Consider the following 72,089-nt stretch of genomic DNA (forward strand, 5'->3'; position numbering starts at 1 on the left):
ACGAGCATCGTCACAGGATGGTGCATGCCTCACGAAGCTGGGGCTGAGCCGCCAGCTGCGAGGCGCAACGGCAGCCTTGTCGCAGCAGAGGAGAGGGACAATGTTTAATGACGTGTGGCGACCTTAATATTCAGCGTATTCAGAAAATTGTACTGCAAAAAGGGTTACTTTATCACAATACTCCTTGCCTCATCACTGTCCTGAAACCAAAATAAGCCATTTTAGGGCCTTCTTAAGACAGTTTGCTGTTAGATTTTATGGTGTTCTGTACTTCAACTATGCAATTATATTTTGTGAATATACTCGGATCTTGTGTTCTTTCTTATTGCAGCACCGAAACATTGGTGGAGGTGTGATGGTCTCTGAAGCCACAATGACAAGGCTGGAGGAGACATATAGAGATGCTCCATGCAAATTTGCGAGGGCGCTATTAAGGGTTCTCTTCAGTGATGAAGAATTAATTAATCGAACCCTTTTTGGGCGTCAAGCAAACAGTCATAAAGAGAACCCGGTGAAAGCTGCATTGGACCAAAAGAGGGTCTCCGCAGTCCTTGGTATGTCACTGTTTTCCATAACTAGAACATGAGGCTACATAATTTTTTGCAACAATCCCTTTCTATATTGTGCCATTCTCTGTAGTTAATAGGTGCGTTCATGGTTGGAATGCGAACATTTTTTCTAGCGTATCATGATATTTCAGGTTTAAAAAAAAAACAAGCAAAAGCATCTTTAGTTTACTGGCAAGAGTCGTAGCGGAAAGCTGATTGTTTACCTGTGTGTGAAGCTCTTAATAAGCTCTGTTATATCGGTCAAAGCACTTTGTTTTTTGCAAGCTTGTTTGCAGTTTGGCCCTAATATAAAAAATGCTTCTGAAGCAATGTGTGGTTCCAGAAACCAAAATTTTCATCTTGGTGATATTACAATACTGTGTCGTGTAATCTATCTCATTCATTTGCTGCCTTCGACTTATGTAAAATACACTGAATTCGACAGAATGTTTAAACCCAATCTGACCATCGTTTGTGTCAGCCTCAGTCATTTTTGGTCTGGGAGGAATCGAGGCTTCTCGATTTGCTCTATTGTTTTTCAGCACACCCTATCCCATGCTACATCATTTTTTATTTTTAATGTCCAGAATTTTCAGGAATTGCAGATACCATCATTGCACCCCTCAAATGGGGTCACTTAAATAGGAAGCATCACATGCTCAATGAATTATAGCTCAAGGCTAGCTTGTTGAGATAATTATCCTTTGTAATTTATGATTTTATGGCACGTGTTTCAATTAAGCAATAGTAGTTCTTAAATATCCAAACATATTCAGTTTTATCAATTCAATAATCACAAATTTTGAGGCTGTGTTGTTAGTGTTCTGCAAAATGCACTGGTGTCCCAGCTGCCCCTCATTTTCTGCAAGAGGACAGTGACTGGGACACCAATGCTTTCTGCCACACATTTTAAGTACCTATACCCTGAATGTAGTACTGGTTATACAGAATCGCCTCTAACTAAAGATGTCTTGGATATCATTGGCGATATTGACACTGTTGCAGTACGTGCCCTCAAGGCACTTCAAAGCAATTAGCACACATGATGTTGGCTTTTTTTGATTAACTGCAGGGGCAAAATGTTAATATCAGCAACAGCAGATTTTTAGAAATTTTTGTGAAAGAGATCTGGTATAAGTGCAATCTATGCCTACAGGTTTCCTAATTGCGTCCTTAAATGTCTAATTTTTTTTTCTTGCAGTCTATGCCTTGTCGAGCTATTACTCGCCCAGCTCAACTGTACCACTTTTTGCTTAGATTGAGATATCATTTAGCTAGTTACTTTTGTTCTGTGCTCCATACAACTCTTTCTCCTTAAATGTCTTCTGACCTACTCTAATAGTGCATTTTAAGTCAACACTATCCCTTCCTCTCTTTCTGCTGTTTATTCTTTGTCTACACTGTATGGACATTGATGTGTAGTATTGGCTCTCCATAATTTATTGTTGCCAATACAGTGCTGCATTTTCACCTTGAAACAGGTGGGTAGGCCTTATTATGGTCTATGCAGTGTTTTCCTAAGTGGTTGGATGTTTCCGTTAAATTTCTTCATTTCTACAAATGAAAGTGCTAACGAGTTAAGAAATAATTTTGCTGCTGTAAATATTGTACATGCCTTCTTCTAGTAAACATTACATTGCACCCTTGCCACAGGATACTAAAAATAACATAGCTGGATCCAACTAGATTATGCACAGGAAACCTTCGGCGTGTGGCGCCAGCTGCAATGTCTTGCTGCCCCTTCACTTGCATTGTTGCTGCCACAGATGGCAGCTGAACCCGCAATTCTTAGCACAGAATCGCAGCACGTTGTTAAACCTTTGTTGATGTCAGCAGCGCTAGCAAGTCTTCCTGCACTGACTGGCATTCACTTGACTTTAATAGCATGCTGAATTTCACTTCACATCAATTCTATGTCACCTTGGTTGACACCAATTCAGGAAATAGTTCAAGTTGCATGACCCTTGTATTTTGCCAATATATGGCAAGACATTCTTCCTCATATTGTTTCAGGGTTGTACTCCTCAAGATATGTCCCTAAATGATGTCTCTAAAATTCATTTTCATTCTTTTACAGAATATACATGCAGCAAATTTAAGTGCTCCGACGTGAAAGTGAAAAGAAGCCTGGGTTCCATGCTCCAGAAAATGGGGCCCAAGAGTGACTCCTCTTCCAAGGAATCAAGTGGCGAGTAAGGATTCCTACTACTTCATCATTAATTTTGCTGTGATAGGCACTCTGACACACAAAGTTAGTAGAAACAAAAAAAAAGTGCACAAGTTAAGCGCACGCTTTCAACTAAGTTAGTTGAACAAGAAGCAATAGTTTATACCTGTATCCTCTATCATCATCTGCAGGTTACATCCATAAAAAAAGCTGTAAAAAGATCACCAGATTGGATCGGGACTAACAAGGCGACCCACTTGAATCATATGGAGGTGGTAATTGTTTGAAATTGAGTTTGATGATGAGATGGTGACACAGACGGCTCGCTCACGCGAGCTTCAGCACCGCAATCATGTAAAATGCCTCCCATATCTCTCTTGTCACTTTGTGCTTGCTTCTGAGCAGCATTTCTGCTCTGTCAAAAAACTGTGTGCAACCACATTTTGTGCAGTGTGCAGCTAAGTTGCCGAGTGCATTTACTAGGCTGAGTATATCTGTGATCCCTGAGCCTCTGATTCCAGCACTGGTGTGTTTGTACAATGTAAGCACAGTTGCATGTGAGCAGTGCCTTTTAAATGACTGCCTCTTCGCACACATGTGCACAAATTTGTCCTGTGCGAAGAGGAAGTCGTTTACATGATATCGCTCACGCGCAGCCATGTTTACGTTGGAAATACGGACTGGTACTTGAATCAGAAACTTGGGGAGCTCAGACGTGCTCGCAGCCTAGTAAATACATTGGGCAATGTGGCTGCATACTGTAAAGGTGCAGTTGCACACTGTCTTTTGATGGTACAGAAATCTTGCTGAGAAGCTAGCGCAAAGTGTCGAGAGAGCTACGGGAAGCATTTTGCATGGTTGCTGCTGGTGCTGAAGCCTGCGTGAGCAAGCCATCTGTGTCACTGCCTCATCAAGTGGGTCACCTTTTCAGTTGTAATTACATTTTGACTTATCTTTTCTCCTGATTTTGTTTTCTTTTTGCGCGTCCAACTTCCAGCTGATGATAGCGGCTATGGGTATAAATCCTTCTCGTTCATTAAACTTGGTGGGCAGTTTGCGCTTCACTTGTCGCATTCCTTTTTTCCCCACTAACTTCGTGTGTCGCAGTGCCTGTCGCAGCACAATGAACGATGAAGCTACACTAACCAGGGCCTTTTTTAAGCTTTGTTCCTTACTCGCTACTTCATTCCTTGGAAGAGATTTTGAAGGTTCAAACGAGGCAGACAAATAAAAAAAAACATTAAAAATACTATTGCGTCTGATTTTTTGCATGCCAGTTACCGATAGGTGGGCTGCACAGATTCTCTAAAATTTCTGCATATATGCTGCATCTTGTGACCACATTCGAGACAGACTTTCTGCAGACATGCTGCATCCTGCGGCTACACAGAGTGAGCAGACTTTCTGCAGAATGGGTGTACCAATTGCCCGCTGGGAGGTGACAGAGGGTGACAGAAAGTCTGTCACTTGTCTTCACATTTTCTGCATCCCGGGTGACTCAAGGTCTGTAAGATTTCTGCAGAAAGACTGCAACTTTTTTTGTAAGGGTATCCACGGACTGTGGTTTTCGCGAAGACCGAGGGCTGGTTGGGGACCCCTTTGCCTTACAAAGAATACGTGCAAGTATGAACATAGCAAGAAAGAAAAAAAACATAGATTCCAGCTTGTAAAATAGAACTCATAAGTACAATGTAGTGAACGCATTGCTTAAAACGACGTGGAGTGCAGTTCTTATGTGCGAGTTCAAGAATTTCTAAATGATAGCCTAACATCTGCAGTATTTTAGTGCAAAATTTGAATACCCTAATTCGTCTGTTGTCTGTCAGGTTGATAATATGTCCAAAGTTTTAGGCATTGAGCACAACTATATAATTATATTCGAACTCTGTTCTGTCTTTATTAAACAAGCATCTTACACGGATAGCTAGCTTCTTTTTATATGTATGTCTAATCTACGTTTTAGGTCTGCTCTCTTTTCAACTGGTTGGAGCGCTCGTTTGTGCAAACAATAAATGAGCGATCGGCTAGTTGCATATGTGGTTCCTCAAACTAGTAGTCCGTGCAGTATGTGAAAATAAACAAGGGAGTCATATAGCTGCATTTTCACTGAATACATGGAAGCTCTGAATTTGTTCGTTACACCTACCGAGCGGGCTATTTTTGTCGTGAACACTGAATGTTTTACGACGAAAGTAATTTTCATCATCACGTTTAGGAATTTCATTCAACTTTCCTAAGCTAGAACAGCGTGTAGAAATGAAAAACTAAAACTTACATTAGCAGACTTGTTTGTAGCTCTAAATATTACACATTTTGTTTTCGCGGCGTTCAATCGAAGTTCGCTTGCGCTCAGCCACAGTTCAAACTCATTTAACCAAGCGTATAAACTGCAACTGCAAAATAAAGGAAACAAAGTGAAAACGGCCTCGACTTCACCATTTCTTTTTTCGTGACATGTCGCATTAGTTCAGGCCTAGCGAGCATACGAGATACTTGGTTTTGCAAAGCGTCGGCAGCGGACAGTACGTTCTAGCTGGCGTATATATATTTTCTTTCGTCGGCGAAGCTCCACGTCTGGTATTTTGGATAAGCGCGCCAGTTTGGAGCTTCATCTTCTGTTTGGAAATATACAAATACTCTGCACATCGTTTAACACGTCAGCCCCCGATGCCTGCGCTGTAAGCACAAAGTGCTCCACTATTGAAACGCGATGTTCGGAGCGCATAGCTGCCGGAGCTATTAGCGTCACTGGTGGGCGGTGGAGGGACACCGAGCTGATGCATTGTGGTATACGATGCAAGTGGCAGCCTTTCTGACGCGTTGTGACTGCATTTGGTCTCCCGTCGATCACCGAGCGTCTACAGGTGGCGCAAGAAGTGCCGGCAGCCATGCTCTCCGATTCAGTCTCGCGAAGGACGAATCGTGCTCGTTCACGGCGCTCTGCTCTGCACTTGACTCTACGGTAACGGGTCATTTTCGCCAGTTCGTTCCACTGATAACTTCCGGCTTCGGGCACTCATGCGCATGATTTATATTTATTTTTCTGTCATAAATTGACAGATAACTAACGCAGATATTAAAGTATTTTGTGAAACGCTGTACGCTAACGTCTTACGCGCGCCCATCGAGTACAAGGAATAAAAGATGGTATGAACCTATCTTGTTTGAATGAACAATACGTGAAAAAAAAGGTAAAGCACTTTTTTTATTAAGTGAAGGAAAGTAGTTTGTTAAATTTCAGGCACTTTTCCGAGAACTGAGAGTACGGGAGCTAAAGGTTCAAAGGTTGTGTAGCCTGTTGTGTTTATTCGTCTTCTGACTTGGAGCATGTTTTGCTCGTTGATGCATATGTAGGGGAATAAGGGCTGCATGGTCCCAACGTCCGCTCGCGATTTCTGTTCCCAGCAAGGCAATTGAATACTAGCGCGTACGGTCGAGGAGTTGCGTTTCGAGCGTGGCATGTGCCGGCGCGACGCACACACCGCGCATTCCATACCGAAAGACGTTCGATTGGAAAACCTGCCTTCGGTCACGACAAACCGGAAGGCGAGAACAAGCACAATCAAGAGGCTCGGCTAACTCGATGAAAACGAGCAGGGTGCGAACAGCCCAGTGACGCCACCGTGAATGCGCGAGAACGCGACGGTGGATCTTTACGGCTGTTGCCGTATCGTTTACGCCGAGGATGCAGCTGTAGGAGTATTCGAAATTTGTTGGAGCTTGCGAAAGAGTGGTGTCTGGATGTTTCCGACACACTCAAATAACCTCGAATAAAGAATCGAACATTGTCTTATGACATTCGGTCCTACAATCGAATAGTCACTATTCACCAATGCAAATATGTTTCGAGTAGTTTTTGGTTACTTCACCTTGCCAGTTGTTCAGGATCTGGCATGAAACTGTAGCAAAATTTCGGAAAATTCAGTGCCCCTTCCACAGTGGATATAAGGAGCGGGAGGCTGCGCAGAGCGCGCTGCGTCGCTCAATGGAGCCAGACTTTTCAAGCTAATCCGCAGTCATTCGCACTCAAATTTCGCTCAGACGTGACATTCGGCATTGTTCGGTACACTTTACCGATGCTGCAACTGAATAAATCTGAATGCGTTCGATTGCCAAATTATTTGATTCCATAGCGGTGCCATCAGCAGCGACCACTCCAAGTAGACGAAAAGTTTTGAGTTTGAGTTTATTAAACGTAAAGATGATGGGGTTACATATGGAGCAGGGGCGTAGCCAGAAATTTTTTTCGGGGGGGGGTTCATCGGCCCGACCGGGGGGGGGGGGGAAAGCGTCTGCTTTCCACTACGTGATGTGATCGATAATAAGTATCGGTAGTTTAAGCACACTCTATGCATGTATATCAAAGACATGCCCCCCCCCCCCCCTCGCGTGTGTGTGTGGCACTGTGTGCTTGTGAAGACATTAAGTAAGAAGTAATGTAAGCTCAGTAAAATACAGTAAGTACGACAGGTACAGTGGGCGTTTGGAGCAACCGTCTCTCATCGCGCCACTGAATGGACCAGTCTTCGAAAACGCATCATTGAGACGACCCGCCCGATCGGAGAAGACATCATTAATTGTTAATCTCCGTTAAGCGTAGATGGCGTCGTCCTCGTCGGGGCGAAGTGCGTTTCACAGGTCAAGGACGGCTATACATGTGAAAATGCACGTGTTACCAGGCTATACCTACTCCCATAGCAATAGCTTGTTAGCTGCGTCTTTGGGCTAGAAAACTTAAATACGCGCAAAAACGAGTAGTGCTTTTTTTTACGAAGCTTTCGTCGCCTTGCATTTCCTGCGGCAAGTGCATGGGCCGCTGTGTTTTCCGCTGTGTGCGAGCGTGCAGCCGTCATTTGCCTTTACGTCAACAGATTCAGAATTGTACCGATTATTTCACCGCACTGCATAGTTATGGCATGTGTACGCATTTTAAGTAGTGCGTGCGAGTCATTTCTGCTTCACTTAGGCCGGTGCAAACAGGAAGTGGCCTTGTACCTCACAGAATCTCGACTGATTGGTGTACTAGTGATGCAGGAATGAACTCCGGTCTTGTTCAGTGCATAGTGCACATAATCAATTTCTCAGGACGCGTGACCTCCGACGAGCACTGTCAGCGCCCGCAACAAGAGTTTACTTACGCTGTACTGCGCACAGCAGTAATCCATGCTTGTCGGCTGTCTGTTTCGTGCATTCTGTTGCGAGTCGGTGGAATTTCACTGCTGGCATCAACCCTTTCGTGTGTACATTGCTGGTTTGGGATTCCACAACACAACAGCAACTACCAGCCTTTCGTAATTGCTGGTTTGGGATTCAGCAACACAACAGTAACTACCAGCCTTCCGTAGGGGCGCAATCGCAAACGAGAGACGTTTTGCGCTGCAGACTATGGCTAGGTTCACATTTGGGAAGCGGCAAGCGGGTGGAGAGGCCAAAGCGGCCGGAAAATCTTTTCCGCGCATGTCCAAGTTCACATTTGCTTTGCTACCACCGCGGCCGCGCTGCCGCTTTCGTCCACATCCATCTAGTCTGCGTACGTTTGTCGGCGTGGTAGCGCTAATTATCGCATTATTTCGAGCGGTATGTTCATTCACTGACCCAGCCGTCATCAAAAGTGATCATCTTGCGCAATTTCGCGTGTCATCTGCGACCTTCGGTAAGTTCCTCGTTGGCGTTCTGTAATTCTCCTCACACGGGCGCGGTAGCGCTGTGTCACAGGTTGCTGCCTATAGGCGTGATTATATTTCTTTAATAGCTTTTATTTACAAGTTGTAATAACATTTCATCATTTAGTATTATTTTCGGCGCCTCCAGCACACGAAAGCGGCAACGGGAACACCAAAGCTAAAACCCGGGCTGGCCCTTGTGTTGAGGCTCGCCGAAGCCTGCGCGTCCTACGTGAGACCTACGTTCCCAATCTATCGTCGCAACGAGAAAAGCACCCCGCGACTTCTGCAACATACCGTGCACGTGCGAGGAGAATTATGGAGCGCCAACGAGGAATCTGCCTAACTATTGTCTTCCATGGAAGTGGAAGAAGAAATGGCTTTTATGCTTCTACCTACTTGTTTTTTCTAGAAATGGAAAATTAATAAACGGAAGACAAGAAAACCTCTGAAACGGCAGTGGTGGGTTCGCCTGGCTTTGCAAAAGTGTAAGAAGTTGGGTCACGCCAAGGCTTCGTTGCCGCACCTCCTGTCGCGCGACGTTGAATACTATCGCGAGTATTGCTGACAGTACGTTTGAGTGCCACTCTTGTCGTAGAGCAAGGGGTGGTTCTTGATCGCGTCGATCAGCATTACAGCCTACACTTTTGGTGCCATGTTCAATGTTACGACCGGAAGTTTACATGCTAGTGTAGCTTCCGGTCGAGCAGAACGACTTTCCACCGCGTTTCCTCTTCGCTATGGCGAAAAAATCGGTCCGAGACTAATTTGGCTCGCCGCCTGTTTTTGTGCCTGTTTTGCCGCCTAGGCGGGCGGACTTTTGCAAGATTTTGCCGCTTCCGACAGCTTCGAGACCAAGTTCCTACGCGAACGCGGCCTAACCGGCACCTGAAGGGAAGCGGCGGAAATGTATACCGGAAATTTTGACCACCTGGGGACTTTAACGTGCACCTAAATCTAAGTAAACGGGCCTCGAGCATTTTCGCCTTCATCTAAAATGCGGCTGCCGCATTTGTTGCTTCATTTGTTGCTTCATTTGTTACGCATTTGTTGCGCATTTGTTGTTTCAGAATGCAGCCGCCACATTCGCTCCCAGAACCTCACAGAGTGTCAAGGCCTTGACAAACACCGTGACAGTTTTTTTCCATATGCAGACATGATTCGCTGTAAATGACCAACCCAAACGGAAGCGCCCAGGAATGAAAGTGTGAGAGTAGCACCGGTTTCTTGAAATATGTCAGCGCGAAGCGACGAGAGCAAAGGGTGGGTTAGTGGGGGGGGGGGGGTGCAAAACATTTCGGGGGGGGTTTGAACCCCCCCAACCCCCCCCTTGGCTACGCCACTGATATGGAGAAAGTTATGCAGAAAGAGGTCCTTTAGTGTGAACACTACAATGGGACCTGTTATTAAAATATTGATAAAAATAATATAAATACCAGAAGCAATTGCCAAATACAGGCATACAATACAAGTAAACCAAATCAATTGCAAAATACCAGCAAACCATACTTACAAATAGAGGGCGTTGGCAAGAATAGGAAGTAACGAACAGAAGAGCTAATCAAAGTGAAAAACATATGCAAATGAGGGAGTAAATAAGCGAAGGCGCAACGAAGTGTCACAGATGCAATCAATAGAAATCGAACAGTAATAAATTACACGACATGAAATAACTGTATGAACATAAATAAGGACACACGAAAGGCACTGGAGAGGAGAAAAAAGTAACGACAGCGATCGTCATGTAAATCAACTGCTAATGAACAGGCGAACTGAACGTTTGAAAATAATTATTGAGGAGCAGGTTTTAGCCTCCAAGGGTAGACTGTTCCACACCTTGATGGCAGCGAAGCTTACGGTATTTTCTCCGTAATTAGTGCGAGCCCTAGGCAGTAAAATATTATTATTGTGAGAGAAACGTGTTTTATTAGAGTTAGTCGCAAATTTCTTTCCTATGATATAAAGAAGACTTATAAAGAAGATTTGTATTACGTACGATGCGGTAAGCCATAATGGATAAATTGAAGAAAATAATATTTGAAATAGGAACGATATTTAATAAGGGAAATAGTGGAGCCGAATGAGCGTGACATGTGCTGTGTGTTATAATACGGTGACTGTTTTTGAATATGCTCTAGCGGGCATAAGTAAGTTTTATATGTAAGGCCCCATAACTCGATACAATAGGTCGAATGACTGTGAATGAACGCAAAATAGTGAGAAGTTAGAGTAGGAAGCGTGAAATATTGACGAACATTGAGAAGAACACGAATGCCGCAGGCGGTTTTCATATTTATTGGAATAATGTGCACATTAAAGTTTAAAAAGCAGTCAAGTTCGACATCGAGAAACGTGCATTGATTAGATGGGTAATTGCATAGTTATTGACATTTCACCGGGAGTAAGTTACGCCGTTTTTAAACCTAGAACTGAAAATAACAAGCTTTGTCTTAGATGGAATAATAACAGTTTCACTGGGAAGTTAAGGCTGAAATGTATTCACTTGACGTGAAAATGCTAATGTCATCAGCCCAGAGTAAGGATTCGGTGTGTGGCGAAAAACAATCTGATAGGTCATTCATAGAGGTCGGATGTTTAGCATTAAAAAAGCGCATTTTAGGCGCCAAAAATAGGCAGGCAAAACAACGTTTTAGGCATCCAACGTCGTAAATATAGGCACAATAAACCTTTACGTAAATGCAAATTATTTCAAACGAATACGTGCGCGACCTGCATCTACGACAAAAAAAACTAGAAATGTTATTATGTATGGTGGCACAAATGCGCCAACAGTTGAACATAGACGTGCAATTGCCCCATAACACTCCTGTACTAATGACGATCAATTGGCTTAATTCAACAAGCACACTGCTCATATTCATGTTCAACGACCACTGTACTCGAGCGTCGCATATAGTGAAACAGGCATGAAAAAGAATACTTGAAAGCTGGGAATACTGGTTAAAAAAAGCGCTACTTTATGTCTGCCTGACGCAATTAAATTAAGACACGACAAAAACAGATAAATAATAAATGCGAGAGAGACTACGATTTTTTAAAGAAATTAATATGTTCTTACTTGAGCACTGTTAGATACAACTCTGGCAATTTTCTCATATACAATGACATTATCCGAATTGTACAGGCAAAATGTTCCAACAGTGCCAAATACACTTCCGCCCATTTGAAGTACACATGTTTGAAGAAATCTGTTTAGAGGGCACGCGGAACGTAGTCTAAGGATCACTGTGAAAATTGTGGAAACAATAGAAAACTGCCACCATCTCCACATTTTTGGATTCAAAATTGTCCCTCTTGTCACTGAGAATGATCTTGTACGCTGAGAAAGAACGCTGGACAGCGGTGAACACCTTAAAAAGTAAATTACAAACAAAACAAAAGCCGCATGCACATCCCATTTTTCTTCCTTCTTTGGCTCTTCACTCTCCTTTCCCCTGACGGCTCTCCGCGGTTTCGCATTCGCCAACCGCTCGCGTCATGTCAGCGCGGCGGCGTATGCTGGCCGGCGCCTCCCATTTCACTGCTGCTAGCGGTTGTTTTCCGGGAGTTGGTTGAACTAGAGGACTAGGTTAAACCCCATAGAGTTCCGGACAGTCAATGTTGCCCGGTGACATGAATAACGGTCTCTAAGTGCACTCGAAAGTGAAACTTGAGGGTAAATAGTGTTTATATAGGCGCCAATTTTGAAAATAGGCTTTCTAGACATTTATAGGCATTTAGGCTCAAACGCCAAAATAGGCATTTAAGGGCACTATAAAAACACTATAAAACCCCTTCTTAACCTCTAATTCATGCTCATATATCAAAGTGGGGCGATAGGAGCGCAGGGAACAAAAAAGGCATTTGCCTAAAATCCGGTCTCTAGTCATTAATGTAGATAAGGAATAGAACAGGTCCTAATATATAGCCTTATAGGCCCCATATGTTATAGTCTTGGTGTCAGTAAGCTCGCCTGAAATAGACACAGTCTGAGTACGATAAAGTAAGTAGTTACAAATTACCTCTCGCGGCGGGCAACTTATACCACAAGAAGAATGTTTGTTTGTGCTTTCATCCCCGAGACTAGAGTTTAGCACGAAAACGACGGAACACGGAGCCACAAGAAAACGCGACCACACCGGACGATGCGCTAGCACCAACTAGCAACCACCGACTGGCCGAAGCCAAGATGCTCTTGCTTCCTTCGCTCTGCCATCGATGCGTGTCAACGTGAATTTCCATTTTACCCTCCCAGAGTTTCTCGGCCGTGGCTGCTATCTTGACGAATACATCGGTGGATATATATACAAAGGTTATATGAAGGTATCCATGAAGTGGCTTATAAGCCTTATATGCTGATCACATATTTCCAGCTCTGTCTTACGAGACAAAAAATTAACTTACTACTGCTGCAACCGGGGTCGGAAGGTGTAAGATGTTCATTCCCCGTGGAGCAGTGAGGGAACGTGGGGCTGGGCGTGACATCCAGGACGTTTTTAATCACACGTTTATATTAGGTACATTTTGCACAAGGATGAGCATGAATACTGAAGGTAAGGTGATCACGTGTTCGATTCTCTTTCACCAAGCGTCCGTCTTCCCTTTGAACACCTCCGTCGAAATGGTCCCGTCACCCTCCAATTCGGCGTCAGGAGATGGGTGACCCATCCCCCGCCAATCTGGACGTTGACATCCCTTTTTGTCCAAGGAGAGCTTGGCCTAAAACACACGAACATCACAGTGCACGAAAAGGGAAAGAGGGAAGCACAATGACCCCGTCTACGACGCGGACGTGGCAGTTTGGGCCCCGGGGTATCCCAGAAGGGCGTCTGGTCCGCTCCTTAATAGTCGCCCCAAGGTCGTGTGAAGGAATGTACCCTTCCAAATTGCCCAAAACCTTGCCGGCGGTGTCCAACTGTTTGCCTCGAATGAAGGCAGAACGCGACAATACTAAACGAGCCGAAGGCTCCGACGAGAGCGTCGGCTCGTTTACCATTGTCGCGTTCTCCTTAAGCGACTGGTTTCGCGGGGTAAGGGGCCGCTCACAACACTACGCAAAGCCTACTCATATAATGTCGCAACACAGGCATCTCTAAAGCCCAGGGGTCTTTTATAGGAAATGTATCATGTTTAACAGGTTCCTTGATTTACTTTATTCTCTTTGATTTAGCCACTCATTGTGTGCCACTGGGTTCTTGGCCAATCCTCACCCGCCGCGGTGGCTTAGCAGCTACGGTGTTGCTCTGTTAAGCACGAGGTCGCTGGGTCAAATCCCGACCGCGGCGGCCGCATTTCAATGGGGACGAAACGCACAAACGCTTGTGTCTCGTGCATTCGGGGCACGTTAAAGATCCCCTGGTGGTCAAAATTAACCCATAGACGCCCACTACGGCATGTATTGTAATTAAATCGTGCTTTCCGCGCGCAAAACCCCAGATTTCAATTATTGGCCAATCCTCCAAAATGGGCATGTCCCACTATGTACGATTCCTACATAAGACGTGAAGATGTAATGTCGGCTGGCAAATATCTCTAAATCACACCGTTCAGTTAATATTACGGTTAACGATATTTCACGAATTCAAAGAATTCGTGAAAGAGTAATTTTTATTACGATTTTCTATTTAACCATTCGGCATGGGCAACTCGTGGTGTGCCCCATCTTCACCAATTCTCCGGAATGAATATGACCTATTTTGTATTGTACTCTCGCTTTTTATGCGCGGAAACCACGATTTAATTATGAGGCACGCCGTAGTGGGGACTCGGGATTAATCAGAGAAGACACCCTCATTATAATGTACGGCTTCCCTTACACACGACCCATGGCAACGATGCGTCATCGCCTCGATGCAGCTCATCGTCAAAGTATACGTATAGCGTATGGTTTGTCGAAGCATACGCCAACCCATGTGCTTTACTCAGAGGCACAAATTAACACGCTTGGAGAACTAGGGGAGGACGCAAGATGTGCCCAGGTGCTGTGGCAAGCCGCTACGTCTTCAGGCCTACGACTACTCGCGCAGGTCGGTCGGAAGCCACAAGCTCCTCTTCTCCCAACACCTTCGGCGTCGTGGCTGCCCGTGATGTCGGCCATTGTTCACCCCCTTCCAACTAACGGGGGAGGAAATGAAATAAGTCGCAGGCGTTACCATCACCGCAGAACCATTCTTAACGATAATACAGCTCAATGCATTTACCCAGATGACGCTGTTTCACAGATTCACGTCAGTACTGTCTGGACGAACCGCGACGACAGCAACACAGAAGCAACTACTGATAGCACACCATTAGGTACGACCGGTGTAGAGCTACAAGCGATTCTAGAGGTTGCTCAAGCAGCCAGATATGGCCACCTCGAGCATCGCAGCCCTCTACATATATACACGGATTCACAAGACGCCGTACGCGAACTAAGCAAGATTGACGCACACTCGCTGGCAACCGCCATCCACGAAGAAGTAACAATCCTGCGGCACACGGGAACTGCGCTGCACATTCATTAGACACCGAATCATATGGGCGCAGGAGGGAATGAGCGATCGGACCCGCTCGCGCGGGGAGCAAATTTACCCACCCCCCATTGTCCTTGCCCCGTTTCCGTTGCAGCCTGATCGTCAGAAGATGTAGACGCTGTCGATGCTCACCTGCAGCTCCGACAGCATAGAAAGCTTGGTCTACAAGGGCTTCTGCCCGAAGGCCATGACCCCCTCATTCCTGGGCTTCCACGCCGGGAACGCGTGGCACTCCGCCGTCTATATACGCACCGGCACGGCAGTCACGCCTGCTTTCAAAGCCCAATACATTGACAAGTTGCTTGTAGAAATTGCACCACGGGTGCGCCAGCCAAAGCACACCACCTGCTATGGACATGTCCTGGCCTATCCTCACTGCGAAGAATATGCCCTGCTGGGTTGCAGAGCTCAGTCGTCACACTCTATGACTGGATCCATCCAAGAGGGACGCCTCAACACCGCAAAGCTATATATGAAGGCTTGCTCATTTACATTATAACGAGCGTAACAGTTAACCTAATCTAGGCACCTCACCGGAAAAACCACTGGGGTTGCCTTTGAATACATATAGATTTTCTTTATTTATTGAACGTCTCTCGCTCTCTCTCCATCAAAATGCGGCCGCCGCGGCTGGGATTCGGTCCAGCGACCTTGTATTTAGCAGCGCAACACCATTGCCGCTAAGTCACCGCAACGGGTTTGTCCTACTGTGGCGCAAGAGGGACAGAACACCCCCCCCCCTCCCCCCAAATGCGACACATGAATCACGTGTGTCGTCATTTTCTGTGCCTACACCTGTCATCACCATAAATAGGCATTGCCGTTAGCTGTAGAGCCTTTAATTAACTGCTTTACTTAATCTTCGCTTCGCATATATTAGAACCTGTGCGTTCAATCTGCATAAGTTTTTATTCTCAAACGTATGCACAGATGTGAACGGGCTGATACGATTAACTTTAACACCTTCATTCTGATATTTGACGACCACGCATGCATCGAAGGATCCTCCTTATTTTTTTATAATGCTCTTTCGAGCTTAATGACAGAAGCTTGCTCATGCAGCGAATACTATAGAATGTCGACATTGGTTTTGGTAATGGTGAAGAAGAATGTCAAAATATCGGATATTTAGTTCGATTTGATTTTGGCACTATTCGCTTCGTATTCGATTCCGTCTAAAAGGTTACTATTTGCACAACCCTACAGATATTCGAGACAGCCATGGAGAGGTGCTATTGTAAACCCTCAAATTCGGCCTTGCTGGCGTTTTGAGCCATGCAGAGAGGGCTCAGCTGTCACGTGAGCGAATCAGAACTAACAAGATGACTGATTTGACCATATTGTCACGTTGTAGTGCCGGTGAAGAACACAGTAGCAAAATTGTGATTCACGAATCGAACTCTTTATTGAGCGAAACTATGCCCACAAGCGCAAGTGAAACTCGAAGCACCACGATAGCCTCGGCTTTTATACATGACTCGTCGACGGTTCCAGCGCAATCGCTGATTTCTGCGTGCCTTCCAGAAAGTATTACACAATTCGCGTGTCGCATACGGATTATGTCCGAAAAGCAATGTCAATGAGTCGAGTAAAAAATTGATCATATCAGTACAACAGATTAAAAAGGTATCCATATAGGTTCATTCTGCATCGATACATCGCTTCCGGTGATATTTCCATGCATCGAAGGCGTAACGGTAGGCCTCCTTCGGAATGTCCTTTAGAGCCTTGGTGCAAGCCTCGGGGACTGTCAACTGTCCCGAAATTATGTTCTTTCATGGGAGTTTTCAAGCGCGGAAACAAAAAAAAGAAGACTGGGGGAGCCACGTCTGGACTGTAGCGTGGCTGGGGAACAGTTGTCACCTTTGAATGGACCAGAAAGCGGGTCACGAGCAAGGCGGTGTGGGCTGGCGCGCTGTCATGATGAAGTTTTCGATCGCCCGCGATGTCAGGTCGGACACTATGAACCCTTCATTTGAGTCTCTTGAGCACTTGCACGTAGAATTTGGCGTTGACGGTTGTACCATGCGCTACAAACTCATGGCGGACGAGCCCCCTGATGCCAAAGAACACATTGAGCATGGCTTCGACCTTTTACTTGCTCATTCTGGCCTTCTTGGGGTGAGGGGACGATGACGTGTGGCACTCGGTGCTTTGCCTAGTTGTTTCGGGGTCGTATTCAAACACCCAAGACTCCTCACCTGCGATGACATTGTCTAAAAAGTGGCGGTAACTTCCACACAAGTCAAAAGTTCTTGGCACATTTCAACTCAACACGATTTCTTGTCATCCGTTAACACTTTCGGCACAATCTTGACGCATCCTTTTCGCATCTGCAAATTATTCGTCAAAATCTCGTGAATGTTACTTTTTGGAATGATTAACATCTATGCCACGTAACGGACACTGAAATGACGGTCTGAGTTCAAAAGATCTCTCACACGCGTCACATTTTCATTTGTGACGCTCGTTGATGGCCGTCCAGCGCGGGCTTCATCGATGACCTCTTCACGACCTTCTGAAAAGGTCTTGTGCCACTGTTAGACGTGACTTCGGACACGTAATTAACCCCAAAGGCCTTCTTTATCATAGCAATGGTTTCCGCTATGGAGTTGCCGAATTTCACACAAAACTTGATGGCAATCCTTTGTTCCAACGAGCGCTGCATTACGGCTTGCACAGGAATTGAAATCGAGTTTCACGGAAAAGCCTGTCCTTACTCTCCAGACGGTCGTAGACGCATGAGCGACCGCGCATGCGTAAGTCTACTTCCCCCTCCACCAATCTCAACCGGACCCAGCGTGCTACGACGTACAATCGCTTCACAATATAGTCACTAACATTACATCCTGGACAAACCCTGTACAATCTGATTACACGAGGTTCGGTGACAACAGACACTGAAACCATAACGTTCGAGAAACTTCCCATACATGCAGGCGCGTCCTGCGCCCACCGATAGCGTTTAACATTCGCAAGCTGGCGAAAAGCGGTCACCCGCGAAAGATAAAAAGTACACGTGTCAAAATGGCCGGAATTCGACGAAGTCAAGAATAGCACCCAGTGCAAGGGACGTGCATTCAAGTGACTTCGAACACTTTTTTTTTCAATGACAATAAAAAAAAGGAATTGCTGGCGTTTCCTGGATTTGGCTACCCCATTTCACTTGGTTAAGAGCATACAGGATAAAGAACGATGAATAATTTTTCGCATTAGGTAATAGTTATGTTAAATAAAATGTATCAACATTATGACAAAGGATGTTTATTATTACCATGGTAATTATATGGATACTCGAGGCGCATTTCTGCCGTCGCCGCGATGTTCCGTATAAAGTCTAATGGCGATGACAACGTCGCCGCATGCCGTATGGTGTATGTCCGAGGGAAAGCGTGCGAGGGTGAGCTTATGATGGCGGCTCAATCTCGCTCGCGCAAAGGAGGAAATGGGGGTGTAAGCGCGCCGTCTTCCGTTGGGCGCAAGGCGAAGCGGGGAGGGGAGGGGCTCTTTTCTCACGGCTGCTGCGTATGGCACGGCCGCGCCCTGTCTTGAAAGCGATTTGCAAAGGGGACAGAGTCAACCGTGTGCTGTGTTTTCGCCGCTTAGTTGGCGTTGAAGCAAGAGGCAACACGAAGGTCAATTCGCTCGCTGCTGCTGCTGCGCTTCCTCACTCCAGCGTTTTCACAGCGAGTTTCTGCGGTCATCGAGTGCGATGTGTTCATGTTTTCTTGTGCGCGCGTGTCATCATTCTTGCTAATTTAGTTAGTAAGGGAATGTTTACAAGTTTACACGGCGGACAAAACTCCTATACTTACTTCGTATAGCTGTCTACTAATTGGCCATGGCAATCGATGCTTCGCCTTTCAGGAGAAACTACAACTTTTTATCACATATGTACTCTGGAGTACATAAGTGGTGGAGATGGTAGAAAAAAGCTTCATAGCAGCAGCTTGACTAGTCCTATCTCCCCGCGAAATAGGTAGCAAACATCGGAACCATTCGGGTAGCCAGATGGGTGAGGCTTGGGGGGTCGAACTCCTCTTCCATTGATTAGAAAGTTTCACGAGGCGGGCTTTCAGTGTACTCAGTAAAAGCGACATGGTTGAAAGGGAAACGTTGAATTTGAAAGCAGTTCCATGGCCAGTGGCGGTCTGAAGGGGAGGGGATTTTTCATGTGAGCGGTCCCCTGTCTCATGAGTTTGGATAAAACGTCTCTGCCATCGTACCAAAAGTGACTCCATTTGTGATTGTTGGAAGAAAAAATTTTGCTAGCCATATTGGGCGATGACTGCCACCTTAACATGGGCCAGAAAGGGGGTGGGGGTAGACTGAAGAGGTACCCGAATAGGAGAACGCACGCAATGCGGAGGAAAGAAAGTAAAGTGGGACAATTTTTAAAAATTACATTATTCCAACGGTGAATCTTAGGACAATCTACAAATATATTACGCCTCCACTGCAGGTAACACACTGGCTATAGTGCATGAATAGGGCGATGAGACAGGAGAGCCCGTTCCGAGAGGCGCAAGCCGACGTGCCATTGATGATGTAAGTAATAATGATGAAATGTTCTGTTTAATGGCACAATGGCCAGGTCTGGCCAAAGAGCGCCATGCAAGGGATTGTGACTTGAATAGAACAATGTAGTACAAAGCATACATGAAACATGGTTGTATATGGGCCTAAAATATAGTCGCTGTCGAGTGCGTAAAATATAAATATATTAAAATTATGACAATAACTTGTAAAGTGTCCTGTGGTCATAGTACATGAAAGTGTAAAGGGGCGTACTGAACAGTTCACATGGTAGCGTCTGTTCACAATCGAAAAGGCAGGTGACTCAGAGCAGGAACAGCTGGTTGCACGAACGGCTCCCACTCGTGCTAAGCACTGGCGATCCGGCTGGCCTACTGGTTGCACTGCAGGCATTGAACAGTCGATCTGGCTGGCCTTGTCCGTGTGCTCTTCTTCTTCATTACAATTACCCCCGGTGCAAAAGCGGAGCCATCCTGGCGACTTACGACGTGGAGACGAGCGGTTCATAAAATGGTTTCAGGCGGTGAACGTGGACAATATCCCGTCCACGGCGGCGCTTGTCGGATGTCGGTGTAAGCGGCTCTATGACATAATTGACCGGAGAGGTGCGTTCGACGATGCGGTATGGTCCATCATACTTCGAGAGAAGTTTTGTCGAAAGTCCAGGCGTGGTATATGGCACGGACAACAAGACAAGTGTGCCGGGAGCGAAGTTCGGATTCGTAGCGTCGCCATCGCGGTTGTCTTTTTGTCGTTGTTGGTCGTCGGAGGTGAAATGACGGGCTAATTGACGGCATTCCTCGGCGTATCGGGCGACGGCTGATACGGGAGCACACTCTGACGCGTCTGGTGTATAAGGCAAAACCGTATCGATGGTATGGGAAGGATCGCGACCGTAGAGGAGGAAGTACGGGGAAAATCCCGTAGTACTTTGGGTAGCCGTATTGTATGCGTACGTGACAAATGGGAGGATGATGTCCCAGTTTGTATGCTCCGATGAAACGTACATGGCGAGCATATCACCAAGGGTTCGATTGAAGCGCTCCGTAAGCCCGTTAGTTTGAGGATGGTACGCCGTAGTGGTCCGGTGAACTATGCGGCATTGAGCAAGCAGAGCTTCAACCACCTGCGATAAAAACACGCGGCCTCTGTCGCTCAGCAGTTCCCGAGGCGGGCCATGACGAAGAATGAAACGATGGAGCAGAAAGGATGCAACGTCACTGGCGGTTGCTGCAGGTAGAGCGGCGGTTTCGGCATAGCGTGTAAGGTGATCAACCGCTACAATAATCCATCGTTTTCCAGCAGGTGTGAGCGGTAGCGGCCCGTACAGGTCAATTCCCACACGGTCGAAGGCACGAGCAGGGCACGGAAGCGGCTGTAATAAACCGTGGCCCGGATGAGGCGGAGATTTGCGGCGTTGGCATTGCGGGCACGAGCGGACAAACTTTTGGACAAAAGTAAACATTCCTCGCCAGTAGTAACGTTGCCGCAAGCGCTCATACGTCTTCAAAACGCCGGCGTGTGCACATTGTGGGTCATTATGGAAAGACACGCACATGTCGGAACGCAAAGACCTGGGGATAACTAGGAGCCACTTGCGACCATCGGGCTGGTAGTTGCGTCGATACAAGAGGTTATCCCGGACAGCAAAATGGGCAGCCTGGCGACGCAGGGAGCGGGAGATGGGAGATGCTGGCGAGCCAGAAAGGAGATCCAAAAGAGAGGCCACCCAAGGATCCTTGCGCTGTTCTGATGCGAAGGTGTCGATGTCGACCGACGACACCGTCTCAGAGGTGGAGTGGGAGGCAGTGTCGGCTGGCAGCGGAGAGCGGGACAGAGCGTCAGCGTCAGTGTGCTTGCGGCCTGAGCGGTAGATGACGTGTATGTCGTATTCTTGAATGCGAAGAGCCCAGCGGGCAAGGCGTCCAGACGGGTCTTTTAAAGAGGATAACCAACAAAGGGCGTGATGGTCAGTAACCACATTGAAAGGTCTCTCGTATAAATAAGGGCGAAACTTCCCCAGTGCCCAAACGATGGCCAGGCATTCTTTTTCTGTGACGCTGTAATTGCGTTCCGCTTTGGTCAGCGCACGACTGGCGTAAGCAACGACGTACTCGGAGTAGCCAGGCTTGCGCTGGGCAAGGACAGCACCAAGGCCAATACCACTGGCATCGGTATGCACTTCAGTTGGGGCGGTGAGGTCGTAGTGTCGCAGTATAGGCGGAGACGTCAGGAGACGGCGTAAGGTCACGAACGCGGTGTCGCATGCAGGAGAACAGGAGGATAGGTCGTTGGCGCCACTTAAGAGTTGTGTCAGAGGTGATATAATCGAGGCAAAATTGCGAACAAAGCGTCGGAAGTAAGAACAGAGGCCGATGAAGGCGCGGAGTTCTTTGAGTGTCTTAGGTTTAGGAAACTCTGCCACAGCGCGAAGTTTTGATGGGTCGGGGTAAATGCCGTCTTGGGATACGACGTGACCTAGAATCATGAGCTTCCGCGCGGCGAACTGGCACTTTTTCAAGTTCAGTTGCAGGCCTGCGTTGGTCAAGGACATCAACACTTGCCTAAGGCGGAGAAGATGCGTGCTGAAATCAGGGGCGAACACAACGATGTTCGTCGAGGTAGCATAAACACGTGCTCCATTTTAGGCCGCGCAATATATTGTCCATCATTCGCTCAAACGTAGCAGGCGCATTGCATAGGCCAAATGGCATCACATTAAATTCGTATAAACCATCTGGAGTAATGAATGCGGTTTTAGGGCGATCAACTGCTGACATCGGGACCTGCCAGTAGCCCGAGCGTAAATCCAACGAAGAGAAGAATTCAGCGCCTTGCAGGCTGTCCAGAGCGTCGTCAATGCGCGGTAGAGGGTACACGTCTTTTCGCGTTATCTTATTAAGACGGCGATAATCGACGCAGAACCGAATGGAACCGTCTTTTTTTGTGACGAGAACCACCGGTGATGCCCACGCGCTATGGGAAGGTCGAATGACGCCGCGCTGAAGCATGTCGTCGACGTGCTCACTGATGACCTGACGCTCCTTGGCGGAGACGCGGTACGGGCGCTGCCGCAAAGGCGCGTTGGAGCCAGTGTCGATGTGGTGGCTGACGGTTGACGTGCGGCCCAGAGTAGGCTGAGCGACATCAAAAGAAGAACGGAACTGGGCAAGCAGGTGAAGAAGCCGGGAGCGCTGCTCGGAAGTAAGGTCGTCGGCAATGAAAGGTGTGAATAAGTCAGGTGATGGCGGAGCAGAAGTGGAAAGTGCACAGAAGTCAGTGAGCTGTGCATGCGAAGCATCCGGCACGTCGGTAATAAACATGTCATCAAGAGGCTGAACACGGCCAAGTGCTTCGCCGCAAAGAGCCTTCAGGGCTGTAGGAAGGGGATTGCAGACAACGATGGAGCTGAAACCGGCTGAAATCTCAAGCGTGGCGAAAGGGAGGGGAACATCTTTGCGGGTTATGAAGAGTTCCGAAGGAGTGAAGAGGACAGTGCCTTCAGAGACAGCGCCACAAAAGACGGGAACAACGGCAGACGAGTACGGCGGTATGGCGATGTCTTCCCGAAGGACTAGCTTAGCGGGAAGAGAAGTAGCGTCGACGAGGGGCACGTCACACAGAGGCGATAATTCGACTTCAGCACGCGCACAGTTGATGACAGCGTTATTTCGTGAAAGAAAGTCCCACCCGAGTATCACGTCGTGAGAGCATGACTGCAGAACCACAAACTCCACAATATAGAGAACGCCCTGAATAATAACTCTAGCTGTGCATGCTGCTGAAGGCCGAACTGGCTGGGCGCTTGCTGTGCGAAGAGAAAACCCAGAAAGTGGCGTCGTAACTTTTCGTAAAGCGCGAGAGAGGCGTTCATTTAGGACAGACACGGCTGCTCCAGTATCAATTAGCGCAACGGTAGAGACGCCGTCAACAGTAAGGTCGACAACGTTCGCAGGCGACAATGGAGGACTTGTACAGATCGATGGCGACGCAGTTCCTGCCTCCTGAAGTGCGGCGCTTAGTTTTCCTCTTGCGTGGGTGAAGGGCGCCGACGCATCGGGGACAACGAGCGGCGACGCGGGGAAGGTGAACGACGTGTAAGGACCGGGCGCTCGGCTGGTGGCCTGTTCGACTGCCGACTAAAAGAAGTGTCGTGGAAGGGTTGCACGTCGGCATAGGGAGGCGACTGCGCAAAGCCATCAGAGTGCAGCATGCGGCGGCGGCAGAGTCGTGCAACATGGCCGGGAATACCGCAGGCATAACATATGGGCCTGTTGTCTTGCGTACGCCAAGGATTAGCAAAGGCAGGAGGAGGTCGATGAACGGGATGATGAACGGGTGGTAGCGGCCGTGGATGTAGCGCAACGAGTGGTTGACGAGGAGGCTGCGCGGCGACGGATGCGTAAGTAAGTGGCGCTGCGACAGGGGACTGCTGATGCTGCATTGGTAGAGCCTCAGCAACTTGCTCTTCAATAACCCGCCGGAGCGTCGGAGCGAGCTGTGTAGGAGGCTGTTGCGGCAGCGGCTGTTGTTGGGGTAGCTCAGCGAAGGGTAGTAGAGAAAGCTGTCGTGCAACTTCCTCCCGCACGAAAGCTTGGATTTGTGTGAACAGGGGGGAGCGATCAGAGAATACAGTCATGGAAGAGAGGGTCTCGTCAGCCACTGAGGGGCGCCTGGTCAAATCGCGCTGGCTCCTCAACTCGTCGTAGCTTTGGCACAAGTTTATGAGCTCTGCTACGGTACGCGGACTCTTGGCGATCAACATTTGGAAGATGTCATCGGCGATGCCCTTCAAAATGTGTTTCAATTTGTCATTTTCGGGCATAGAAGCATCCACACGTTTGCATAGGTCGAGAACCTCTTCGATATAACAGGTGAATGTTTCACCGGGTTGTTGAGCTCGTTCTCGTAACCGCTGCTCGGCGCGCAACTTGTGGACGGCGGGGCGACCGAACACTTCAGCGAAACTGGTCTTGAACGCGGACCAGGACTGAAAATCGCCTTCGTGATTTTTAAACCACAGGTGAGCCACTCCCGCGAGGTAGAAGATGACGGCATTTAACTTGGCGGTATCGTCCCAACGATTGTGCAAGCTCACCCGTTCGTAGGTAGACAGCCAGTCATTGACGTCTTGCTCATCCGTACCGCTGAAAACCGCGGGATGGCGGAGCGGGAGAGCGCCAGAGCAGGCAATGGAGGGTGGCGGCGACGTCGGCTGGGGAGAGTCAGGCATGACGGAAGGCAGAGTCCGAGACCGGAGTTCCAGGGTGTAAATGTTCTTGAAAACCCAGCACCTTCCACCAATTATAAAGGGGCGTACTGAACAGTTCAGATGGTAGCGTCTGTTCACAATCGAAAAAGCAGGTGACGCAGAGCAGGAACAGCTGGTTGCACGAACGGCTCCCACTCGTGCTAAGCAGTAGCGCACCCAGGATCTCTGCCAGGGGGGGGTTGACAGTTTGCCAATACCATCTAAACAGCACTAATTTCGATTTCTTCACGGAAAATTGTCAAGAAAATGCGCTTTTTGCGAGTGTGCAGACGATTGCGCGTCTTACATCTTAGTTGCAGTACTCAAATGCGTAAGGAAAGAAAAGGGGTTAAACAAAAGGGGGGTTAAGTCGGCCTCAGGGGGGGGTTACAACCCCCGAATCCCCCCCCGTCGGTGCGCCACTGGTGCTAAGCACTGGCGATCCGGCTGGCCTACTGGTTGCACTGCAGGCATTGAACAGTCGATCTGGCTGGCCTTGTCCGTGTGCTCTTCTTCTTCATTACAAAAGGATGGTATATTAAAATATGTATGTGCCAGTAGCACTGGTGCCTCATCAAAAACCTTAGATGGAAGGCTTGGAGACAGGGGCCCTACATTCATATGCTAGGATCGAAGTAGTGGCCTCTGTTGAGAGGTCATGCTAAGAATACATCGGGCTGATCACTTGCAACGAATGAACATCATGTAAATAGTTAAGAAGTGATTTGCTACTGAAAAATGAGTCCACGTGAAGGAACATTGCCGGATGAGAGGTATATTTTGTCGGTAAGCTAGAGGAAAGTGCTTTTTTTTTCTTTCAGCTTCGCGATCTGATTCGCGGCACTCCACCAGGACATGTAGGACGGTCAATCTCTCTCCACATTTAAAGCAGATTGAAGGTTCCCCACCAAACAGCATGTAGGAGTGGGTCCCGTAGGTGTGGCCTATGCTAAGTCGACATAGAATTACTTAAGTTCGCCGTATTTTTGTTGATGGTCGCCAGTTACCCAATCGAGGCTTATTTAAATGAAGCTTATTCAACGTTTCAGTGTCCCACATTCACTGCCATTATGTTCGATTTTTTCTTCGCAGATTTTTCTGCGAAGAAAAGATTTTCCATATCTGTCACGGGGACAGATATGGAAGTGTTACTCGCTTTAGCTGCAATAGATGCAGTTATCTTGTCTGCCAGCATGTTCCCATCGATGCATCTGTGGCCGGGCACCCAGCAGATCACAAAGAGCTGGTTAGATTTGTACGCAGTGCATAGAAGTAAATAAAGCTTTTTGACTATGGAATTGTTAATTATACAATACTGCTGGCCCAAATGAGGGCCCAAGCAGGAGGGGCAGTATACATATATATTTAGGTATAGATGTATATATATATATATATATATATATATATATATAAATGAAAAAGAAATGCTTAAGTTTTCCAACGTATGTAATGATCAGAAGAAAATAAACGTGATGACTAAATAACATGAAATAGAAGGTACACAGAAGGAATACAACTTGAGAAACATTATAACAGTACCACACGGAGTTTAGGGCATCATGAATAAAGGCAATACGCATATATGAGCCCTTGCAACCATTCTTGCGGCATGGAAAAAAAGGAAACAAAAATCAACAAATACCAGAAGTTGACGAACGAGCGACCATTGCAAAATACTGAAAATATTAGAATAAAGAAGATGTGGAATGTATCCAACAAAATTCACGTGTAAAATAAGAAAAAAGAAAACAGTAGCAAGGCTTGCCGACATAGCAATACTGGTAACATTAAAGACACATGCGTTCAATTGAATCGATGCTTATGAATTGTGATAATGGCAGGCTGTTCCAATCTGTTGCAGTGTGCGGGAAAGAGGAAAGCTTAAAAAGAGGTTAGTTCGGGTGTTATAAGGTGTTAAAGAATCAGCGTGACGATGCCGTGTTCGTCACGGCATGTTGTGGGATGACATATTTGTGTTATATTTGCCGTTATATTTGCGGAATGACAGTAAAAACCTTACTACACTCTAAGAGTCGGTGAATACGATGGCCTTTCGTAGGTTGGTTTTCCTGAAATGTTTAACAGCCGACATTAATGCGTATGCCTCCGCGGAAACGATACTTGTTTCAGGGTGTAAAACATCAGATACTGAGAAAGGTGGAGCCAACCGCTGCATAAGACACGCCAGCATGCGACTTTGCTGCGTCAATATAAAATTCCGAGCATGAGTAGTTTAATTGAAGTTCTCGAAAGTGCATTCGGATGTGTTCCTCTGGAACGTGCTCTGTAACTTCGACAAAGAGGTGTTGCATTCTATCATTTGCCACAGCGACGGTGGCAACAGCCTTGTTCGAGCAATCAGTCGATGCACATCTAGTGGGACATTCATTTTCTCCCTCAGCTTCTTCACGTGTTGTAAGAAAGGTTTTCTTATTGAAGGTCGGTTTTGATATAGTATGGCAGACATCAAATCGTCAACGGTTTTATAACACGGGTGTTCAGGATTAGATTGCACTTTGAGGAAGTATGTGAAGCTTATATATGTTCTTTAGAGGTGGAGTAACCACTCATTGAATTCTACGTAAGACCTCTGTATAGACTTGCTCTGAAGGCGCGTGTGACCAGGCGAAAACCCAGATGGTTAACAGGATCCAAACTCTTCAATCCACTTGGAGCGGCAGAGTAATACACCACAGACCCAAAGTCCAAACATGACTGAATCAGGCTCCTGTACAGGTTGATGCAGCAGCTCCTGTCTCTGTCCCATGTCGTGTGCGCAAGAATTTCAACAATGTTCATTGTTTTCAAACATTTAGCTTTCAGTTGTATCTAGTAAGATTCTAGAAATTTTCGGGGGCATCAGCCTTGTTCAGGGCCAGTGCAGAGCCGCTTTCGAAGCGAACACACAAGTTCATCCGCGTCGCCGCTCCCCCCAGACGTATGCCTATGACAGGCGCATAGTGATTACAGGATAGGAGACAGAGAAAAACTTAGGTGAAGGAAAGTTGACAAGGATGTGAAAAGCTGTCTGATGCAACCTCACATTTTTTTCTTTGTTGACAAAATGATGACCTTATATTTCTTGGGTGAACGGCCAGCCCTTGTTTTGTGCATGTCGCCACTTGCACACACAAAGTACATCGCTGTTGAGATCCTCTCTGGATAAGAGATGCGCAGCCTGACTTTGCTGCTTGCAAAACATGTGGTGCTGGCAAGGTTATTAGAGACGTGGACAAAAAGTCAAAGAAAGCAAATCAGCTGTAAAATCCCCCCCCCCCCCCGAAAACAATGTTTAGGATCACTACTGTCGGGGGATGGGGTGAAGTGTACTAGACTGCAAGCGGCGGTGCAAAGGGAGGGGGGAGGCGATTGTGGAGTCAGCACTCGACGTTTCGCAGATCTCATCACGAAACCATCATGTGGCCAAACGAGCGCAAGGATAAAATTGCGGCCCCACCCAAGGTGCGTCTCTCGCTCACTGCGGATCATGTCAACCATAGCTATTGAGGGGCAATCAGCGCTGAAAAGTACACACACCGAGAAAGAGGGGACGAGCATGTGCTTAATACTTGGGCGCATTGTTGCTCCTCACCAGGCCGTCGAAGAGTTGACCGGATCGCCGACCACGCAGCGCCGAAGAAAAAAACAATCCGAAAATATAGCGGGTTGCCTAACTACTACTATACAAGTACTACTACTACCACACTACTGCTGATATCACTACTGGATGACGATGCTGCTGCTACTGCGCAAGTAGCAGCAGATAGAATGGTAGAGAGGAGGTAGGGAGAGAAGGCAGACTATGCAACCGCCTTGCCACTCATCGCTCACAGCTGGCATAGATGGGGGTGAGGGCAGGAGAGGGAAAATGTGATGTAAGAAGACAAAGAAACGCTACAACTAGACACGCAGCGGTTGCGGACGAACTGGATAAACTTAGGTTCAAGGTGTGCTTCGGTACGTTTGTACTATTTGTGGAAAATAAACACCATGCATATTTGTCTAGAGGACAAGTGACGCACGGCCTGCAGATGCAAGGTGGCATTAAAGCACCGTAGCGTCTAGGCGACACGAAGGAAGCAGCCGCATGTCAAATCAACATGAGCCCGCCGCGGTATACTCGTATAGCTTTGCGGCTACGGCGTTGTTCGAGGTCGAGCGCTCCATCATGACCGTGGCAGCCGTATTTCGACGGGGTGCACGTTAAAGAACCCCAGGGAGTCAAAATGAATCCCGAAATCGCCCCCACGGCGTGCCTGAAAGTCCGATTGTGGTTTTGGCACCAACAACCCCTTAATTCGATTAAAGTTTATCACTTCGGCAACGATGCTGTGTGCCGTATGAGGCAATGACAATGCAAACTTTCGCGCAGGTTATGGACAATGTCGCACAGCAAAGCCTTCAGCAAACACGTCTCGCTGTTTGTTCAGTGTACTACGCAGACAAACAGCAGCGGCGCACGAAACGTAACGCCTAACATCAACTCACCACTCTCGTATTGGACTAAATGCTGAACGGCTACGTCCAAGCAGCGACGCCACCATGAAAAGGTAAACAGAAATACGAACGTTAGGGTTGCTGAAACCACAACCAGGTGAATGTTGAAGAGTGCGACAGTCACTGACGGAAAAGAGTTAATTTTAACTACGGGTATGGGGTGAAGGATGCGAGAAGAGTGGGGGAGGGAATGACGATTATAAATGGTTCCAAGAATGAAGGTGGCAAAAAATTAGAGACGTGAGAAAAACGACTTCATCACTTCCCGATCCCTCGACATCAGAGTCCAGATGGCCGTGGCCAGCCGCCTAGCTGCGGTTCACCTACACCGTCATAACACCAACTGCTTGCGGCTAGGGAGCTCATCCTAACAAAACATATCTGCAGTTTGAAAAGGTGGCAGCGCAAAAAAGACACGGACGGAGACGAGACGACAAGGACTAGTGCTGAACTTCCAACAACATTATTAACACGAAAGTGTTTTATGCCGCGTTCCACCATCGACTTCCTGTAACGGATGTGACGTCGGCGCGAACGCGTGAAATGTACTCTGTCTTGACATGGATGGCGCCACCATCTAGGAGCGGTGAAGCGAAGTAATATTTCACGACACTAACGAGCGGCGAACGTGAGTGCATCGGTAGTCTCAGCACAGCGGAAGCTCCAACGCGGTGTAGCCTGATGTAAGCGGTGTAGGCCTCCTGCTGAGGTGGCGACGCAGTTTCCGCACATGGTTTGTCTTTCGCGTCCGAGTAGCCTGTGAGGCCTCGTCACCTAAGGAAGGCAGCTTCAACATGCATCAGCAGTGCCTACATGCCACCTACTGTTTCACTTGCGATGGCACCAACTAAGAAAACTGCTCCGCTAAGCGGCGGAGAAAGGCAACGACGTCCACGGGTGAATCTCGTTTTGGTTCGGCAAGAGTCACGCCAGCGTGAAGCAGAACGCGTTCGCGGCGCCCGCGGCGAACTCTACCACTCGCATTGCTGAAGCTCAGCGCGTCGCAACTGAACTGGCTACCCAAGATACTACGGAGCCGGACCAAAATTCTCGTACCTTGGTAAGCGACTCGGCAGCAGCACGCCGTGCGCAAAGCAAACCTGCAAAATGGTCGCCGACCCGCAAGTCGTGCGCCTTTCACTGCAGCCAACCGCGAGTTCACGAAGCAAGCGTACAACAGCTTCTGTAAAGACACGTTTCACTTTCGTGTTCTACCGATTCCTATGAACGAGGGATCGACCATATCTATTGTGAATGATTCACAACTATGCACGTGCTGTCCTAGCCAGCAGTTGTCCTATGCGCATTCGTAAATATACCAGCTCTTTGTGTGAAAGCGTGATGGAGGACCATGCTGACACATCCCTCCAAGTCTAGAAATCCGTTCAGATTCTGCGATTTCCCGTGTCACACGTGTTTTGCTCTTCTTGATAACGAAAGTGTTCACAAAGTCGGGCGAACAGTCCTTACAAGTCGGACAATGACTTGCCAGAAAACCTAACCTATCGTTAACACATCTCCCAGTTTGGCCAACGTACCGTGGTCAGCACTGTTAGGGTGAACACCTCATTTGTATTGAAGTTGCATAACTTCAACATACCTTCTACTTCCGGGGAGAAATGTGCCGAATAGGACGCCTAATGATGATGCCGATAAAATAAATAATAGTTTTCTGTATTATGTGCGAAACATCAACTCCTACAGGCTCGTGAATACTAATGAGGTGTTCACCCTAGCAGTGCTCACCACTGTACACTCTTCCGCACCTTAAAGCAATTTGGTAGAATGCACCTTCTGCACATTGTAGGAGCTGGGGGTCGTGGCCTCAGAGTCCGACGTCAAACTGCTGGTCGCGCCCTAGCCTACGCCACCGGTGCGTCTCGAAACGGGTAGCTGGCCTACGATACCGGGGCGTGACACGGAGGCTAAGCAGGCCTGCGCCGTCGTCCGAGCAGAGTTGACGAGGAGAGTTCGCTTCTTTCGTGATCAGTACGAGGTCGAGAGGTAGGATAAACGGCACAGGGGGTTTATTTACATCGGAAAGGCAAACTTATTTACAAGACATGGGGATACAAGTACTGGCCGGAGTACGGAGCACAGTGCATTGTTCTCGTAGCATGAGCTACATGATGGAGGTGATGGGATAACACTGTTTACATCTCCCACGGAGAGCACAAGGAAAAGCACCTACTACATCTTAGGGCAGATGGGAGAGCACTCTATGTGAGCCGCAAATGTCCGCTTAAAAGCCATCTGGCCAAGGTGCGGTCCCACCTTCTTCCAATCGGAGCGTCGAGAGTCACCGAAGGGTCCGCCTTGAGGGCGAGGGTGCGCATAATCCCCCGGCGTCTTTGTTCCCTGAACACATTCGGAGAAGTGCCCTCGGGCACACACTGCTCACTCCCCACACAAAGGCGGGGACACTCGTAGACAGGTGGCTTCGCGCTTGCCTCGATAATGCGCGTCTAGGTTCCCTGGAAGGGCCAGCCATCGACGGATTTGTCTGGCGAACGGCCTTGGGGCCCAGCGGGTCTGTCGAGTGGCCGTGCGAAAGCGTCGTAGAAGCGGCCCTTTTGCCAAGAGTTTCTGCTCCTAGCGTCGTGGTCGGCCTCCAGGTGACAGCTAGTAACCACGTATTCTTTGAAAGGTGTCTAGGCATGGTGTCGCCGCTGATATTTCTTGTGGGATGTTTTTAAGCCTCCCGAAGCGATTCTTCACAGGCAATCAGGATATTCTATAAGTTCGCTGTCCCCGTTGGGCGCCGAACGTAGCAGCTCCTTCAGGTCCCGGAAAATCTCGACTGGCCAGCGCTGACAACCGCTGGTGAGGATGAGAGTGGCTGGTGACCGAGAAGATGGCTTAGCGTTCTGCAACAACTGCAAACTCGGAATGCTACCAACCATCTCACAACAACCGGCACGGAAGAGTCGATCCCGGCAACACAGAACCACTGACCGTGCAAACGCCCGGAATCAGCTTTTTAACTCAACAGGCTTCATACAAAAATTACAATGTAAGCCGCTCAACTGGGGACTGCAAATTTCGACCCCAAAATTTTGTGCAACCAAAACGAGCGCTCACGCTCCCTTGAGTTCAACAAAACCTGACTGTCGCGCTGCACTAGAGCAAACGTACACGTAGAACTAAAACCAAAGGCTCCGAAACCAATGCCATATTTTTTGTGCCATTTCGCGTTAGTTCAGGTCTAGGGATGATACGATAGATTTGGTTTTGCAAAGCATCGCCAGTGCGCAGTTCGTTCTAGCTGTCGTATAAGTTTCTTTTGTTGCCAAAGCTACCCGTCTGGCATTTTGGATAAGCGCGGCAGTTTGGAACTTGATCTTCTGTTGCGGAATGTACTCGGCAGATTGGTTAACACATCAGCCGCCGACGCCTGCGCTGTAAGCACAAAGTGCTCCGCGATGGAAACGCGATATTCGGAGCTCATAGCTGCCGGACCTATTAGCGTCGCTGGTGGGCGGTGGAGGGTCACCGAGCTGATGCATTGTGGTATGCGATGCTAGTGACAGCCTTTGGGACGCATTGGGACCGCATCCCCCCCCCCCCCCCCTAGCGATCACCGAGCGTCCACAGGTAGCGCAGGAAGTGCCGGCAACCATGCGCTCCGAATCGGCCTCGTTAACGGCGCACTGCTTTGCAGTGCACTTCGCTTTGCTGTAACGGGTCATTTTCGCCAGTTCGTTCCACTGATAACTGCCGGCTTCGGGCACTTACGCGCATCATTTTGTACTTGACATTTCTTTTGCTGTCATAAATTGACAGATTCCTAGTGCAGATAATAAAGTACTTCGTGAACGCTGTATGCTAGCGTCTTACACGCGTCCATCGAGTACAAGGAATCAATCATGGTATAATATATCTTGTTTGAATGCAAGCAATGTACAAGCAAGCAAAAATGATAAAGCAAATGTTTTTTATTAAGTGAAGGAAAGTAATTTGGGAAATTTCAGGAACTTTTCCGAGAACTGAGAGCACGGGAGCTAAAGGTTCAAAGAATGTGTAGCCCGTTGCATTTATTCCTCTTCTGACTGAGAGCATGTTTCTCTCGTTGATGTATCCGAGTATGTTGGGGAAGAAGGCTGAGTGGTTTCGACGTCCGCTCGCGGTTTCCGTTCCCAGAAAGGGAATCAAATTCTAGCGCGCATGGTCGAAGAGTAGGGTTTCGAGCGTGGCATGTTCCGCCGGACGTCGTGGTCGTCTCATCGTCGTCATTCAATCTTTCTCATCCGACTCCCATCATGCCGTTGTCGTTACACAGTTGTCATGCATTATCTGTCATGCATGACATCTTCTACCGCCGTCGTCGTGAGGCCACCGTGGTCGTGCTAACGTCATCATTCCAGCTTCGCCAGTCGATTCTTGTCACGCCCTCATCGTGATCTCATCGATGTCACACAGTCGTCTTCATACAACTGCCGTCATCGTGACGTAGCATTTTACCGTCTTCATCGCTTGAGAAACGTCATTCCAATGTCATCATGTCGCCGTCGTCTTATTGCCTTGGTCGTCGCAACGACGTTATTCCTTTTGTTGTCATTCTGTCGTAATTAAGCTGCTGTCATTCAATCATGATATACGGCCGCCAGTGTCAAGCTATCGTCGTCAACAGTAGCTGCCATGCATCTGTTCTCACACCGTCTTCATTACGTCATCGCAGTCCTGCCAGCGACGCCATTCTACGTTCGTCTGTGACTCTCATCATGCCGTCGTCATCACGCATTCTACGCCGTCGGAGTGGCCCCACTTGTCTAATATCTTGGGCCACTATGTATGTTGTTCGTGGTCGTGATGCCGTCTTAGCTGTTCTGTATTCGTCATTCCAGCTTCATCATATTGTCAGCCAGCTAGTACTGCTAAATTAGTTAACAAGCGACATATTGGCAAAAAAAAAACGTCTGCCTTTAGCACTGGCTTATCCTCGGAGATCGCGCGCGCAACCACATACTTCGTCGTTCTACCCTCAAGGAGGCCACTCTCATCACGTGCCAACTTATTTCGTGTCATTGCTGCCCTCTCAAAAGCGGTCGACCCCGTCGCTTCAAGGGCAGCGGGCGAGCCCTATGGGCAAGAGTGCCAACTGGAAACGACAAAACAAGGAACCATACAGGAATGTACACAATGCTGAAGCGGTTTGTGAAGGTTGCTTATCCCTCGCGTGCGTAGTACGGCTTCATCCGTACTACTTCAGCATGGGGACGGCATCGGTTCGAACCAGGATCAGAGCCTTGAGGCACCACCTCACAGTTCACATCATTGAAGCAGTGAGGAGGCGGCAAACAACTTCATAGGGGCCGAAATTGTGGCGCAACCATTTCTCCGAGAGCCCATGGTGTCGGATACCTGTCCACACCCACACGCGGTCGCCTGGGTTACAGTACTGGACGTTCCGTCAGGTCCACTTGTAATGGCAGGCATCGGTATTCTGCTGGGTGCGGATGCGATTCCGAGCAAGCTGGCAAGCTTCCTCGGCTTTCTCGCGAACTCTTCAGTGGTGTCATTCCTCGTGGTTCCGTGGTCTACCGAGACCATGTCACCTAAGGGGGTTGTAACGCGACGTCCGGAAACGAGCTCAAATGGTGTAAACTCGGTGGTCTCCTGCACCATGGTATTGTGAGCAAACGTCACGTATGGCAATTTTCATCCCATGTTTTGTGTTCCACATCAATGTACATGGAAAGCATGTCGGCCAATGTTCTGTTTAGGCGCTCTGTTATGCCGTTAGTTTGGGGATGATAGGCTGTTGTCTTTTGATGGTCGGTGTGCGTCAGCGTGACGGCTTGTTGCAATAACAACGCTATAAACGCTGTACCGCGTTGCGCTGCTGAGCACGAGATCGCGGGATCGAATCCCGACCACGGCGGCCGCATTTCGATGGAGGCGAAATGCAAAAACGCTGGTGTGCTTGCGTTGTAGTGCACGTTAAAGAACCCCAGGTGATCAAAATTAATCCGGCGCCCTACACTACGGCGTGCCTCATAATCAGAACTGGTTTTGGCACGTAAAAACCTAGAAAGAAGAACGATGTACCGCGGTCTGTAATGAGTACAGCGGGTGCACCGTGACGAAGCACGATGTTGTGGACGAAGAAGCTGGCGACTTCAGCAGCAGTTCCCCGCGACACAGATTTCGTCTCCGCATAGCCAGTTAAATAGTCAGTTGCCACGATGATCCATTGTTTTGCAAGGATGACGTGGGTAGAGTGACCTAGAATTCGAGAGTGCCCGGAACGAGCTTCCAAAAGTGAAGCCAAACGACCGTAACGCCGCTTGGGGCGCTGCGATCGGTAGCACACAGCCCGCCGTGGCTCAGAGGTAGAATGTCTGCTTCCCACGCAAAAAACTGGGGTTCGAATCGCAGCAGGAAACAATGTTTTTCTTTTTTTTAATACTTCATGCGTTTATTTTTTTATTCTTTACACGGGTGCCTAACACTTATTTTCGTTGCTATGCAATGCAACAAAAATTCAAGCAGAAGCTGAAGGAATAATAACAAAGTAACAGTGTTTTGCAGTGAACGATAATGTTTGCATCGCCACCTGACGGGAATCAACAAAACTATCCCTACCAAAGCATGGCCTCCGAGAACTGCACGCATACAAAACCCCGCCGGCTCGACAGGCTCCGCACGCTTACCGGTCGCTGGCTGTGCTTTCCGAAGGGAGGGACTAAATTAGAGTGTACTAGAATATGGTCGAGTGGGACGAGCGGCTGGGGCGGCGCATGCTTTGCAGTGAGGCGCCCGACGTGGAAAAATACTGGGGCGGCGCTGCGGTCGAACTGGATTGGGCTGCATCAAGGTCGCGCCGTTGGAAACTGCTGGCGATACAGCTCGGCAGGGTCATTCGTAGTACTTCGCGCGCTGGTATTTGCGTTCAGACCGATAAAATGGGGTTCATAATTGCATATGGCACGTATTTATGCCTTAAGAATAAATTCCTTTCCTTTCTCTTCTTTATTTATTTTTTATTATTTTTTAATGCCGCTTGGTGATTGCGCGTGCATTGCGGCCGCAGTGTCGGCTTTCATTTTACTATGTTATTGTACGGTTCCCTTTGGAGAAAAAATGTTTTTGTCGTTCTTCAAGCAACATGTATGTCTCGTGTGTATTGTTGCGCATATAGTTTTCCATCAGTAGGTCTTGCGAAACGCACACGAAGCAACATATGTAACGTTCCTGCTTGCCGCTTCAAACAAGTAAAGCATATCTGCCCCATCCGGCGCCTTGTACTCAGATTTACTGGAAGCATTGGTATAGATAAAAAAAAAATAGGAGTAAACTGCAGTGCAACATTCCATTCAAGTGTCCGCATTTCTCGCGTAACAGAATGTGGAGTAATTGGTACGGGGTCATTTACTGCAGTCGGACCTTGAGCGCCGAAAACGGTTTTAGTTAGCCATTCTATATGCTAATCTTTGGCCGTAAGCCGTACGTGGATTTTTTTTCAGTCGATTCTTCAAAAAATAAAATAAAGCCTGCGCGGTAGCCTAATTAGTGCCTATATCGTGGATACGGCGTTGCGCTGCTAATTCTGGAGCTCGCGGGTTCAATCCAGGTCGCGGAATTCCATGGGAACGAATTGGAATAGACTCGTGGTACTTCTATTTAGGTGCGCGTTAAAGAACCCCAGGTGGCAAAAACTATAGCGGTTGCCTCATAATCATATCGTGGTTTTGCCACGTAAAACCCAAGAATTTGCTTATATTAAAAAAAAAGAAAAAAGCAGGTGGCTGCGTTCTTCGGCCTATTTCTGGGGGTGTAAACAACATAAATTATTCTAGAGTCTGATTTCCGAGAAAAACATGTTACGCTTATCCTATATTTCATGCGTAATTGTAATGCCGTTCCCAAATGTATGACCGCTCAACTCTGTAGCGTTCAGTTATCTGATGCACTATCATAACGACTATAATAAACAATTAAAGGAACGGCATACCTCACACAGAGGTAGAGATATGTGCAGATCTGTTGCGTTCGTTGAAGAAGATAAGTGTGGTACCACATGGGGCACTCAGTTTTAATGGGTTGCAAACATGATGAGACTGTCAGCAATTCTTGTCTGACTCAAGTTAGCAGATTTACAGGCTGCCCCAAAACGGGGCGTTTATATAGAGCTAGGAACTTGTTAAGCAGGACTTATTAACACCCGTCCGTTAATTCTCTCAGGAACTGCGCCTCTGCGCAACAGCCACGACTATCCGACAGCAAAATTATTCGGAATAACAGTCCTCACTTGCATGCAGTCACTCACCTTTGAGACTTCAATAGTGCTGTTATGCATTACATTAGAACGGAAATGACTATTCCGCGTCGTACATCATAATAATAACACTTGCACACACACAAACACACACACACACGCACGCACGCACGCACGCATATATATACAGGGTGTTTCAGCGAACACTTTCAAAATTTATTTAAGGTTACCTGTGGCAGATAGCCCGATTCTAGTTAAAGAGCTGGTCTACTGGAACAGGCGGGCATTACTTGCAAAAAACATTGAAATGCATAATCGACTAATTACCAAAAATTGACTAGTTTTTAACTAATTACCTGATGGCCCATATTGCAATTTACAAATTGTAGTCGTGGAGTTCGCAAAGCGGATCCACTTGGAATTAATTATCAGGATAACACCAGTTTCGAGATATTAATTCCCAAACTTTGCGCAGAAATGCATTGGCGTTCCAGCTAGTTTTGTGCATCAATGCGTAAATCGACGTTTTGTTAAAAACTTAACTGGAACACCAATGCATTTCTCCGCAAAGTTCGGGAATGAATATCTCGAAACTGGTGTCATTCTGAGAATTCGTTCTAAGTGGATCCTCCTTGCGAACTCCACGGCTACAATTTGTAAATTGCAATGTGGGCCATCAGGTAATTAGTCGATGATGCATTGCAATTTTTTGTGCAAGTAATGTCCGCCTCTTCAAGTAGACCAGCTCATGAACTAGAATTGTGCTCTCTGCCACAGGCAACCTTGCAGAATTTTCGAAAGTGTTCGCTGAAACACCCTGTATATATATATATATATATATATATATATATATGGTTTTGCCTGCCATGAATATTATTTCTGCGAATTAGAGTTTTATTTCCAGTATTTACTAATAAGTGTGTTTGTTTCTGCAAACACGTGCGCTTATTCCGGTCGGGAGTTCTCACTTTCTCAATTACTGCATTTAGAATGTTTGTTATTTTCCCCTTATATATATATATATATATATATATATATATACCCTTTGAGTTCATTACCTAGAAATACATTGGTCATTCTTCGCGCCACGCAGTAATAAACCTGGTTTATTTCACTGTAATATTGTTTTCTTCGATCCTTGTCCCTGATCAATATCCACCAACAAGAAGCGCGTGTAAAATGACACGATATCAATAATAAAAGTTTCTTACGTAGCCTTCATGGTGCGGAGATACCAGTTACTTTTAGAGGACAGTGGTAAAAACAGCAGTTCACCTGGCTAAAACTACATTTGGCACCGGCCGTCAAGAGTCATGGGCGCACCGAAGCAACTAAACATTAAAAAAATGTACTGTACAGAGGTTCTGCGAGAAAAACTGGGCGTCCGTCAGCGTCCGCGTAGCGAACGCGCGCTCGCTAGCAGACGACGCGCTTGACAACGACAGCAAAATTGAAGACGTCGCGTTGTATAATCCCTGCCTCAAATATATATGTTTGACAAAATGGTGTAAACATAAAGTTGCAGTTGAAATAAAGCACTATTTTAAGAGCGTACTATGCGCAAACGGCCTCGGCGCCCGCAGCGAAATTACGTTGAATATGACGCGGAGCGCGTCTCCGCCCCTAATCCAGTTCGCTCGCAGCGCCCTCGCACTATTTTTCCACACGCGGCGCCTCAGCGGCAGAGCGCCGTTAGGCCCACTCGACCATTGTCTAGTACACTCTAGACTAAATCCCCACCAGAACACGCCAGTGTTGCCAGATCTCGTCTTGAGCGGTTCCCTAGATTTGCGGGGCGGAGATGATCCCTAGTGAATTCACGCGACTGCGTGCCGCGCTCGCCTTTATCGCCTCCCCGTCCGTGCGTGCGCCAGATTTCAACGTGTGTGCAAGCAGAAGATGAACGTGGGCGCAAGGTTTGCACTTGCAGCTTATTCTGAAGAGAAAGTTAATAAATAAATGAAACTGTGTTTCATTTATTTATGAGAAATCTAAGTTAGCACGTGTTATGGCGGGGTAGGTGAGCCTGAGCTAAGCGACTGGCCACGGCCGTCTGGTGTTGAGCGATCGGGCAGTGACGAGACGCGCTTTCGACTCGTTCTTGACGCCTCTTATGCGGTCCCCCCCCCCCCTCGCCTAATTCTTTAATTTATTTTATGTTACGTTAGTCACTGTCGCACTCTTCAATATTCACCTGATTTTTGAACGGCGTGGCGGCGCCTAGCATTCCCATATTTGTTTCTGCGTGGACTTCGAGGCCATTCACCTACCGGCCCTCCCGTTTGTTGTGGCAGTTTCTTAGCTTCCCTGGCTACAGTGGCCATTCTAGGCACTGTACCCTGGCCCAGCACACCCGTCCTTGACATATCTTGCCGTGCGTAAATCAGCGTTCTGTAGGTCTTTCGATCTTGTCGATGCTCAACACATTTAGCAAATGTACGTATAATGCTATCTATCCCGCAAGGCAGTTGCTAAACTTAGGGTGGTGCAGTTCATTTTGCAATCAGCATGTCATCAGCACTGCATGGTTCAGGTCAGCTAGCGGGCTGACCTGAACCGATTATTGTAAAAATTTTGCACGTCTAAAAAAAAGACTTGATCTCGGTTCCGTTTGTGCCTTTGCGTATTCTGCATCTCATAGCGGCACACACCGCGCGACTTATTGATTCACAAGTTCAAATAAAGTCCGCCTAAACTGCGTTGACAAACGCGCTGACGATCTACAGGTGCATTGCAACAGTCGCCTTACTTCTTCGACCTGCCACGCGGACTTCCCGTAGCTCTAACAGGCAACAGCTCACTGGTTCAAGAAAACGAAAAGATCATGCTTCTAACGTCACGTTTTGTAGTCATGAGGTTAGTGGGTGCACAGATGTGAACAGATTGCGCAATTTGAGAACACAGAAAGAGCCTGAAGCTTGACCACGGAGCGAACTAAATTTCTTGTCAAATAAACACAAAGACATGTTAATGCGAATAACCGATTCCTTATCGCGCACAATCGACCACTTACATACACAAAAAGGGTGAACAATCGTCGCCACCAAGACGATTCATCCAAATGATCGCGCATGCCACACAAGACCATAAGGCATCGCCGAAGATGAAGTTGTTGACAGTCCTAACAATCTCCCCGTGAATTCATGTGAGCGCTCGCGAGATAACGCAATCCTGGCTAAAACAAACAAACAAACACAGAAAATATTATAAACAGGACAATGCGCATAGGCGGATCCATAATTAATCATATGGGCAGCAGCGAAAAAATATGCACAGCGAGTTTCAGTTCGTATGTTCAACTGTTCGACTTGACTAGGGAATTTCGGCCTCCATTCTGGGTACACGAAAGAGCTAGTTTTGGTGAGCATCCCAGAGTTTCCAGCATAATGTTTTCTATACCGCTAAATTTGGGCGATGTTGCGGTCGGTATTTAGTCTCGCGCCTTTCCGAAGCCATCGGTGTAAACGGGAAACGGACAGTAGACGATATTCGGTGACCATGAAACGGCGTTAGTTCGAATACCGCCAAGAAGCGATATTGTGCCTCTGCTTTCATTATTGCTAATTATTGTAAACAAAACTGTTGACAAGGTAGTATATGCATGAGCGAAGTGCATGTGCATGAGATGTACCCGGAAAGGTTTGTTTAATTAATTCACATCGAATGGTACACTGTAAAAAAATTTCTTCAGTTTACGGTGAAAGTAGAAGGTAAAACGTTGCCGGACACTTTTCCGTAAATGAAAAACAGCGTTTCGGTAAAACGGATAGTCTGTAAAAAATTTTTCCGTCGAATGGAAAACGGAGAGTTCCGTCGAATGGAAAACAGAGAGTTCCGTCGAATGGAAAATGGTGATTTCCGTAGTTGTGATCACGGACATCAGATATAGCTTGAAATGGGGCAGAAATCAATGCACATAATTGGACATACACCACTGAAAATGCTGTGTGTGCACGTTTCCTCCTTGTGTAACTGTCTTCTACACCGCTTCATCTTCCTGTCAGTGTTGCCATGTTGCATTTGAGTTCTGTACATGACGTGTACAAAGCATACATACAAATTCGTGCCCAAGAAGCAACAAGCCACCTGAATCTGAACGAAACTGCATGTTTATTGTGCTTTACTGAAAAAAACTTGCAAGATAAGACACTAGAAATGGGCTGACTAGAAGGATTGGTTGAGAATCGGAATGACTGTTTGCTTGCAGATGCCTCCTGCCTTTGCCTGAAAAGGAAAAAAAAAACAATCAATTAAGACTCTTTATTAGTAGTAAAATCTCGTTACAAGAGACACTCGGTTATGAGAGACATTTCAAAATGATTTGGTTGGTTTTCCTATGTTCGCCATGTTAACAACATTGCATACAAGAGACATGGTTACAAGAGACACTCGGTTACTAAGGACAACTTTTTTCATGTCCCTAGAGCAAATTCTTCACTATTTATAAGAGACACAACCCAGACACGCTCACGTAATGCGGCTAATGTCGTACTAACCGGTATGTGCTGCAATTTTCATTCCCTTGGCTCGATTTTGTTCCATTCCGCAGCCGGCTGTCATTCCTCGCATGGTTGAGACTACCAATTTCACAGAATTTTCTACGATTATGCTTCTATAATCGCTGTCGCGCTCCCATACCGACTCTGCGACAGAGTACCATTGAGTTGGATTTCTGTCACAGCGTATACGGTGCTGGTCGCTTTGTATGCCGGTAATCAAACTCCGGAGCCATTGCCATGTTTCCTTGAGACAGCTCTGTTCGCATCAAAGATGAGTTTAAACACACTTTGGTGCTCATGTATAATAAAGTGGTCTAGTCCGACTCCTCAGTGTTTTTAGAATTTTTGGTTACAAGAGACCTTGGTTACAAGAGACATGTTTCCCGAGTACCTTGGGTGCCTCATGTAACAAGGTTTACTGTACCACTACCATCACCGTTTTTAGTCAGATACATCAACAATAAATGATTTCCAAGTCACAAATGTAACTACCAGTGCTCTAAAAAAATGTCATACTCTGCCTTGTTGGTATATGTTCCTAGCCTTATAACATGAAAAACTTCAGATGAAATCTACCCAAGTTATTTGATGGCTCACTTGGAACAGGCAAAACTCTCACGTGCACATTGACAGTCAGAGATTGCATTTTCTGCATGTAGGTAGAGCTACCACGACCCCCACCATACTGCGGACCATGGCTTTCAACTTTCACTGCTCTAATAGAAAACCTTGCAGATTCCACTGTTTTTCCAAAACAATGAAGCACTCTTAAAACGAGCTCAAACCACTCATGTTGTACAATTCCGATGCAAAACAACCAAGCCAGAGGTACTGTCCAGATGACCCGCTTATAAATTAGCAACAATATGAAGAAAGCATGCCTTGCAATACAACATGTGTGCCTTTCAGCCTCTTTCAGATTTGGTTTGTTTTTGTCATGAAAGTATCAATGTGCAATATACTTTTTTACTTAAGCAATGATAATTGGAAGTTATGGTCGTCAGTGCGTCAACATATAGCAAGTAAACACACGAAGATTATTCTGGGCGTATGCTATCGCCCTCCAAACTATGCGTCGCCATTCGTCGATGAACTGCATGACCTTCTAGGCTCTGTCGTAACCCGGTACCCTTCGTCACCTATTTTTCTTTTTGGCCATCTAAACTTTCCTAACATTAGCTGGCAGACTGGTGTTCCTTTGCTCCACCCCTTTTCAACGCAATGTCAACATTTCTTGGATTTGTGTGATTGTTTTAACTTTACGCAGGTTGTAACCAAACCTACCAGAATAACTAATGAATCAGCTAATACCCTAGACTTGGTTTTGACAACCCACCCTGACCTCATATCGCCAATTACCTATCTTCCTGGTGTGAGTGACCATTTGTTGCTACATTTCGATATTACTATATCATTTTCGCGTGGAACTAAGGAAGATAAATATATCCGGGACTATAGAAAGGCAGATTTTGTTGCAATAAACCAGGAAATGTCTCAGTGTTTAGATACTTTTTGTTCTAATTTTGATCGGCGTAGTGTACAAGAGAACTGGGATTTCTTCAGAAACCTAGTCTCTGATCTCACTAAAGCGCATGTGCCCCTTCGGCGTGTACGAAGCAATAAAAAAACGCCATGGTATAACACGAATCTGAAACGTTTGTGTAATAAAAAGAAACGTCTTTTCCGCATGGCTAAGTTGCAAAACACTTCAGATCGCTGGGAAGCGTATCACAGTGCAGAAGCAGAGTATACAGAAGCTGTGTATACTGCTAAGAATTATTTTCATAACCATACATTACCTGAGCTTTTATCAAGGAACCCAAAGCAATTTTGGAACGTAATAAATTCTAACGAAAGGACTGAACTTACAATCAACAATGAATCTGGTGAGCCGCTTCCAGCATCTGAATCTGCACTTTTATTTAACAATATTTTTTCTGGCAATTTCTCGGGAAACACCACTGCGCCTGTTGACACAGTTGTGTGCCGTGAATATTACCCAATGTTTCCTATAATTTTTCAATCTGCTGGAATTGTGCACTTAATTAATTCCATAAAAACATCCTCATCATGTGGTACTGACAACATTAACTCAAAGTTTCTGAAACAGACATGTGCATACTCTTCTCTCTTTTTGCTCAAGATCTTTCAGCAGTCTCTTGATCAAGGAATCTTGCCGCTTGATTGGAAAATTGGTAAGGTAGTTCCAATACATAAGTCTGGCAATAAACACTGCGCTCTTAACTATCGGCCCATCTCATTAACAAGCATTCCGTGTAAACTTATGGAACATATATTGTACTCACATATAGCTAAATTTTTAGAATCTAATTCATTTTTTGCATCAGCCCAACATGGTTTTAGGCGTACATTTTCCTGTGAAACTCAGTTACTTCTGTTCACTCATCATCTGCATACTATTCTTGACAAACACTCCAAGATAGACTGCATTTTTTTGGACTTTGCGAAGGCCTTTGAAAAAGTTAATCACGCCTTACTAATGTTAAAACTCTCCTCACTCAATCTCGACGGTAACATACTGTCTTGGCTCGAATGCTTTCTAACAAACCGCCTCCAGTACGTCACAATTAATGATCATAACTCACCTGAAATAAATGTAACATCGGGAGTACCACAGGGTTCAGTTTTAGGCCCACTTTTGTTTTTAATATACATTAATGATTTGCCTAACTGCGTTTCTTCTTCTGTGCATTTGTATGCCGACGACTGTGTACTTTACAGGGAAATATGCAACGATAACGATAAAAATATCTTGCAGACAGACTTAAATAACATCTTAAGTTGGTGCGATACCTGGCTCATGAATTTAAATCCTAACAAATGCAAACTAATGACTGTTTCTCGGCAGTACGATAGCTCCTCAACGTACAAACTAGGTGACATCGAACTCGACCATGTATCATCATACCGGTACTTGGGGGTTACTATTACCTACAACATAACATGGAATACTCACATTAATATGATCAGTAACAGTGCTAACCGCACATTGGGATACTTACGACGTAACTTTACTAAAGCCCCACCTGCCCTTAAAATGCTTCTATACAAAACTCTTGTGCGCTCGAAGTTAGAATACGCCGCTGCAATCTGGGACCCTCATCACGCAAATTTAATTAGGTCTCTAGAATTAATCCAGAATAACGCCGCACGTTTCATTCTTTCTAATTACCATCGTACAGCAAGTATAACAGCATTGAAACAATCTCTATCACTGCCATTTCTGTCACTGCGTCGTAAGTACTTCCGTCTTTGCCTCTTTCATAAGGTCTTCCATCATTCATCACTACGTACCGAGCTTATTACGCCACCCACTTATCGCTCATCCCGGATTGACCATAAACACAAAGTTAAAGGCATTTTTTGCAAAACAAACACATTTTATTTTTCTTTCATACCGCACACATCCAACGATTGGAACCACCTATCTGACGACGTTGTTTCAATTTCTGATCATTCTCTTTTTTCCCGTTCTTTATCTGCGCACCTACAATGTGATAGCACTGCTTAATCATCTCATGCATCTCTCCTCCCCACTTCTTTCTTTGTCTTTTTTTTACATGTGTCGTGATGCCTGCAATTTAGTTTGCTTCATGTTTTCTTTTCTCCCTTTCCCAAATTTCTCTTACGTTCAAATTTTGCTAATAGTATTGTATAACATGATGTGTTTATTTCTGTTCTGTTTCAGTTGAGTTATATTTGTTTTAGTTGTATTTCATTTCACGTTTACAATTTGTCGCTAATACTGTATAATGCTGCATGTTTCATTCTGTTCTTTTCTTTATTTGTTACCCACTCCCCTATGCAAAGCTTCGGCGATTGAGGGTATCGAAAATAAATAAATAAATAAATACTATCTCCACCCCCTTAAAAAGTTATAATTATAGGCTGTGTTCCCCCCAAAATTTGCCGTTTTGTCAGTCTGTGCTTTTCGAAGTAACCTGTAGCACTTTCGCGACGTAAAGGAACCTGCAACAAGTACACATGGGCCCCATATGTGGCAGGTACAGGCAGTACACCGTTTATTCTGTCCATTCCTTGACTCGCAACCCCAGAACCAAACAAATAATGCAACATGTCGTTCCAGACAGCATTACTTGGGTGACGTGCTTAATTTGGGAATTCCGCCTCTCCTAAAGAAATTTTAAAGTAAAGCTCAAACTAAAGCAATGTCCAAATATGAGCGCTTCTCAGTGGATTTTGAGAGTCAACGAGGGCAGAGCTATTTGCCCAAATGTCTGCGACTTCAATGGCAACAGGATGGCCAAATTCCGTGCTGTTAATAGATGCAGAGAAAAACACACTGAACTTAAAACATGTGCAATGATGTGTTTTCAAAGTTTTACTTTGAAGTTTTCAAAGTTTTACGTAGCAGGGATACTCCGTGGTATTTAGTTGGAATTCATGCTATTTGCCTGCAGTCTGTGCCAAAATATTCTTAGAGCCATAGCCACAACACTTTTTCTTTGGGATTAATCAAAATACGGATTCGGCAGAATCCAGAAAAAATGCTTCCAACTGAACAGGTGCTTCTATATTTTATTTTCAAAGACAAGTCTTTTTCTTGCGAAACTAACAATGAGGGTAGCTATAGGGGCTTGTTTGTATGGCATCTTTTATTTTATTGCAACGCAAGGCTGAACAACAAGTACAACAGAAAGGCACATTTGACATGCACACAGTGTTAACTTCCATCAGATTTATTTCCTGTTATCGTCACTATATATACCCTCAAAACGTCATACAACACGTGTGAAGGCTCGGTAAACATGAACTAAAGAAAACCAGGAACCACACGCATGCAGTTTTTTTAGCCACACAGATTGACACATGTGCAAGTTTAACGCGAACAAAGATAATCAAGCTCTTTCGAGGATAATGAAATTGAAGGCTTACTGATGCATGCGTCACCAAATGTTGATATGTTTCTAGTGTCTATAGTTCAGCGCATTATCTTGCACCTGCTTCTATTCATGATGACTGCTTTTTTTAATCTAGGTTTGCACTTATCTTTGGCAATGAAGGGCAAGAAAACCGTCAGCAGCCAGGGTATTTAATTTGTTATTGTGTTCTCATAACCTGTCATTTATACATCTAACAGTTTGGCCAATGTAGGACCCTCCACACCCAAGAGGAGTGCGGTATACAACAATGAATTTGCTTTTATGTTCCTTCTCGCATGCAGTATCCGAAATTCTTTCTGGCCTTGACTTCCCACACAGGCTCATTAATTTAGTAGGCGTCGAAAAAACAACATTGATGTCACTCCTTCCAGCAATCTTTAATCTGCGGGAGAAACTATGTATGTAGGGCATGGCAGCAATCTTTTTCTTTATGTCGGTACTTGTACCATATACCTGCTCAGAACCTTTTTGCTGTGCCTTTTTAAGCAGTCCTGCTGCGACTGACATGAGCACGTGGCTCGGGTAAACAAAGCCGCTTAAACGTGAGACTTGCTGTTCGAAGCTATCGTGCATTAGGTGCAGGATAGCCATGTGACGGGAAGTTTGGATTCCTTCACATTAATTTTGTGCTCATCGATAACAAAACCTGCTGGGGTTAAGAACCTAGGGCAAGTAAGCCACTTTTACCATTTCATTCCGTGCATACAAAACTTGAAGAGGGGAATCATGAAGGTGTGTTTCAGTGAAGCGCTCAAGAAGCCATGCCGGCACCTAATGCACAATAGCTTCAGATGGCAAGTTTCACGTTTAAGCGGCGCTGGTTACCCGAGCCAAGTGAAAAAAGGTTCCGAGCAAGTGAATGGTACAAACACCGACATAAAGAAAAGAAAGGTTGCTGTCATCCCCTACATACATAGTTTCTCCCACAGAATAAAGATTGCTGGAAGGTCTGATATCAACATAGTTTTTTCAGCTCCTAATTAATTGGGGAGCCTGTGTAGGAAGACAAAGCCAGAAAGAATTGCGGATACTGCATGCGAAAATGAACATAAAAACAAATTCATTGATTGCATCACGTGTGTTGTATACGACATTCCTTTGAGTGTGGACGGTCCTACATTGGTCAAACTGGTAGATGTATAAATGACAGGCTACGAGAACACAATAACAAAGTAAATACCTGGCTGCTGATGGTTTTCTTGCCCTTCATTGCCAAAGATGCAAGTGCAAACCTAGATTTAAAAAAAACAGTTATCATGAGTAGAAGCAGGTGGAAGATGATGCGATCTTTGTTCGCGTTAAACGTCTACATGTCTGTCAATCTATGTGGCTAAAAAACTGCATGCGTGTGGTTCCCGTTTTTTTTAGTTCATGTTTACTGAGCTTTTACACGTGTTGTATGACGTTTTCAGGGTATATATAGTGATGAGAACTGGAAACGAATCTGTTGAACATTAACGCTGGCTGTGCGTCAAATTTGCCTTTCTGTTGTCCTTGTCGTTCACTTTGCGCTACAACAAAATAGAAGATATTATTGATTTCATTGTCGTCAGGCTCGGGCACAAAATAAAATTTGTTCACCAAAATTAAGTGGTCACCAGGCATGTCTAGTTGAATTTATCTGAACATGCTCTACTGTCGGTGGTGAAGATGTTGCCAGTTTAAAGGGCTGCAAGACGGCACTAGTTATGTTTTCTAGGGCAAGACGGCAACAGAGAATGTTACATAAGGCAAGTAGTCACAGGAGTCCTGGATCCGTAGAAAATTTAGAAAATAATAATTGGTTGGAACATATATGTCACACACTTCTGAGTCACCAAGCGCTTGTCTTTGTCTCCCTTTCTTGTGCCTGTGTATTTTTATTGCGCTAAGTTACTTGTTCATTTATGCACTATGATGATGAACTTGTTTTGGAAAACTTGAAATGTGTACCTGACGTTTGACTCCCTTTTGCATGTAAGTAAACATTATGAACTTGTCGCTGTGAACAGTCATCTCCATCTGCTGTACACTTGTGATATAGGGTTAACAGTATTTGAAGGTTTGTGCATTAAGGCAGGAGAGCAGCACTTGCTGGATGGCTCATCAATTAACTTGCACAAAAATGGAGCAGTGTGCAACGATTGCATCACTAACGACCTTGAAAATCTTGTTAGTTATTCATTTGTTAACACCTGTTGTCAAACAGCCTGCTGACTAAAGGTCTGAACACGTTATACAGAATTATAGCAGGTACTACTACACGAAAGAAAACCTGTAATAGAACCTACCAAATACCGTATTAGTGTAGTGGCAGGTCAAATGGCTCCTCAATGCTTGTGTCCTTCCTGGGAGAAGGAAAGAAATGTTAAGCTTACACTGACAGCACCAAACCACACAAACGTAACTGCCACAGGACATGAGGAGTTGTAACTAGATACAGTCAACCTGCTTAACCATCTCATAGACATTCAACGACAGAATGTACCTTCATGGAGCCTCTAATCTATGAAATTCATGCTGTAATACAAACATGCTAGCAGACAGAATCAAAATTGCATGCATGGAAATTCTCAGGAAAACTATATTTCCTAGCTACCACAATCCACTCCTTGTGAAGTACAAGCGACGGTCTAAGCTACAATCAGAAGGTGGAAAATTCGGGATCCTTTCTAGTAAACAACTAACCATATCTAACTAACCATACCTGTACTCAGCAATACAAAGGTGAATCACAAGTACTATACTGATCTATACTATACTATACTGAGTAAGTTCAGAACTGCTGCTAAGTGAGTGCTATAAATAAATGATTTCGAATTTATCTTCATGTAAGACTAGACGTGTTACTTTCTTTACATTACATGAAAGACTGGTCAGAAAAATATTGCATTCAGTCAATATTGTGATTTGCAAAACAGTAGTAAGAGGTTAAGGTGGGAGACCCTCAGGTGGTATGTTGCGATGTTTCGAGAAATTGTTTCAAGGAGTCTCTTTCCTTAACCCTTTCACATGCCAATTAGTTGTGTTGATTGAAAACTTAGCTTCACCGCATTTCTTACATCTTCATATTCATAAAATGCTTACAGAAGTACAATAGATTAGGAGTTTTCAGTTCTTTAGTGCGTTGGTCAAGTTTTTAGAATGTGCACTCCATGCAAAAACTCAGTGCAAGTACATCAAATTTTCAAACATCAACTATTTCATGTCTACCAGGCTTGAATAGCACCTATCCAGCCATTCGAAAATTATGACTGGTGCAACACACTGTGAAAAACGATGAAAGAAGTGACATACATACAATTACATACACCAAGCAAAGTAGCCAACCATCTACCTTCATACTTCCTTTACTAAAACAATTTGCCTGTGTAATTCAAACATGCAGCACTATTTCAATTAGAAGAGTTTGAAGATGTACGGGACACACTTTAAATATCCTTACTTCAATCAATGCCATTGCTATTAATGCACTATCTTGGTGTATTGAATTGTGTACATAGCGTCGGAAAGGATTAATTATATTCATGTAATCTTTACTGAAACTCAAGGCATAATACTCATATTTGTTTACAGTTTTGTGATGAGACAACACGATAGATGCGGAAGTTAAAAATATCTTTATAAAATGCTGTAGAAAGCAAGTTTCTACAACCTCTCGCAATACCGAGCTATTTCCCATAAGTGTTCTAACAGTTCCTTGTAATATGATGCACTGTTTTCACAGACATAGCTTGAATCGTTGTATCTCAAGTTTTGGAAGCAACTTATGAATTGCTATAACAAGCAGATTTGAAGTCCCTACCCAGACTGCACAGCCACTTTAACACCACGTGTAATGAAGTATGTCATCCATATGGCACAGTTTCCGATTATATTCCCAAGCATGAATCTTATAATTGCAAGTTATGCAAGACTGTGCCTATGCGATTACTTGGGGACAGCACGAAAAGACGGGAGAAGGCTAGACAACATGAATGCAGGCAAAGAATTTTGTTTACAGACAAACATATAAATACTAGGCTTGTTGTCCTGCGTACTTGCAAATGCTGGATAGCGGGATAATGTAAACAACAACCGCACAGTTGATGAACTGCTGTTCTGCCTTTTGCTACACTTTGCGTCAAGGCTCGGTCCGAGTCACCCTTTTCGCACAATGTACCCCGATTGCTCGACGTGAAAAATAAAAGGAAAGTTCCAGCTTTCCCAACAGTCTCTTTGACACTATGACTGACCTTGTGAATATGATATAACAGTGGCCACCACACTTTAAGCAAATGTTAGACATGGGTTCAGAAGCTCTCCTCCACTTGGTGATGCCTCGATTTCTTGAGGACGCCTTTTGGTGTTCCTGTGATGAGCTTCACAGCGAAAGAGTGTGCCGATACGGAAGGCAGAATACCCTCCTCGAAACATTGGGCATAGCTGCAGCATACATAACACTAACCAAAGAAAACCCTGCGGTCCAGAAATGAAAGATCACTGTCTAGTGGTACTTTTTCCCCGTACGTGAACTCATCTAGCACTGCAGAGAAGACAGGAAGAAAATCACTCTACCCATTTAGTAGCCTTACTTCACCTAATATAGAGGAGAAAGTTGCCAATGAAGCAAAATAACTTTACAACACTGGTGCCCACAATAGCTAGTGTTTTACGGTTACCTGGACAGTGTTTTTGTCTGTGGGAAGTTGCCAAGCAAGGCTACTCAAGGAGTTCAGACATTTTTAATGTCTCCTCCACAGTGCCAGGTGTGCTCATGGAAGTAAAACTGCTGGAAGGCAAGCTCCAATATCTGGCTTGAAGGTTTTCTGTGGTGAGCATCGTGCTGGATCTATGCCCCACACTCAAAAGTGTGTTGGCCTTTCCTATTAGCGCACTTGAACACTGAAGCGTGTTGTTGCTACAGGAACACAAGGGCACTACCACGAAGTGGAGGGGAGCCTCAAGACCCAAGTATGGTTGCTTTTAACAGTGTGTTCGCACTGCCTTTCGCCATGCGTTGCCAAGAAGCATTTAACGGAGCTGAACATAGGTGAAGTCTTCAGTCGGAGTACTTCAAGGAAGCCAAGGCCTATCACTGCTATACAATAGGTACACAAAGGAAGCTGTCAATTCAAGCAAATTGCTAGGGAGAGTTGTAACTACCTTTTTATTTTCAGGGCCAACAAACTGGTCAGGTACGAAAATGTCAACTGGACCAGGTCAAGACGAGAAGTTTGCATCAAGAAGTATGTGCTGGAGATCATAGGAAGTGCAGTTTGTGCTGTTTACAACATCCTACTACCCTGCAGCAGCAATTATGTAGGACAAACAGGACGACGACACAAGGACTACCTTAGGAAACGCGCACAGACCCTCGACACAAGATGGGGAAGCAACGTAGCTATTGATGCTGCTTTGTGCAGTTGTATATCAAGTTTTGAGCAATGAAGGATCCTCATGGCACATGTTCAAAACATACAAAACTCGCAGAATAGCCCCCACATATGCTAGTGTGTATACACTTAATCTTCTAGACAAATTAAGGTATTCAGATGAACTGCTAGAGCGTTCTCAACTGGGCTGGTTGGTGCATGTATAGGAAGGAACTGAATGGTGCCATAGACAGGATAAAGGGAATGTGTTGCTGTGCCCTTCACCTTCACTTCATTCTGGCAGTAGTGCTGTTCATTCCCTTCAAAATATTCATATATTTTGGTCATCTGACCACGTGACCAGGCTGTGTGCTCAGGCTATATTTTACGTTGTTATGATACCTTCCAATGTCACACGCAAATCCGTCGAGGCATCTTCACCTATTATAGTAAGCTGAGCAGTGGCTAACAGTGAGCTTAACTGTGGCTACACTTAGTTACCATGGAGCCCATGCATGACAGTGTTAGAGGTCAGTATGCAGGTGTTTTTGCATACTCATGGAGGCAAACTAAACGAAGAATTTTTATTGGTGCATGTTTTATCTGTTGCCTCATATCCCGAAATCTGGTGCTATTAGTGTTTTTTGAACACCACTCATGTGCAACCTAGACTAGTATGAAACAATGCCACTTTCAAGTCGACGTCCTCATGCTGAACCAATTGGTTGCCCCAGGAAGAACAAAACATCATTTATCTTTTGGATGCATCTGCAACAATTATTATACTTGTATAGGCATTGTCATTCCAACAACATTTGCAGTCAATGTCCATTAGGACTGCATATACATGACTGATATACGATAGAATGGCCCAGCTTACCAGAACAAATAGCACAATGCAAGACTGCTTTGCCACTGGTGTTGCAAGCAGGCCCCCATGGCTGAGAAACTGAATGCAAGGCGGCACACAGACATCCTTCACTGGTGCAACAGCTGCAAATGAAATACTGATATCAGTTACTTTCTGACCGGTCATCCAAAGCAAAGCACAAACATTTTTATATACAATTACACTATTGCATATAAGCTCGTCACTGAGTTACTGTTATTGCTGTGAGATAGCTCACATTATTTTATAAAGTGCTAATGGCCTCGTTTAACTTTTTGCAAAAAAAACTTTATGAAGCACTTTCTATTAGAAAAATGAGCTGACAAAAATTTTGCCCTGCATAACTTACAACACATGCACGCATTTTAGAATTATTGCAGTGATGCGTGTAAGCTGAAAATTAGTCTATGCAACTCGAGACAGTAAGTGTGAACCTCCCTTCAACATCAGTGTTGACATGTAGTTTGGTTTCTTTTTACACTTGTTAGGAATATATATAACTTTGGAATGTCCGTAATGCACGTTTGGCCACCACTATTCTATGTCAAGGTTAAGTTAAAAATTACTTTTCGCATGCATTTGTTTTACAATTACGGCCGCATAGGGGCAGAACTTAAGCGGCAATTCTCCCTTCCAGAATACGTGATATGCTGACGTACTGCGTCAGAACGTTAATCGTCAGCCTGGTAGCTGTCAAAAAAACGAATACAGATTGCCAGGTAGAAGATAATCCGTTTCCTTTGCAATGACTCTTAACGGGTATCACGCGGACAACTTTCAATTGCGATCGTGCACGATTGCTCGGGCTCTACTACAAACGAAAGGACACCGTGTGACACCCGTGTTCCCTACCACTGCAGGTGGCACAAGGTTGTGGCAGTAAGCACGCTCCACCGTCATTTGATTGTAATGAAGGGGCATGCACATCGAACATGCTCAATGAGGTCTTCATACATGAGCAATCTTCCAATCCCGGGCGTGAACACTGCGATTATGCACGCCCAGCCAAGGCACTGCGTCCGAAGCTTATAGTAATGTCTAAAAATTTCACTGTGATGCAATGCGTCACCGAATATTGGTAACATAGCGTTGCACCGCGTCGAGAGAGATACTAACGGGTACAACGCCTTCACTTAATTTTGGAACGCCGAGCACACAGCACAACACAGTGCTAACTGGAATGCTAACGTCAGTAAACCAGCGGCCACATTAGACGACAAAGGAGCTACTAGAGGCGTCAACGCCGCTAATATTGCCAACACGTCTCAGTTGTAGTGAGTATGCATTCAACACAACAAATGGAACACCCCTTTATCACAGACTCGCAATGTCCCTTTGTCAATCCTCATGGCCAAGGAATCTCGTTAAAGAGCGTGCTCACACAACACAATTGAGCCCATCACCGGCCATCGCGGAGCCTTTCGCACGCGCGACGTGCACCACCAACAAAAAAGCACACTTAAATCACTTACTTGTGTAACAATCCAGCGCCGATTCCTTCCTATTTAGCGTGAAATCACAAATGCGACAGGAACACCACCTCCACCGTCCGCCATTAGCGAGTACTCGTACAGTTGTTTGTGCTGGAGGAATCCAACCCAGCGTGTAGGCGCGATGAAGGGGTGGTAAGCAGCGCCACCGCTCAAACCCTACCTGCTTCTTTTTGTGTGTTTACTATGCTCGCACGCGAATAATGTTAAAACAGCGTTATCTATGGTGATATATGTAACTGGCAGTGAGAGTAGACAGTGTCTTTTCGTTATATTCTTTGCGTGTTCATTTTTCACTAGTAATGCCCTCCTCATGAAATTACGGACGGCTCTCCGTATTTCAAAAACGGAGCTCACGTCCGTCTTTTTTACGTAGAATCCCGCCGTTTTTCATAAACGGAGCTCACGTCCGTCTTTTTTACGTAGAATCCGCCGTTTTTCATAAAACAGAATGGTCTACGTAAATTTTACGTAGGTTTTTGCTGTAAAATTACGGAAATTGTTTACAGTGATATATAGCTTTCTTGAACAACCTTTTTTATTGACATAATACTTTGACTTCTCAGAATATTTACCGTAGTGCATGCTTCGTGCATACCATCAGCGATGGGAGACTTCTCTCATGGGGTGCATTCAGTGCATGAATACGCGCGATGACTCAGCATAGGCAGTTGCATGTTGAAAGCGCTGCCGCAGATGCAGAAATGAAACGTACGAAGCGTTCTAAGCAGAGAGACCAGAACTTCAACATATCAGGAGACAGGCGTGGATGAACATAAGCGAGCGGAAAACAGGGTGTAAATGTTTGGCCGGTGCCTGATATCGAACAAATTAATGTTATCGCTCAGCGTTAGACGCGCCTGCGCGACTTCGAACTTACTCGAGCATTATCGTTTATTCTACCTGCAGTGCGTGTTCTCGCCGAACCTTTTATAATGAGATTCTATGCGCGACACGAATTGTGTGGTGGTTTTTGGAAGGCACGCGGGCAACAGCGATTACGGCCGGAACTTTCGACGAGTTGACCCGCAGATCAGCTTTCCATGATCGCGCCGACTGTATACTTGCTGCTATCGTTGTGCTTTAAGTGCCACTTGTTTTGCTGGGCACAGGTTCGCTCAATAAAGCATTAACATTTTGAAGTCAGGTTTTTTTGAGAGTGTGTTATTCTACGTCATCACGAAAACGTGACAATGTTTTCAGTAATTACTTAATTACTTTTGCGGGGCGATCAATTACATTTTCGAATGGCGCAATTGTAATCGTTAGATATTTTCTTCTGTATAACGTGTACAAGTCTGATTTCCATACTGCATGAATGAGTGATATTGAGCCAGGGCCGGCTCAATTATGAGCACCTCCTCTGCTTTCTCTCTTGCGCAGATCTACGCCTAGACGGTCGTGCGCGGTTCAAGGCTTTGACGAAGAACCGCAGCCTTATCAGTAGATAAAAACCCATGGTCCGCTCAGTCAGCTGAACGCAGTGGTCTTCACACCCCACCAGCTTTACTTTTTTAGTTTTTAGGATTTCGACCAGGTCACTAATACTGTCGTAGTGTACGCGGCGTGCGCTAAGACATTCTGTGAACGTGTCCTCCAGAAAGGCTATGAAGTCAAACAAACTTGACGACGGGTACAAAAGACCACCGTAATCACACTGCAAGGTGAGCTCGGCTGTGGTGCTGTCTGCATCTTCTTGAGAAACGAGCAAGTGACTTTCACAGGCGGTGCACTTCAATGGTAAGACACATTTTCGTGCTACATACCCGCCGATGTAGTGCACCAGCCTGCGGTCACTCCTAGCTGAGTTATAAGCTGCATGGTCGTCCTCATCAGAAAAATTGTTGAGCTCTTCTTCATTGCCTACAAATGGAACGTTTGCTAGTTCATGTGCGAGGCGCGGCTTCTGAGATGAGGAACGACGACACATTTTGGGAGACAAAAGAGATTGAACCGTATTTGGCCCTACATTGCCCTTGTCTGGCGAGCGTACTAGGTTGGAGAAGCTAAGGCAGGACATCGTGTCTAGGAACTGCTGCGGTGTAGGGTGATCATTATTGCCGCTGCACTGTCGCACTATACCAAAAGTGCTCTCCAGCGGGTCTTGGCTGAGTCGGGAAGTCATAAGGTACTTGTAACATATTTTGACCGTCAGGTACTCTAACAGCAGTAGTGTGCTTTTGATTGTGACCCGTAAACCTGCTGCTGTTGATTGACTCATGAAGCCCCGCGTGCCGTTTGTGAGTACCTCCCACTCAGTCACGTACGCAAGGAAGGCAGAGAGGCAGTCGACGGCGGTTGAGTTCATCCGCAACGCACTTCTGGGGTGCCGTGATGACATGATCGTGATGATGGTGTGGATCATTCTGTATATTCAAAAAGAAAGAAAAAAAGATGCTTCGCGTTAAATTTTCGTGAAAGATTTATGTCGTTACTTCGCGCGCACTAATTTTCTAAAATAACGCACAATGCACATGATACTGCCTGCAATGAGCGGAACCACGTGCCCCATTCCATTGTCGTAGTCTCATGACCAGCGCTTGAAGTCTCCTTTCAGTGAAAGTGGGGGGGGGGGGCGGGGCGGTCATAGGGCGGCGACCAGTATAGCGCGCGCATATATATATATATATATATATATATATATATAGTGGGCAAAGTCTATGCGCCTTTGGTATATCGCCGCACTATTAATGCACAACTAAACGAATGAAAATGAACTGGTAACCTAGAAACCAAGGTGATATCTTCTCTAATTCACGAGCTTCACGCTCAGGTGATTCATGAAACAGTATGCTGTGCCAAGAATCTTAGTCGAACAAGGGTGGTGCCCGTCATGTGCAGTGCTTCGGGGAATTGCATGCAGCAGTACGAGAATATCTGCGTCCAAGTTGTGCTCATGCCAGAGCAACCGACTGATCACAATTAAATAATTAAATGAGAAATATGAGAGTTGGTTGAGTTCAATTGCCCTGCGCAAGGCACCACTGGTAATAAAATCGCTTGCAGCGCTTGTCCAATGGGTGTCACATTGCTGCAGTTCACCTGCCGAGGGGGGGGGGACACCCCTCCTTAAAAAATGGAGGGGTGCCGGGCCCCCCGCCCCCTGACTTTAAGCAGTGCTCACAATCATCTCGTATAATTTAGTACTCGAAAAATATATACCGTCATTAGTACACAGATGATCACAGTCGTGAAGAAGTCCCACTTGCCAGAAAATAAACTCAGCAGCTTTAAAATTAGGCAGAATATGTTCAAGGAAAACTCTATAAGCACGATGCTTCTGGACACACCGATCTGCTTTCGAAACAGCAACACTTCAGATGTGCTAACAAGCTTAGCCAGCTCGTTCCCGATGATTTCAGGAGAGGAACGAAATGTCCTGGTGATGAGGTGTCCGATTGCCTACCATAATACTGAGCAGTCCAAGTGGTTAGCCGGCTGAAGTGTCCACGTGGAAATACTGTAGGATGACGTAACAGAAAATGTCTCAGTAACCGTCTGCACTTCCCTGTCATCCCTCGCTTATGATAAACAAACAACATGCAGGCAGGGCTCTGTAAAGCGATACACGTCGAGACCTTACAGGTTTATCATACTTGTCAATTGCGATATGTGCACTACACCCACCCTGCAATATTTACGCTAGCCCCAGCGCTTTGCGTAAGAACCAAGCTCAGCACTGTCTACATGATTGCGACCGTTTTCCTATCCTGTCATCTTGTTCGCTTTGCCCAATGGCGGCCAACTATCATACTATCATACTATCAACTATCATACGAGAAAGAAATTTACAGAAGAATAAAATTGGGTTGGAGTGCATACGGCAGGCATTACCAAATCCTGACTGGGAGCTTACCATTGTCGTTGAAAAGAAAAGTGTACAATCATTGCATTCTATCGGTGCTAACATATGGGGCAGAAACTTGGAGGTTAACAAAGAAGCTCGAGAACAAGTTAAGGACCGCACAAAGAGCGATGGAACGAAAAATCTTAGGACTAACGTTAAGAGACAGGAAGAGAGCGGTGTGGATCAGAGAACAAACGGGGATAGCCAATATTCTAGTTGACATTAAGCGGAAGAAATGGAGCTGGGCAGGCCATGTAATGCGTAGGATGGATAACCGGTGGGCCATTAGGGTTACAGAATGGATACCAAGAGAAGGGAAGCGCAGTCGAGGTCGGCAGAAAACCAGATGGGATGATGAAGTTAGGAAATTTGCAGGCGCAAGTTGGAATACGCTAGCGCAAGACAGGGGTAATTGGAGATCGCAGGGAGAGGCCTTCGTCCTGCAGTGGACATAAAATATAGGATGATGATGATGACCATCATACTGTGCGAACTCACTCAAAAAACCGTAGGGTTGGCTGTATGCCACCGCCTGCTCCTTGCTCCACATCTTGCTGGAAGAAACGCAGACCACGAATTACTTGTGGACCAAACAGCTGGCAGGCATACGTGACGCGCATTTTCTCAAAGTTGTTAGGATTCAGGTGGGCCTCGCGTATCCCATGCATCACGCGAAGGGTCACGGCGCTTCCATCCATGTCGTAGACATTTTTGACGGTGTCCAAGGATACCTGAAACGGAAACGAAAGTGCGTTGCTTTATTAATGGTGTCCTGCATTGATCAAAAGTTTGTAGCCAAGATACAAAGAGCAAGATTCATTTGAGTACCTGCGCACCGTTAGTTTTGTCAAAGGCCATATTATATGGCACGTGAGTCATATATGTCCCACATTTTTAGAGCGGATTTTTCGGGGACTTTTGAAGCACCAAATGATAGGCACGAGTGCTAATTTCTAACTAAAGCTTAATTCAAGACGCTTTGAGTACATATACAGAACAACACAAGTAAAAAAGAAATGGAAAAATGCGGTTAAACATTCGTCTCAGTTGTCATTTATATCATGCGATGAACAGCACGTCGACAAGCGCAAAAAGAACAAGAGAATTAAGTATTCCGCTGCCTTCTATAAATATATGTTGAAGTTATAATGCTTCCATTAGCAGGCCATGCAATGGTTGCTCTTCCTTAGGCATAACACGACCACATTATATACCGGGTGCTTCCGCGAAAATATTAATATTTAAATGCAGGTGACCTGAAATTAAAAAAAAATGGTTCCTTCACAGATATGCCGTCAGTTGTGGCGGTCCCGCGCTGGCTGCCCGCTGCTGGGGTACATCAGAAGCAGAAACGTCGCGTAGAGGAGCGCGGCTTTGCGCTCGTCGTAGCCTCCCAGTTTCGGTTTGACGCACTCCGATAGCCATATTTCGTCGTGCCGCTGTTTCGCGGCTATACGCAGTTTTCCAGATCCAAGAGTTGACATGGCATGTACGGAGAGCTCACTTCAATTTCCCGATTACGATGAGCGCACTGATACTAACAGTTTAAGCGTTAATTAATGTATTTTTGTTAATTAGCTGCTAATTACCACGTATTGCCCGTCACCCCGGCGTAGCCCCACTGACGGTATGTTCCCGAAGGAACTGTCATTTTATTCCGAAACAACATATTATTAAATGTTACTTAAAATCTTCGTATATGTATATGTAGAGAGAGTCGTTCATGAATGAAAAAAAAAAGGAAAATGTGGCAGGCGTGGTGAAGTCCTGTCTCTTTGTGAAACCCTCTCCCAGAAGAACGCAATAAATTTACTGGTACAACCTAATTGCGCAATGTGTGCGCTGCTTAAAGAAAAGGCGGGGCGGGGGTGGATTACGGTGTTACGCGGAAAACTTACCAAGCCATCAGGAGTGTCGAAGTTGTGAGAGAGCAGGTTTCCGCAGACACTTTACCAAGTGAGGAAAGTCGCACAAGAAATGAAGGTAGCGACTACCGTCTTTCGGGTGCCTCATTCTGCACTTAATAGAGGCTGAAGTCGCTCCAATTCCCAGTACTTTCCACATCTTTCGGTTCCACGTGGCACCGTCACAGGTCACAAAGTCAACGAGCAGACCCGCATATTCTGCGAGCAGTACGGCCTCCACCAGCAACTTTGCAAGCAGCTCGCCTTTCACGTTCCCGTGTGTTGCGAACACTGCAAGAATCTGCGTCCACTTGCCCGAGAATGGTGCAAACATAATTACCATACCGTGGTCGCATGGCTCATATTTTTCACTTTTTGGTGTGAAGCGGCCCAGGTCTACTAAACATTCAACTGTGGCTGCAGATGTGACTCACAAGTGCTCCGACAATTTCAATTCATCGACTAGCAGGCCTCCATGTCTCTTAAAGGAGTCCATCCCTCTGGTTTGTTCTTTCAGGGCTCTGAGGACTCTAGTGCAAAATCCGAATCTAGTCTTGTATGAGCATAAATACTTTCTTAAAGTGTCTTCACTTGGTAGAACTAGAATTTTGTTCTTCCTCATGTAATTGTACAGTTTTGGGCTCTTCATCTTCATGAGCAGACACTCTAGAATCCAACTTTCTGTTTATCCCATGCCCCGGGTGCTCTTTCGCTTGGAAGCTCGGAAAAAATGGAGCGCTGCTTCTCTTTGCTTTTGGGGCATGCCTTCAAGACTTTCTTCAAACGTGGTTTCCTTCATACCTTTGCACTGTTTCGTCATCGCCTGCAGCTTTTCTTTGAGGTTTGATAGTCTCATTTGCAGTCGCCGATGCTGCTGTCTCAAGTTCTTTTGTTGGCGGTAACTGCTTCGTTTTGCAGCATTGGAACGGCTCAGCTCATATTTTCTCCTCATGATGGACAACCTTGCTTTGGCACACAATCGGCATTTTCCACCTGCAAATAATTATCAATTATGAGCCTGAGTACCTTATTGACATTAACAGAATATTTTGCTCTGCAATTCCTGCTTATTTGTGTGTTAAAAAGATTATCGTTAACGACAAAGGCGCACATTCTTCATGGCTGCAAGCAGGATTGCACAATTGGAGTAGACAACCCACACGTGCGCGTGCACTCTCTATTTCTCTGTCATACATCCACACATTCTACCACGCACAAGTGTTTGCATGACTGGCTGCACTTTTTCGCTTTAATGGAATATGTATATAGTGAATTATTTTACTCAAACATCCAATATTAATGCGTGAGGTCCGACACTTTCTCCTTTTCTACTCCTGTGGGAAACCAGGACAAACTAATGAAAATAAGAGCACACATTAATAATGCGATAATTTTCGCTATGTTTGCGCTTCTACTTGCTCAAACATCTATATTTTATCGAAGCGTCCGGGCACCCCTTAGAGACCTTTCTCCATCCGACTCGTGTACAATCAGCTCAACTTTGTCCGGTACCATGCCCTGGCAGCTTGTGCTGTAGACGATGTCTCCATAGCGCCTGATACTGAGATTGAGCTCTGAGGCTGTAATCGTGATTGGGCTTTGAGTGAGCTCATTTTTTCCTATGGCACCTTGGCACACTGACATTGCATCAACTTGTTTAATATGCTCTTCCGCATCAGCCAGGGAAAGACCTTTCCTTTCGGTGTAAAGAGCGCCGTTGATGTGTGTCCGGCACAGCAGTGTGTCTTCCTCGTACTGCACGAATACAACTCTTTCGTGGTATATTGCTGCTGGTGGGGCCAGTCTAGAGGTCACGTAGTACACACCGTCAACATTCGGGAACTAAAAAGCTGTCCATCTTGATGTTGACGGCGTCATCAGAGATCGGAGGGCCCGCCTGTCCTCATCATTGTGGACCCCGCAGTCCAGCTCCAGACTGCCGTCATTCACGGCATGATATTCTTTGTTGTACTTCGGCAGGCTTTCCGTAAGGCTCGCAGCGCTGGATGATCTTTTCCTCTTTTCGCACTGGGGTGTTGATGGCTCACAGGTTTCTTCAGTGGCATCCATGGTTGCTGTGTTCGTGCGATCCGAATGTGTCGGATGCTTGTTATCTTGCTTTCGATCGGTGTCGCCCTGCAGTAGAGGCCCCGCGCTCACTCTGACAGGCACCGCTCCAACGGCGAGCTTTGGCCGCTCACGGGGTAGCCTGACTTCTTTGCTGTTTATGATATGAATGAAGTCCCGCACCACATGATGGGGCTCGAAATGTGCATCGCAAATCGCACTCGTGGTTGTTAAGCAACCTATGCGCAATTGCAAGTTCTCTTCCCATTTCTTTCTCTGGGTAGGGCTCTTAGGAACTACAAATAAAGAACGTTTCCGGTCTTCGGATAGTCTCCTGGAGTTTGCCGCGCACCCAGGAACAGAGCAGAAGTTCTGCCTCTTTGGCTTCATTGCCTGGAAATATTTATAAAACCTATCACTCTCGTGTACACTGCAAGTGAAGAGGCTTCATATAGATAGCCGGTAAATTGGCAAACTCTCGTTTGAAAGCAATTTGTTCAATGCGCTCCAGACTATACAAAGTTGACAAGTTTTCGACAAATGTACAGTAACATGTGGGTGATTTAGTGCCCACATGGTAAACTTTAACTGCTGTTGACATCACATTCACAGTGATAATGACTTAACATTTCAATGATATATATATATATATATATATATATACAGGGTGTCCCAGCCATCACGCAGCACGATTAAGAAAAAAGAGGAAGGGCGTTACGCGAAGCCAGCCTAGTGCGTATTGCTTCTAGTAGGAGTAGTCACACGACTGGCCGCTCGAGGCACTTTGCGTGTATTCGCGGGCTTCTTTCACACTCGGAACAACGCATTTATGTAGCACGTAGTGAGCAACAGAGAACTGTATCGTGAGTTTTTCATGTTGCTCTACAACTTTCACATTGACACTTTGATAATTAGGACAGTACTTCTCGAGTTCGATAATTAATTACAATTAATTAATTAAATCTCAGTAACGAAAAAAATTACTGGCGTCTACTCCACTGTACTGGAAACAATACGCACTACGTTTGTTTCGCGTAACACTGTTACTCTTTTTTGAAATCGTGCTGCGTGATAACTGGGACACCATGTATATAGCTCAAGTTGTGATATCACTTTTCCGTCAAAAGCGAACACAAGCACGTTTTCAACGAGGTGGAATTTTCTGGTTATTTAAGAAACAACGAAGTAGCACGGATACCTCCACGCTTACACACACTGACTGATCTACTATCGTGTATCACTTTAACGGCCTTAACAATGTTTTTCTGACACATCTTCCTGCATAATTACATGTCATATACGTATAAACAGTACATTCGCGATATAGACTGTGCAACAAGAGCCAATAAATAAGTAAATAAATAAATAAATAAATAAATAAATAAATAAATAAATAAATATTCATTTTCCAGCAAAAGTCAGACGAATGTGGTGACCGTGTGGGTTTAATTCAGGGATTACTACAGTCATTGAAGCGCAACCGAAGTGTCATGCTTCTTCCAGTTATGCATATTACTCCTAGGACACAAAACAGAGGAAACATTGACTAGGCTCGCTCTGCAACACAACATGATAAAGGATGCAGTACAGGAAGATATCTTAGTTCCAAACAGCGAAAAATATGAAATCTTTGCTAATGCTTATTTAAAACACTAAACGCTTCGAATTGCCATATCCTGTGCCCACCTTCAAGTAAACGTACAATATTGTTGACAATCCTGAGTAAAACGTTCTTTCCGGTAAATGTAATTAAACTATCGCCAACGAGTACGCCTTTTCCTGGTCTTTCGAAACACTTTGCCACATTCGCAAACACCTAATGTAACCTGCAAAGTTTTATAAAGCTATCATACTCATGTTGGGATATTGCGTATTTAAACTTTATTGACAATGGTGGAGCCGAGTATTGCTACCTGTGATTTTTAATGCCACATACTACAATATGCTACAGTACTTTATTGTGGTTTGCGCTTTTCTACTTCAGCATGTCTATAATTGCAAATTCCACTTACCTCTTTAGCGGGCAAGTTGCATCTGTGAACATTAAAAGCACAGCAAGCGGGTGATCCTTCGGCGCCTTTTGCTGTTTCGCTGCCGTTGAAACGGAAGCAGACGGCAAAAAGATGAAAAATGTGCGCCTACAACGAGGCCGGCCGTTCACGAATAGTTACTACCAAATTCATTTCCATATTTTATTTTGCTTTACTTCAGCCATAATATACAGTGCAGAAATAGCTCTTTTTTTTCTTTTTTTGTTGTTCTAAACGGCTGTTTCGCAGACAACTCTATATACCGTCTGCGCACAGTCGCACGAATGTCAGCGCTCCTAGCAGACGACATGTGAAGAGCGTGCACTGAGCGCACTGCGGAGCCTGTCGGCCGGCGGGGTTTCGTATGCGTGCAGTTCTCGGAGGCCATGCTTTGGGAGGAATAGTTTTGTTGATTCCCGTGAGGTGGCACTGCAAACATTATCGATTTATTATTAAACATTATTGGAGTGTGCATAAACAATGGGGCTGAGTACCTAACGGAACATGAAAAATATTTGACGGCTAAAGGTAGCAGAAATGCAGCTGTGATGAAAAATAGGGCACTGCGGAATTACAATAGGTACGAAGTGGTGAGAGGGATTTGGAAAGGGGTGATGGTCCCTAGTTTGACTTTCGGCAATGCGGTCCTGTGCATGAGATCAGAGGTTCGAGCAAGGTTGGAAGTTAAGCAGCGAGGGGTAGGTAGACTGGCTCTGGGAGCACACGGAAATACACCAAATCAGGGGGTACAGGGTGACATGAGATGGACGTCATTCGAGGGCAGGGAAGCCAGCAGCAAGATAGAATTTGAGGAGCGATTGAGAGAAATGACAGAAAAGCGGTGGGCAAGGAGAGTTTTCAGTTATTTGTACATGAGGAATGTTGATACAAAATCTAGGAAGCTGACCAGAAAACTGTCAATCAAATATTTGGACTGCAGGAGGGGTGCAAACCAGGAAACAGCGGTTACGAAAAAGGTTAAGGAAACAGAGAGGGGTCTGTGGAAAACTGGGATGCAGACGAAATCAGCACTGGGAACATACCGAACTTTCAAGCAAGAAATTGCCAAAGAAAATATCTACGATAATTCTAGGGGAAGCTCTTTGTTGTTTGAAGCCAGGACGGGAGTATTGCGGACTAAGATGTACCGAGTCAAGTACCAAGGTATAGACACGTTGTGCTGTGCGTGTGGAGAAGAAGAGGAAACGGCTGAACACCTCATACTTTTCTGTAAAGGGCTTAACCCTACAGTGCAAGGCAACGGGGCTGATTTTTTCAAAGCATTGGGGTTTAGGGACAGTGAAGGCAAAATAGACTTTAAGCGGGTAGAAATAACCAAACAGAGGTTATCTGATTGGTGGATAAAATCAAGGCAGGGGTGAAATTTCACCCACCACAAAGTACAAAATATGTTAATAGTCATGGCTAGGTGGCGTATGCCACCGCGCGGTTTAAAGGGTTCAGCCTCATCCGTCCGTCCGTCCGTCCGTCCGTCCGTCCGTCCGTCCGTCCCGTCCGTCCGTCCGTCCGTCCCGTCCGTCCGTCCGTCCGTCCCGTCCGTCCGTCCGTCCCGTCCGTCCGTCCGTCCGTCCGTCCATCCATCCATCCATCCATCCATCCATCCATCCATCCATCCATCCATCCATCCATCCATCCATCCATCCATCCATCCATCCATCCATCTATCTTCACTGCAAAACATTGTTAGTTGGTTATTATTCCTTCAGCTTCTGCTTGAATTTTTGTTGCATTGTGTAGCAACGGAAACAAGTGTTAGGTACCCGTGTAAAGAATAAAAAAATAAACGCATGAAGTATTAAAAAAAGAAAAACACTGCCTCTTGCTGAGATTCGAACCCCAGTCTTTTGCGTGGGAAGCAGGCATTCTACCTCTCAGCCACGGGGGGCTGTGTGCTACCGATCGCAGCGCCCCAAGCGGCGTTACGGTCGTTTGGCTTCACTTTCATTGCATTGAAAATGCAGCCGTTCCGGGCACTCTCCATGTTCTAGTACACTCTAACGTGGGTAACGGACCAAGAAGGTCCATTCCCACTTGCTGGAACGGCAGTGGAGGTGGATACAAAGGCTGAAGGGGGCCGGCAGGGTTGATGGGTGGGAGTTTGCGCCTCTCACAGTCACGGCACGTTCGCACATATAGAGCTGAACCGACGAAAATAGGTGTGGTAAATGGTATTTCTGCCGTATGCGCACTAATGTCCTCGCGAAGCCTAAGTGGCCGGCACAGGGATCGTCGTGACACTCCTGTAAACTTTCCTCGCTAAGCGCCGTCGGAACGACGAGAAGGAACGTTTCCTACCTGATCTCGAGATTTTTCTTGTACAGTGCATCGTTCCGCAGCCAGTACGACGTCAATCCTCGTGAAAGTGGGCGAGGGACAACAACTACAGCTTCATCGAGATATCGGATGGCTGGAAGCAGCTCAAAGTCTACACGTCGGTAGTCAGCCATGCGTACCACGTCCACGACACCAAGAAACGGCAAATCTAGCCCGAAGTGGAGGATGTCAAGGCAATAGGAGAACGTGACAAGCACTAAGCGTCGCTATGCTTATGGCCGGATCTGTAGACAATAGTGATGCCGCATTCCTGGAGGCGGAGGCTCCAACGAGCGAGGCGACCTGACGGCTCTCGTAGATTGGCAAACCAGCAGAGTGACTTCACGGTCTGCTCGTCCACTTCGATTTGCCAGTACCCTGACTTTAGGTCTAACAAAATAAAGAACTGAGCATGACGTAGACGGTCCAAAGCGTCATCGATCCGTGGCAGGTGGTAAACGTCGCCTTTGGTGACTCGGTTAGGATGTGTGTAGTCAACGCAGAAGCGGAGTGTGCTGTCTTTCTTTTTTACTAGTATGACAGGCGATGCCCACGCACTTGTCGACGGCTGGATGGCGTACATCATTTAGCATTTCTTGAACTTGACGCTTAATCGCCTCCCGCTCCATTGGTGACACGCGGTATGGATGTTGACGACAGGCCGCGCTGACGGAGGTGCGCCGGACTTTAGATTCCGTGGAAAAGCACCCACACAATTCGGTCACTAGGCCCAGCAGCTGATCCTTCTGTACATGTGCTAAGTCAGCATTAATGTGGACGCGGGTACCCCGGCTGGTGTGAGTTGTTGCATCTGGTGAAGTCACTGGTAACGTGCCGACGTCGGAGAAGTCACCGATGTCGTTCTGGAATGCTACAGCTGTACCTTGAGGGACGTGGTGTTACTCATGGCTGAAGTTTGTCAACAAAACTTGCGAGCACTTATTCTGTATTCGAACAAAGCCCCGGGCGATGCAGATGTGCCTTTCGAGCAGTAGCGGGATATTTGCCTCGGCAATAGCCTCATAATCGTCGAATGCGCCGCAGGTTACGAGGGTCAATACGCTGCTCCTTGGCGGCACTGTGATGGACTAGTCGACAATCCTCAAGGCGTTGACATACGTGTCGTCAGTGCTGCATCCTGCTAAGCCCTGCGGCGTCGAAAACGTTACCAGCGACCTTTGTAAGCTAATCACGGCTCCATTAGCCTGCAGAAAGTCCATTCCAAGAATTAGGTCCCTCGAAGAGCTTGGGAGGATAACGAAATCTCCGAGGTACGCAAACCCACGAAAGCTCATTCGCGCTGTGCACCTTCCTACCGGGGTTAGCAGAAGGCCTCCTGCAGTTCGAATCTGCGACCCAGTCCACTAGGTAGGAACTTTCTTCAGCTTGCACGCAAGGTCCATGCTAATAACTGAGGTGTCCGCTCGAGTGTCGATTAACCTCGTATTTCTTCGTCGTCTTCGGTGACGGGAATGTTCGACGTTACTACCTCTCGTACGGTGTTTGACTGCGTCTGTACGTCTGCGTCGTTTTGGTTTCGTCGTTGTCGTCGTAGTGGATGATCTTGCGTACAGTCGACGTCAGCGGCCTCGCCTCCGGAGGTCGCTGAACTCAGTTTTCCCGACCCGCCGGCGAGGCGAGCAGCGGCGTCTGAGAGTAGCCAGAGAAGGCTTGGCTGATGATGGTGACCTGTAACGAGCGGGACATGACGACGGGACTCGTGCCATCGCCGATCAACATTGCGATGATTCGCGACAAAACATCACCATTTCTGGCAGTCGCTCACAGTCGCTCTACAATTTTCTCATTGGCACTTTCATAATTAGGACGCACTTCTCGAGTTAGATAATTATTTACAATTAACTAATTAGATCTCAGTTACAAAAAAAATAGTGGCGGCTACTACACTGTGCCGGAAACAATACGCACTAGGTTTGCTTCGCGTAACACCGTTCCTCTTTTTTTTAAATCGTGCAGCGTGATAAGGGGACACCCTGCATATATAATTCCTATTACACTAAGCGAAAAAGCCTGGAAATCCGTCTGTCCGGTATTTTTATGTTTAAAAACACAGACCTCTTTATGGATCACCCATCCATCCATACATCCATCCATCCATCCATCCATCCATCCATTCCATCCATCCATCCATCCATCCATCCTCACGCAAAACATTGTTAGTTGGTTATTATTCCTTCAGCTTCTGCTTGAATTTTTGTTGCATTGTGTAGCACGGAAACAAGTGTTAGGTACCCGTGTAAAGAAAAAAAAAAAAACGCATGAAGTATTAAAAAAAGAAAAACCGCCTCTTGCTGAGTAGAAACCGCAGTTTTGCGTGGGAAGCAGGCATTCTCTCTCAGCCACGGGGGGCTGTGCTACCGATCGCAGCGCCCCAGCGGCGTTACGTCGTTTGGCTTCACTTTCATTGCATTGAAAATGCAGCCGTTCGGGCACTTCCATGTTCTAGTACACTCTAAACGTGGGTAACGGACAAGAAGGCCATTCCCACTTGCTGGAACGGCAGTGGAGGTGGATACAAAGGCTGAAGGGGGCGGCAGGGTTGATGGGTGGGAGTTGCGCCTTCACAGTCACGGCACGTTCGCACATATAGAGCGAACCGACGAAAATAGGTGTGGTAAATGGTATTTCTGCCGTATGCGCACTAATGTCCTCGCGAAGCCTAAGTGGCCGGCACAGGATCGTCGTGACACTCCTGTAAACTTTCCTCGCTAAGCGCCGTCGGAACGACGAGAAGGAACGTTTCCTACCTGATCTCGAGATTTTTCTTGTACAGTGCATCGTTCCGCAGCCAGTACGACGTCAATCCTCGTGAAGTGGGCGAGGGACAACAACTACAGCTTCATCGAGATATCGGATGGCTGGAAGCAGCTCAAAGTCTACACGTCGGTAGTCAGCCATGCGTACCACGTCCACGACACCAAGAAACGGCAAATCTAGCCCGAAGTGGAGGATGTCAAGGCAATAGGAGAACGTGACAAGCACTCAGCGTCGCTATGCTTATGGCCGGATCTGTAGACAATAGTGATGCCGCATTCCTGGAGGCGGAGGCTCCAACGAGCGAGGCGACCTGACGGCTCTCGTAGATTGGCAAACCAGCAGAGTGACTTCACGGTCTGCTCGTCCACTTCGATTTGCCAGTACCCTGACTTTAGGTCTAACAAATAAAGAACTGAGCATGACGTAGACGGTCCAAAGCGTCATCGATCCGTGGCAGGTGGTAAACGTCGCCTTTGGTGACTCGGTTAGGATGTGTGTAGTCAACGCAGAAGCGGAGTGTGCTGTCTTTCTTTTTTACTAGTATGACAGGCGATGCCCACGCACTTGTCGACGGCTGGATGGCGTACATCATTTAGCATTTCTTGAACTTGACGCTTAATCGCCTCCCGCTCCATTGGTGACACGCGGTATGGATGTTGACGACAGGCCGCGCTGACGGAGGTGCGCCGGACTTTAGATTCCGTGGAAAAGCACCCACACAATTCGGTCACTAGGCCCAGCAGCTGATCCTTCTGTACATGTGCTAAGTCAGCATTAATGTGGACGCGGGTACCCCGGCTGGTGTGAGTTGTTGCATCTGGTGAAGTCACTGGTAACGTGCCGACGTCGGAGAAGTCACCGATGTCGTTCTGGAATGCTACAGCTGTACCTTGAGGGACGTGGTGTTACTCATGGCTGAAGTTTGTCAACAAAACTTGCGAGCACTTATTCTGTATTCGAACAAAGCCCCGGGCGATGCAGATGTGCCTTTCAAGCAGTAGCGGGATATTTGCCTCGGCAATAGCCTCATAATCGTCGAATGCGCCGCAGGTTACGAGGGTCAATACGCTGCTCCTTGGCGGCACTGTGATGTACTAGTCGACAATCCTCAAGGCGTTGACATACGTGTCGTCAGTGCTGCATCCTGCTAAGCCCTGCGGCGTCGAAACGTTACCAGCGACCTTTGTAAGCTAATCACGGCTCCATTAGCCTGCAGAAAGTCCATTCCAAGAATTAGGTCCCTCGAAGAGCTTGGGAGGATAACGAAATCTCCGAGGTACGCAAACCCACGAAAGCTCATTCGCGCTGTGCACCTTCCTACCGGGGTTAGCAGAAGGCCTCCTGCAGTTCGAATCTGCGACCCAGTCCACTAGGTAGGAACTTTCTTCAGCTTGCACGCAAGGTCCATGCTAATAACTGAGGTGTCCGCTCGAGTGTCGATTAACCTCGTTATTTCTTCGTCGTCTTCGGTGACGGGAATGTTCGACGTTACTACCTCTCGTACGGTGTTTGACTGCGTCTGTACGTCTGCGTCGTTTTGGTTTCGTCGTTGTCGTCGTAGTGGATGATCTTGCGTACAGTCGACGTCAGCGGCCTCGCCTCCGGAGGTCGCTGAACTCAGTTTTCCCGACCCGCCGGGCGAGGCGAGCAGCGGCGTCTGAGAGTAGCCAGAGAAGGCTTGGCTTGATGATGGTGACCTGTAACGAGCGGGACATGACGAACGGGACTCGTGCCATCGCCGATCAACATTGCGATGATTCGCGACAAAACATCACCATTTCTGGCAGTCGCTCACAGTCGCTCTACAATTTTCTCATTGGCACTTTCATAATTAGGACAGCACTTCTCGAGTTAGATAATTATTTACAATTAACTAATTAGATCTCAGTTACAAAAAAAATAGTGGCGGCTACTACACTGTGCCGGAAACAATACGCACTAGGTTTGCTTCGCGTAACACCGTTCCTCTTTTTTTTAAATCGTGCAGCGTGATAGCTGGGACACCCTGCATATATAATTCCTATTACACTAAGCGAAAAAGCCTGGAAATCCGTCTGTCCGGTATTTTTATGTTTAACAAACACAGACCTCTTTATGGATCACACATGGTAAACCATGTAGGGCCGAAAATTATTTCAATTTGCATTTACTTCTTAAGACAATATGAAATCTATATATGACACAGAGACAAAGGGAGTGAGTGCCAGCTCATCGTCGTCACCGCTTCGTCGTTCATTCTTCGTCATGTCGTCGTGCTAATCGGTGACCTTGTCATGTGACTGCAATAGCAAAGTAGGCCAATACCGGATACAGTGTATGTCGGATGCAGCCGAAGCAACGGAAGTCTCACATTTTAAATTAACGTGTCTTCAGCAATAGTCTGTTGTTACATTACTTGAATGCGAATGTGGTCATCGCATTACTGTCGACATTCATCGGGAGATGGGTTCTGCCGTAATTAGATTTTTGCTATTGGGAAAGCGTGAGTGATTTCTGTAATGTGCTGTCAGCGTCTCTTATGTAGATATGTCTACATTCTACAGCCACGTAATCTGCAATGCTCAAATTATGTGCATGTTTTCGAACTCTTTTGTGTTT

At 46.1% G+C, this 72,089-nt stretch overlaps 1 long non-coding RNA gene across 1 annotated transcript; it reads right to left on the reverse strand.

Moving 5' to 3' along the window:
* Positions 1–49,088: 49,088 nt before the first annotated feature.
* On the reverse strand, positions 49,089–54,604 carry LOC125942185 (uncharacterized). Its single transcript, XR_007464883.1, has 3 exons — positions 54,514–54,604; positions 53,033–53,145; positions 49,089–49,146 (listed from the first exon to the last, which is right to left on the reverse strand). It is a non-coding gene; the product is annotated as an uncharacterized LOC125942185 (long non-coding RNA).
* Positions 54,605–72,089: the final 17,485 nt, after the last annotated feature.

This window comes from Dermacentor silvarum, chromosome 1 (genome assembly GCF_013339745.2).
Source record: "Dermacentor silvarum isolate Dsil-2018 chromosome 1, BIME_Dsil_1.4, whole genome shotgun sequence".
NCBI classification, from domain to species: domain Eukaryota; kingdom Metazoa; phylum Arthropoda; class Arachnida; order Ixodida; family Ixodidae; genus Dermacentor; species Dermacentor silvarum.